Genomic DNA, 70,140 nt, shown 5'->3' with positions numbered 1-70,140 from the left:
GTGTGAGGGAGAAATGGAAGGGGTGGAGCTTTCCTAGGTGAGAGCTGAGCCAGACCTACAAAGAGGGGTCTATCTGCTGACGTCATCAGAGGACTTGACTCAGAAAGATATTTTTGATACGTACCTTTTCAGTCTGCATTCAGTCTCCTAGAGGTTGAGAGGGTCGGCCCTATAGTCTACCATGGTGTCACCTCAAGCAGTTTTCTTTACATCCTAAGCCTCAGTTTCCTCATCTGTAAGATGGGAGAGCTGATGGCGCCTACCATGGGCAGCTGTGATGACCGTGTGAGATGGCAGAGATGACGGTGTCTACCATGGGCGGTTGTGATGAGTGTGAGATGGGAGATGACAGTGTCTACCATGGCGGCTGTGATGGGTGTGACATGGGACAGATGATGGTGTCTACCATGGGTGTCTGGGATGAATGTGAGATGGGAGATGACGGTGTCTACCATGGGCGGCTGTGATGAGTGTGAGATGGGAGATGATGGTGTCTACCATGGGTGTCTGGAATGAGTGTGAGATGGGAGATGATGGTGTCTATCATGGGCAGCTGTGATGAGTGTGACATGGGACAGATGACGGTGTCTACCATGGGCGGCTGTGATAACTGAGATGATGCTTTTCTTCTATACTATTTACCACCGTGCTTATGTGGTTACAGCATTCAGAGAGTTGAACTGAACATGAGTGGCGGTGCACTCCTGTATTCCCAGTACTTGGGATGCTGAGGCAGAGGGATTATAAACTGATGAGTTGGAGCCCCGTCTGGGCTATACACTGAGTTTCAGGCCACCCTAAGCTATATATAGTTAGATGTCTCAGAAAACAAATCTGGAGGCTGTAGAGATGGCCCCATGGTTAAAAGCACTCACTGCTCCTGTGGAAGACTGGGATTGGATTCCCAACACGCACACCAGATGGCTCATAACTGCTTGTAACTCCAATGTCCTCTTTTGTCCTCTGTGAGCATTGCACATATGTGGTGCACATGCTGACAAACAGTTTTACACACATACACATAGGTAAAGATAATGAATGAATGAATGAGTAGTTTTTAAAATAGCTGGGCACAGAGGTGCACAGCTTTGGAGAAGCAGAGGTAGGCAGATTGTTGGGATGTGTGTGTGGTGGTGCTGGGGATCGAACCTGAGCCGTGTGGATCCTACACGAGTGTTTTACCACTGCCCTACCACCCAGCCTAGCTTGTTGTGGTTTTTGAATTTTTGAGGTCAGCCCGGTCTGCATAAGTTCCAAGCTAACTGGGGATGCATAGTGAGACTTGTCTTTTAAAATTAATAACAACAGCAAAACCTGGGTGTGGTGGCAAACACCTTTAATCAACACTCAGGTGGCACAGGCACATCTATCTCTGTGAGTTCAAGGCCAGCCTGGTCTACATAGAGACTTTCAGGACAGCCAAGGATACATAGAGGGAACCCATCTTAAGAAAAAAATTTTGGGATGTAGCTAAGTTTGCTGAGTGCTTACCTGGCATTCATGACCCTGAGTTCCATTTCCACCGCCATGTAAAATACACCTGTAATCCCAGCAGTCAGGAGGCAGAGGCAGGAGAATTAGAAGTGTAAAAACCATCCTTAGCCAGAGCTTGGCACACCTTTAACCCCAGAACTCAAGAGACAGAGGCAGGTGGATCTCTTTGAGTTCAAGACCAGCTGAGTCTTGTCTACAGAGTGAGTTCCAGACTAACCAGAGCTACGAAGTGAGACAAAAAGAAAAACAAAAAGAAGATTGCTACCACTACTGTTACTATGGTGATGATGACGACTAATAATTATAAAACCATTCTCAGCTACAAAGCAAGTTCAAGGCTAGCTTGGGCCACAAACCATAGACTTCTGAGCTGATAGGCACCTGAGATTTTCTGCTCAGTGCTGGACTCTGCCTGCAAGCCTCCCTGGGTGGGACACAAACTCTGCCTGCTATGGCAATCTGGCCCGGTTGCAGGGTCATTTCTCCCGTCTCTCAGTGCACCAGCTGTTGGTTGCTACTTCTTGATGACTCGGTCACTGAAGCTTAACTCCTTGAGAATCTACTGTATGCTTTGCTTGGCCATGTAGAAATAGATCTCTGCTCCTAGCCTCTAAGGAATTCCAAGCTTGCACCACACATTTATCCTGCTGTGCAGAATAGGGGGTAGAGGGACAGAAGAGGAGGTGGTGACGGCTGTCTTGGGAGTGATCGCTCTTAGTAAATACTTCATATTGGGTAGCTGATGGAGCGCTTGCCTCACCTGTACAGAGCCCTGAGCTGGCGCCTCAGCACTGCACAAACTGGGTGTGATGACTCAGACCCAGAATCCCAGTTCTCGGACGGTAGAGCAGGATGGTCAGGTGTTCATAGTCATCCTCAGTATATAGTGAGTCTGAGGCTAGCCTGGGCTACTCATGAGCCTGTCTCAAAACCAACAGCAGCAAAATATACGCATCAGCGGTGCAGCAGCACAGGTGAATGGCTGTTACTGTTTTGCTTCTTGACCTGTGTGTACACTTGCCTGCTGTGCCTCTCGCCTCTCGGTTTCCCATTCTGTCCTCAGATCCTCTAAGTCCAGGGGCTCAGAGGAGAATTGGGCTTAGTTAACTCCTGCAGCTGGGATGGGGTCCGCAGACTCAGGCGGAGCTGAAGGGTAGGCGAGTCCACCCAGAAGTCAGCCAACAAAAGGACATTCAGAGGGTCCAGCCTTGTGCTTGATTTTCCTATGACACTGACCCGGAAGGAGAAGATGGCCTTTGTGCTAGACATCCCTGTGCCAGTTATATAGAGGGCTTTGGGGAACGGCATGCTAACCCCAAGCTGTAGATTCCATGGCAGAGACACATGACTGGTTGGCTAGGTTGAAAGTAGGAACAGCCATGGACTTGGCTTGCAATAGAATCACATATCCAAACGACCCTGTTGGGACTTGGCTCCTGCCTTTCATTCTCTGGTGGCCATGGCTTACTCAAGTCTGGCAACACCTCAGAGGCCAGTGCAAGTCACACACGAATGAAAAAAGGTGCTACCGTGTTCATGTTAGCATAGATGTGAGAACACAGACCGGTGTGCCTTGTCTTGGGTTGGACAATTAGTTACTTGTATAACATAAGGGGGCAAATGCCATTGTCTCCATTTTACAGATGAGAACGTTGAGACCCAGGCAGAGGAAATAAACTGTTTATGGTTCGGCGAAGGTAGCGTAGGTGCAGGTAGGTAGTTGTCATTGTCTTCCCAGTTCCCAGTTTGAGGTCGCTGAGCTTGTTCTTCTCAATCTCTGGAGTGGGAAGAGAAGCTGCCATTTCTGGGTACAGAGGACTCTGGAGGTCTGTGAGCCAGAGGGCTCCAGTTTGGGACACCAGGGCTGCTCTGCTGTGTTCTGCATGCTCGAGATACGGGAGGTCTTCAAACGCTTCCTAGGCAAGAAAAATCCTGGATAGACAACATGAAAGAGTTTCCACAGGGCCCATTTCTGATCCACCAGGCATGGCTGCAGTCTCTGTTCAAGACAGCCTGAGAAATCCTCTCTGAGAGGCCCCGTGTTTAGTTCTCACACATTTAAATGACTTTTCCTTCATCTCTATAGCCAGCCCTTGGCACTGTCCTGGATCTTACCTACATTACTTTAATCCTGTGACATCGCAGACCTGAGGGAGAGATTGCTTTGCCCCATTTGAAGAAAGAGAGGAAGGCCACCCCTTAAGGCCCATGTTTACTTAACTGGTGGACTTGGACTATGAGCCCGGATGGTTTAGCTTGAAACTTAGAAAAGACACTCTGAGCCGGGCGGTGGTGGCGCACGCCTTTAATCCCAGCACTTGGGAGGCAGAGGCAGGCGGATCTCTGTGAGTTCGAGGCCAGCCTGGTCTACAAGAGCTAGTTCCAGGACAGGAACCAAAAGCTGGAGAAATGGCTCAGTGGTTAAGAGCATTGTCTACTCTTCCAAAGGTCCTGAGTTCAATTCCCGGCAACCACATGGTGGCTCACAACCATCTGTAATAAGGTCTGGTGCCCATTTCTGGCCTGCAGACATACACACAGACAGAACACTGTATACAATATATATAAATAAATATTAAAAAAAAAAGCTACGGAGAAACCCTGTCTCGAAAATCCCCCCCCCAAAAAAAAAGAAAAGAAAAGAAAAAAAAAAAAGAAAGAAAAGACACTCTGTCACCAGCCACTCCTGGACTGAGCCTCAGAGGAGTTCTGGTGCTGGGATTACTCCTCTCAGCAGGAGGAGACTCCCAAACTAGAGACTCCTGGAGGAGTGGGGGTGGGGTGGGGTGGACATGACTGAGTGGACGGACTGCAAGTAGTTGGCTATGAGGAGTAAGACTGGTCAGTACAACCACAGAGGGCTTTTGGAAGTCCTGGAGAAGGAAGAGGAAGCTCACACTTCATTTGTGGGGTTTCTTGGCTCCATGGCCCCAGCTGGTGAAGGAGCTGGGATCCAGTAAGTCTGAGTGACAAGACCTACTCAGGACTGGTAGTGGACCCTGAACCTCCTCACCGACTCGTCTGTCTCCGTAGCATTGCAAAGGCCACCCCTTTTCCTCCTTTCTCCTCCATCACTCCCTTCCCTGTGCAAAAGAGCACACCTGGGTGCTACAGGCAAACGGGAAGAGCAGAGAGGTGTTTAGGGACAGGATTTTGAATACTGATCTCTCTGAGTTCTCCAAAGCCTCTGGAGGGAAAGGTGTGGAGGTCCTTTTTGCAGACTTCTGTGCACAAGATAGTGGGCACAAAGGCAGCAGGGAAACCATTCGTTCCTGTCTGCTAATACCAGGCATTCTAGATCACAGATTACTGCAGCAACGAGAGAGGCCTAGTCGCGGCCCCTCTGGAGGGGGTGCTCTGCCACCAGAAGACATACCGTAAAAATGTAATGGATGAAGAAAGTCATTTTAAATGCCCGTAAATGCTATGGGGCAGCAGGACAGGTTGGAGTAGAACGAACTCGGGAGGATAAGGCTCGGCTTCCGTTAGAGTGAGTGGTCAGGGAAGGCCCGTCTGAACTGAGCCCCGGAATATGAGACAGAGGAAGCCATGGGAATATCTGGGGCAGAGTGTTCTGGCAGCAAGAACATCAAGTGCAGAGCCCCCTGAGGTGGGATTTTCAAAGAGATTATAGGTGGTATGGGTTAGTCACAGGCTTGCATGGGCCCTGTCTGATGGGTCAGGAGATGCATTTAGACTTGGCCCTGCTGACATGCCTTGAGTGTTCTGGAAGAGTAAGCCCATTTTCTGCAGCCTTCTTGGCCCGAGCTCCCAAGGAAGAGTTGATTAAATAAACAGATAAAGGGAAGGGAGTATGTCTGTCAGTAAGCATCCCTCCTTCCAGTCTGCGAATCCTCCTCCATCCCCTGTGGAAAGGAAGGTAGGAGAGGCATTTTCCTTGGAGTCTTGAGGACTGGGGTTGGCCACAGGGCTGGATTGAGGGAAGCCAGGGACCAGGGTGCCCACCTAGCAGCAGAGTTGTTGACAAAGGCATCAGAGCCCAACTAAAGTCAGATTGGTCAATGGGGCTCAGATGAAAGTGGATGCAAGAGAAGGTGAGGGGGTGGGAGGAGGCATGGAAGAACCCAGGCTCCCAGCAACAAAACAAACCCTAGGCCTCACCTGCTGGGAAATCTGTTATGTTGAAACCTGCAGGGAGATGACCTCATGGGCCTCCATGGCAATGGATAACGCTGGGCCCCTGTTAAAGAGCTCCAACATCCTTTTGCTGCTATCTGGACCATTCTGTCTAACTGTAGTTCTCCCAGCAGCTTCCCGAGGAAGCAATGAATCAGCTAATATTTAATTTGTGAGATCTTCATCTTCACCTAAGGCATCCTTTGTGTCGGTCTCCAAGACAGTGGATTTTCTTGTGCACATCTGGATCTCTGGTCCCCAGATAGGGACCTTCAAGAACAACACCTCTCTTCCCCAGCAAAGTACCACTGTCCTTAGATGATTGTCTCCGAGACAACCTGCTAAATGACCTACTCAAGGTCACACCATAAACCAGTGAAGCAAGGAAGAAAAATAAAACTGCACCTAGCGATTGCCACTCATCTGGAATATTTACTGTGCTATTTCCAGTGCTAAGGAGTGGATGCGATTTACCATTAACCACATCATTAGCACATTCATGATGACTCTGATGTGCCCATTTTATAGTTGAGAAAATGGTGTACGAGCCATCCATCCCTGGTCCCTGTACACACAACTAGTGTGTAAAAAGAAAGGGCTTTGAACCTAGAGAGTAAGATGCAGGCCTGCACCAAGGACTATTTTGATCTTGGGATGGGAGTGGTGTTGGCTCTGGGAGTCACCAAGGTCTGGAGCAGGCAGGGCCCTGGGGCAAAGGAGGAAGTACCCTGACTTCTTTGGCATTTCCATTCTTTTTCTGGAAGGTAATTGCTTAGGGCAGTGACAGCCTCCTGGCGAATTACACAGCTGGCTTCCCAGTGAGATTTGTAACAACAACCTCGCCCGCCTGGCAGCCCCCAGCAAGTTCCGGTTTGAGAAACTAATTGCTGGATTGTGGAGTCGGTGCTAAATTGGGTAATTTCTTGGTGACGGCATCTGTGCCACTTCTTCCATTCCCAGATAGATTTGAGGTCTGTCACAGAAAGAAGAACCTGTCGCACACGGCGCCTGCCCAGGCTCCCTCTCTTTCCACTTCCCAGCCAGCCGTAGGTCATTGTGGAAGCGGCTGCCTCCGTGACCCACAGGTTCACGTGGCCCACAGGGCAGCTGTCGGGGTCATGGGATGGGAAAGGTGGCTTAATGTGGTAAAATGGAGAAAACAGGGCTAGGGATATGGCTCAGTTGGTAGAGGGGTTTGCCTAGCCAAAGCCCCGTGGTTTGGTCCCCAGCACCGCATAGACCTGAGCTCAGGCCTGCCTCTAATCCCAGGACTCAGAGGTAGAGGCAAGGTGACCACAGATTCAAGGTTGATACATGTGAGTTAGAGACCAGAAAGAGAGAGAGAGAGAAATGGAACCAACTTTAGGAAGTTTCCTTTATTCTCTTTATTTGACCTTGGACTTAGTATAAACTTAGAGTCCCCACATAGGGGAAAATGGTAAACGAGGCTCTCATTAGCTCTGTGGGATGTGTGAAGTCTTTGGTTGTTTAATACTTGCTACTTTTGAATGACATTTCGTAAGCTCGACTTCTATGGGCTAATAGCACGGGCAGTAGCCAAGCCATCAGACTGTGTGGAGTTGGGCAATGTGCGCTTTGCTATATCAGCTCTCAGTGTGATCTTGGGTAGGGCCAAGCCTCAGTTTCTTTTTCTTTAGATGGAAAGCGTGTGGAGGAATGATAGTCTAGTCTTGGGAGTTAAATACAAGGATGCCTTAAGTGAAAGGACCTTGTCTTTTCGGGCCCACATTCATGCTGCAAATACCTCCTACATGCCATGCACTGTGCCTAGGGGCCCAGGGCGGGGTGGGGGTGGGGATGCACTGAGGGTGGTCAGAATTCCTGCGTGGAATTCACATTCTGTCGGGAGGGACGGGCAGTCGTGTAATCACACAGATTTAAAATGGCAACTAGATAAGAGCAGGGTACGAGATGCCTTGAGAGCGAACAGCAGGGGGATCTGACCTAGTCAGGGAGGCCAGAGAAAGCTTTCCCTGAAGAAGCAACAACTGGGCTGAGATCTGAAGGGCGCACAGAAGTCAGCGAGGCAGAGGTGGGTGGGGAAGAGCTTTCTGGATGCGGAATAGGTCCCATGGTGTGAGGGATCATGGGATAGAGAAAAGGCTGGCTTGGCTGAAGCAGAGTGAGCGGGCGAGGGGGAGCGTGTGAGGAGAGGATGCTGGGAAAGCAGGAAGGTGTGCAGGCTCAGTTGGCCAGGTTAAGATGTTAACTGGTGAAAAGTTGGGAGCCAAGACGTGACATGGTCACATCTGTATCTCCGAGTGATAATTTGGGTTACCGGAACAGCGAGATCAGTTAGGAGCCTCCTGCATATGTCCCAGCAGAAGGTGATGCTTGAGGTGCAGCTGGATTTGGTAGCGCTACTTTCTGCCACAAATACAGAAAATGTGGCTAACGGTGGTTTAAAATAGTGTGTTCCTTATCATATATAGGCCTGGAGAAAGGCAATCGCTTGTGTTGGTTCCATGGCGCGATGGTGTCAGTACTAACATCTCTGCGATGATCTAAGCCTTTCTCTCACGCTGAGCTAGATACCCTAGATCTGGCCATTGCTATCTTATTCCAGCCAGAAAGCAAGGGAGGAAGGATGGCACCAGCAAGCCCCACCCCTTGTCACAAAGGCAGACTTTTCCCCAGGAACCTCATCTTATTGTCTATAAATCATCAACCACAATGGAATGGCCTGGCGTCATCACAAGGGAGCCTGGGAAGGGAAAGGGGTTTGGGAATCAGTCTTTGCCACACAGCCAACAGTGATTGGTGGGTCTGGAACTAAGGGGCTCGGCTATTTTTAGGAAACAGAATCCATAGGAAGTGGTGATGGATTGGCCGATGAGGCCTCTCCTCACTTGCTAGTCCTTCCCATTCATTGTGTTTAGTAATGAGGTGGGGGCTGAGGGGGGGAGACACAGGATCTGAAGCATACATAGTGCACAGGAGGAAGCCAGTTCATCATTCAGTCTTCCCTTTAAAACTGGGTGTGGTGGCCCACGTGTGTAATCCCAGCATTCTAGAGGTGGAGGCAGGAGGATCAGAAACTCAAGGTCGTTTCTGGCTGTGTTAGGAATTTAGAGCTGACTTGGGCTACAAGAGATGAAATTTTTTTTTTCCTTTAGGAAATACAGGAATGGAATATCCCCTTCCTTCAGTAACTTGTATTTAGCCGAAGGGTCTAGACCCCCCCAGATAAAGGCTTCTGGTGGGTTTTCTTGAACACATACGTAATCTAAACACGCAAGAGGCTGAGGAAAGAGGGCCTCCATGCTTGGGATACGTAGCGAAATCCTGTCTCAATGAAAAAAAAGGAAAAGAAAAAAAGTATGGCCTGGAGAGACGGTTCAGTGTTAAGAGCCTTAGTGCACTGGCAGGGGACCCACGTTCAGTTCCTAGCACCATGCGGGTGGCTCACAACCACTGGTAACTCCAGCCCCAGGAGGCTGAGCGGCATCTGGCCTCTGTGACCATCAGTACTCACATGTGAATACCCCACACAGACATACAACATACACATAATTGAAAATAACACATCTTTGAAAATGGAAAACAATGGACAAATAAAGGTGTTATGTTAGCGATTACACTGTGCAATCTTTGGGGGGTTTAAATTTTAATTTTGTTATTTACTTACTTAGTGTGTGTGTGTGTGTGTGTGTGTGTTCATGGGGGCGTGCACAAATACCATGAGCCACATGTGGAGGTCAGAGGGCAACTGTTGTGTGTATCTCTGTGTGTGTGTGTTCATGGGGGTGTGCACAAATGCCATGAGCCACATGTGGAGGTCAGAGGTCAACCGTTGGGAATCTGTTTTCCCCTTCCCTTTGTGGCTCTTTGTGGGCCCCACTCAGGTTGTCAGGCTTGGCCACCAGTGCTTTTCTACACACCGAGCCGTCTCACTGGCCCTGGTCTTCTAGGGCTTTAAAATGGCTTCATGTGCACTGCGTCATTTGAAGTTCGCTGAAGTCCTGCGTGATGTGTGAGCAGGTGTTATGAAGCTTAGAAGACCATGCCATTTGTCTGATACCATAGACCTGGTCCTGGGGCTGTGTTTTATTGCTAGACAGTTCTTTCCTGTTGTAGGGCATGGGTGTGAGGTGTCTGTCTGGAGAGGAGTCATTGTCCGAGACTAGAGCTAAAGGAACGTGAATTGGTGAGACTGAGAATCAAGTTTGTGAAGAACTTGATGGCTAGCTGGATGGGGTGGCTCACACCTCTAATCTCAGCACTTAGTGGGTGGTTGCAGCAAGATCGAAGTTCAAGGTCATCTTTGGCTATAGAAGGAGTCCTAGGGCTGGAGAGGTGGCTCAGTGGTTAAGACTGTTTGCTAGGCTCTGGGTTTGTTTCCCACACCCACACGGTAGTGCAGAGTGATCTGCAACTCCAGTTCCAGGGGATTTGGCATCTTCTTCTGACCTTGGCAGGCACCAGGCACACGGGTGATGCACAGACATGCATGATGGCAAAACACTCATGCACATAAAATAAATCTTAAGGAGAAGAAAGCAAAACAAAGCAGTTTGATGGCAGCCCAGCAACTTGGTGGCAGCAGGTGTGGGAAGGTCGTGGGAGGGCCATCTGCAAACACCCAGCATCCGGGAGTTCAGTGTGAGGTTCCATTTGGTATGAATATAGGCAAGGTAAATGGGATGGCGCGAGGTTCAGCCAAAGTGGCCTTTGTCACATCTATGTCCTTCTTGGGGCAGCAAAAGGAATATGCCACGGACAAAGGTCCAGGCTAGTCGAAGCTCCACCCCAGGGGGGACTTGGTTCTCAAATGGTTTTCTATGAGAGCTTAAACCATCTTGGTCTGAACTCCCCTCTGTTATCCTAGCAAAAGGACAATGAAGAAGAATTGCCATAGAGTCAGGCTTTTGGTATCAATAAGGTTACTCCCGTGTTCCTCTAGGCAAGATAGCCAATAGCTCCTTTGGTCCAGGCCCCAGAGCTGGGAGCTGCACATATCTGAACCTTTACTCTCTAGAAGATTCCACCAACTTCCACAATCTTCTTTATTGTGTCACAGTCCTCGGGGCCAGGAAGTTCGTCCTGATGTCTGAGTGTGCCTCCTTCACTGTTATTAATCATGCCCACAGAGCTAGCTTTTCCTTCTGACATCTCTGTGTCTAATAATGGCTTCATTAGTCCTCCCAGTCAAGGCTGCCACATATTCCAGAGTCGTTCTCTCTCTCTCTCTCTCTCTCTCTCTCTCTCTCTCTCTCTCTCTCTCTCTCTCTCTCTCTCTCTCCCTCTCTCTCTCTCTCTCTTTCTCTCCCTTTCTCTCTCTCCCCCTCTCTTCCTCTCTCCTAGTATTTGCCAAACCCTAACCACCTTCTGGAACTTTCNCTCTCTCTCTCTCTCTCTCTCTCTCTCTCTCTCTCTCTCTCTCTCTCTCTCTCTCTTTCTCTCCCTTTCTCTCTCTCCCCCTCTCTTCCTCTCTCCTAGTATTTGCCAAACCCTAACCACCTTCTGGAACTTTCCCAGACCACCCCTCAGAATTTGGTATTTGCATTCTTTGTCTACCTTGTACCCACTGTTTTCTGGGAATCATCCCACACCCACCTTTCTCTAACCCATATTATACTTCAAATGCATCTTTCTCCGGGAAGCCTTCCTTGACTGTTATCTTCTGAATCTGGTCTAGCTGTTAATTCAAGCTAGCCTGGCATTTTGTCCTCTCTCTCGGGCACAGCCATTTCCTCATCTACTCAGACAAACACCCACTTAGCACGGGCTCAAGTCAGAGATGGCCGGGGCCTATTTTTCGCCTTGCTGGAGACCGTGGCAGTTGGGGGAGATGGAGGCCGAAGCAAACAATTTCAGTGGAGCATGTTCGCTGCTTCCTTGGGGGTACCCAGAGTGTCATAAAAGCCCAAATGAGAGGCATAACCCAGAATAAAGAGTACAGCAAGTCTCCATGGGAAGGTGAGGCTTCATATGAGTAAGTGTTAGCCGGGAGGAGAGCTTGTGGGAAGATGAGAGGCGATTCAAAGAGGAAGGAACAGCTTGTGCCAGAATATAGGAACCCAATAATTCTGTCCTTTGAGGCTTCAGACCCTTTAAGGACGGGGCCACTCTTAAATGACCTCGGTACACTTCTCATTCAGTCTGCCTTGCAGTAGGCGCTCTACAGATGTCTGTGGAATGCAGCCACCTTTAAGGGCAATGAAAATGCTGTAGCTGAACACCATAGACAGATCACACCGACACCTGCAATTGGAGGTAGTCCAACCTGTGAGTGCATTTGCATACATTTGCATAATGAAGCCAACTTCATTTCCCTGAGGGTCTGAAGCCTCTGCATCATGGGGTATCCAACCAGTCCTGGTTTGGGGGGTTGGGAAAGAAAATTGTCAGGCCAGAGACCTGTCCTGAGGACTCCAGGAGAAGCCTCATTCCTCCTCTAGTGTGACTGCTGCCTTCTTTCTTGTCTGTCAGGAGCCAGTGGTCCTGCGCCTGCTGAAGTTAGGATTCTACCTCGTGGTGGGGATCCTGACGTCAAGGATGGGACACCCCGGATGGTGAGTATTAGGGAATTTGGGAGATGGAGATTTATTCAGAGTCTCAAACCCAAATATTTGATTCGAAGTGACTCAGCCCATTTATTGGCTTTTCCATCTCCCCATGTTGAGCTCCATTTTCTCACGGTAAGTGTGGATAATGTCTACATGACAGGATTTTCTGTCGACATAGAGACAGTGAGGTGTGCACAATGCCCCGTGCATCACTAGTGTTAGGGAACTAGGAGGAGCCGAGCTGCGAGCAGGGTCTGGAAGAAGCCAGAGCAGAGTGGGTGAGGGGTGTGTCGGTGTGGGGAGGAAGGGAGATGGAGTTTTAGGAGGTGCTGCTGTCTGGAGTCTTTGAGGCCGTTCTCTCCTAGTTAGCAGATGGCCCAGGAGCTGGTCTGGGATGGGGGAGGGCTCCGTCTGCCAGATCCTCTGTCCCTGTCCCTCCTGCTGCCACCTCCTCCTGCCCGGAGCTCCTGTCCTGGCAGCTCCTGGAGTCCTGATGGGAGGCAATTCTTGCTGAGAGCTGACCTCTCTTGTCCTGTAGCCTTGGCAAGCCTGGGATGGGGGCCAGAAAGATTGGTTCACAGTGGCTTCTCCACTGGCTCCTGGCCTCACTCACCCACTGTTCCTGGGAGTAAGAACTCCTGGGTTCCAGTCTCAGTCTGGTGGTCACATGTTGTCTAGTCTAACCAGCATTCCTTCTCTGGAGTCTTTCCTGCCTCCACCGTGCCCTCCATGGAGAGGGAGTGTGGCAAAGGGTGATGGGAAGGGGTGGGCTGTGGGGAGTGTCTGGAAGCCAGCAAAGGTAGACAGAATCAACTCAGGTTTTCCTGCCTGTGGAATTCCCAAGGGGTGGGGAGGATGCTGCAGTCAAATGCGGGGAAGTCGATGTGGAGGGGGAGGGGTGTTAGGGAGTGGCATGGAGCTGTGACTTGAAGTTAGTGTCGTCTTCCATCATGGTGCTCTGTCTCCAAGGCCTGACATCGGCAGTAGAGGGTTGTGGGATAGCGTTGGGGCAGAGGGATGGCTGTGGATCAATTTGCTACAGCTTAGCGTGTTAAAAGCCAGTTCACCTAATGATGGGTTTCTTTGACTCTGTTGTATGTCTGCTTGGGTCTCCTTTTGTTTTTGATAATCTAAGGATATTTAAAAGCCCATTTGGCTGAAAGCATTCCCTCTCGTGAATAAGTATTTATCAAATTTGCAGCACTGATGAATGATGGGATTATTTTGCGCCCTTGTCTCTTTGTCTGTTATGACTGTTTTAAGGACTTTTCAGTCCCTGTGTGGAGAGACAGTATAATTAATCACAATAAATTGGTATGCACTACCACCAGGGATGCCACGGTGCCTAGTGAAAGAGGATTTTAGGTGAAGTGGCCTGTTGTTCAGTCCAAATCCTTTTTCTCCCTATTTTCTCAGGAGGTTCCTGGGGCCTGGCCCCCAACAATATGAAGAGCCTTTGCTGAGGCCATGAGGGGTTACCATGGCGACCGAGGCAGCCATCCCCGCCCAGCCCGCTTTGCTGACCAGCAGCATATGGACGTGGGCCCAGCTGCCAGGGCCCCGTACCTGCTGGGCTCCAGGGAGGCCTTCTCCACCGAGCCCCGCTTCTGTGCTCCAAGAGCTGGCCTGGGACACCTTTCTCCAGAAGGGCCCCTGAGCCTGAGTGAGGGCCCATCATCTGTAGGTCCTGAGGGAGGCCCAGGGGGGGTGGGGCCTGGGGGAGGCAGCAGTACCTTCCCCAGGATGTACCCCGGCCAGGGCCCCTTCGACACCTGTGAAGACTGTGTGGGCCACCCACAGGGCAAGGGTGCCACCCGCCTGCCTCCCACACTCCTGGATCAGTTTGAAAAGCAGTTACCAGTTCAACAAGATGGCTTCCACACACTCCCATACCAGCGAGGTCCAGCAGGGCCTGGGCCTGGACCTGGATCTGGCCCTGCCCCTGAGGCTCGCAGCGAGAGTCCTAGCCGCATCCGGCACCTGGTTCACTCTGTGCAGAAGCTCTTTGCCAAGTCCCACTCTCTGGAGGCACCCGGGAAGCGAGACTACAATGGGCCCAAGGCCGAGGGAAGAGGTGGCTCTGGGGGAGACAGCTACCCTGGCCCAGGCTCTGGAGGTCCTCACACCTCTCACCACCACCATCACCACCACCATCACCATCACCACCAGTCCCGGCATGGCAAACGGAGCAAGAGCAAGGACCGCAAGGGGGATGGGCGCCACCAGACCAAGGCCACAGGCTGGTGGAGCTCTGATGACAATTTGGACAGTGACAGTGGCTTTCTGGCGGGTGGGAGGCCCCCTGGAGAGCCTGGGGGTCCCTTCTGCCTGGACGCTCCAGACGGGTCCTACCGGGACTTGAGCTTCAAGGGCCGTTCGGGCGGGTCAGAAGGCCGCTGCCTTGCATGCACTGGCATGTCCATGTCACTGGATGGACAGTCGGTCAAGCGAAGTGCCTGGCATACCATGATGGTCAACCAGGGCCGGGACGGATACCCAGGGGCCGGGCCAGGCAAGGGGCTCCTGGGTCCAGAGACCAAGGCCAAAGCCAGGACTTATCACTATCTGCAGGTGAGGTTTGGTGGGGCGGGGAACCATGTTCTGAGTCCTCACCAGTCTGGTCCACTGGGGAACAGTGAACATGGCGGGGTGGAATCCAGCTGTCCCTGTACTTGGAGGTCTTGAAGGCAGGAGGCTCTGCCTCTCTCATACCTTGGGTCCCCTTTGGGGCTTTACTTTATTCATTTGTACAAAGATGGGACTGCTCTAAGTTGACCATGAATGCCAAGAGCAGGAAGACGTCTTGACCTTCTGATTAGGACAAGATGCGCTGACCTCTGTCTTCTGTTGTTGAAGGCAACGTGAGGTTAAGGCAGCGGATGGGGCAGAATGGCATTACCTAGAGTACTGCCTTGGAGCTTGGCAGCTGGAGAGAAGTTCATCCTGCCCCGAGCCCTTCCCTAGACCTTTTATACTCAAATCCAGTTGGTCCAGTTATTGGAATGTGAAGATGAGATTCCAGAACACGCCTCTCCTGGGAGCTGTCATTCTGGGCTATGGTGTGGTGGGACAGTCCAGGAAATGATGGCGGAGCCTGGAGGCATGCATGTTGGGGGTTTTCCAAGGCTGGTGACACAAAGGAGTGAATCCTGTTGTCCTTACAGGCAGGGCACAGTGGTGGCTGTGGAGTTCTCCCATACAACCTTGTGGTCCCTTTGCCAAGGCTAGGAGCTCTGACCCCTTTTCTGGGGCTTTTGTTTTACCTTCAGCCAAGACATACTGATTTTGTTATTGTTCCTTTCACTTTTGGAGGAAAAATCGGTACAAGTTTTGGCGATCTGGCAAACTTAAGGGTATTTCCAAAGTCCGCATTTCTCCTAGGTTGTTAATCCACATTCGTTCATGATACAGTGATCAGGGTCCCTGCTGCCCGAGAGCTCACAAGTAGCCCAGGGAGCAGATGGTAAGCTGTGTGACAGAAGAGAATCCTGGGTCTTGTGGGAACACAGAGAAGGCTCCTTGCTCACCTGTGGGTGGTGGCTAGGGCCGGCTGGGAGAAGCTTCTGTGCAGAATGGCTCCAGAGCTGAATCTCTGTAAGGAGCTGGAGTTAGTCAAGTGCAGATCGAAGGTGTTCCAGAAAGATCCTCCAGCGTGTCGGAAGGCATGGAGAGGTGAGCTTGCGTGAGCCTTTGGGGTGACGTTGGCCTTGCCTGTCGGTTGTACTCACGTTAGTACCCTCCTGGGGGAATCTCATGGAAGCCCAAGAGAGCAGACTGGACCATAGGAAAAACAGGACTAGACATCTGGGATCTGAGCTGTGTGGGTCAGCTTCAGACTGCTCCCTCCTGGGTGGCAGGTGCCCCTCCTCCCCCGGCACCAGACCTGGCTACCGTTTTTTGCTGCTCCCTGCCGCTGCTCCGGGGTTGTCCTGACCTCCCTGGGGGCTTCCTTTTTAACATGCTCCTCACAGTGTCCTGCGGAGGAGCAAGGAGCTCCGCAGTGGCCGGAGTGGGAGCGCTGCAGTGTGGCGGTGCGCGCCCTGGCTGTCCCATTCGCTGGCCTCCCGCCACTCCTCTCTGTAGAGGATGGGGGCGGGGATGGCACTCAGAGCCTGGGGTTCCAGAGCATCCTAACAGGATGGGGCTCGGGTGGGGGCTTGAGCCCATTTGTGGGTGAACTGAAGGCTGCGTGGACCTTTCCAAAACAGCCTATGCTTTCCTGGCACAGAAGTGGGGGATGGGGGAGGTGGCTCTCTGACTGTGAGACCTGACCTGGTGTCTTCACTGGGATAGTACCTCCTCTTTTTTTCTTTTTTCTTTTTAAGATAGGGTCTCATGTATCCCAGGGTGGCCTCCAACTGACTGTCTAGCCCGAGTTGTCTCCATCTGCCTCCACCTACAGTGAGCAGTAATACATTGCCACACCCAGCTTCCTGCCCCTTTAACAGAGCCCGGTTTCTCTCACTGGATACTCTGAGTCTTTTCTGGATCCCCGCTTCCCCCTCAGAGCTTCATTCATTTCTTTTCTGCTCCCATCTTCCTTCTGATGGAGCTCTGGCCGCTCAGTGAGCCATGAGCCATGAGTATCACCCTGCACCTTCAGCCTTCCCGTGAGTCCCCCCTCGCTCAGCCTTGCTCCTCTTGGAGCCTCCAGACCCGCCCTGTTTAACCGCTTCCGTCTACCCTATGCTTTATGTCCCTGCTGCCTCCCCAGCCGTCTCTCCTTATATCTCATCTTCACAGCCTAGGTCACCATCATGGACTCCAACCCATGCCGGGTTGGTCCCTCCCTCCTCCACCAGGGCTCCTCAGCCCCTTCACCCCTCTGCTGCCCCTGTTGTTAGAGACGTTCTTGACTGGCTCTCTTGAAAATGCACCCACAGCTGCTTTTATCCTGAGACATTTCTCCAGACCCTCGCCCCCTACCACGTCCTGTCATCCCTGTCTACAGTCCGTGGAGTGTAGATTTCTCTCCTCGCTTCCCTTCAGTTTCCAGCGCAGTCAGATTTCCACACCCTGCCCTTGAAAGTGCCCTGGGCCGCGGTCACCAGTGGTCTTTGGACCGCAGCGCCCAACAGTGCCTTCAATGCCTATAATAATAGCCACCATTTACTGAGTGGTTCCCGTGTGCTGGGCGTTCTCTGTTGCTTGTTTATCCTTCCCACCAACCGTTCTGATGCAGGTATAATTACTTTTCCCAATTTACCGACCGGGAAACTGATACTTGGCGCTTATAATTAGCTTAGCTCAAGTTCACCTAGCTAGCAAGCGCCAGGGCAAGCCTTTGCACCGGGTCTCCTAACTCCAGAGCACAAGTTACTCACCTCGGAGAGCACTGTGGCATTTGACACAATTGACTCCTTTTCTTCCCGAAATGTCTCGTTTCTGTGACATGGCATTCTCCTGACTCCCTCCTACCCCTCTGCCCACTCCTTCTCGGGTGATGTCACGGTCCCCCTTTCTTTTCTTTGCAGTCCTTTTTAAAATGCCAGTGGGTCTATCCGCAGCCCCCCCCCTACCCCCAAGGGGTCTCCTTTACTCCTGGGCATCTGGCTGCCACCCTTGCTCTCTGCGTGTCTGCCTCTAGCCCACCTCCCCCCAGCAAACCCCAAGACTAAGCATAACAAGCACCTCAGTTCTAGGCCAGACTCAGGGTACTCAACACTGAACCCGTCACCCCTTTGTCCCAAATGAGTTCTGCGGCTCAGAGGAGGACAGTACCCCCACGCCCAGGTCCTTAGCCGGCACCCTTCTCAGCCATCGTGGGCTCCTCTCGGCTCCTCTTCCTTCCCCCGCTAATCAGGCTCACTGATGCTCTCGCCACCTCTACAGCGCCCTCCTCTCCTCCTCTCCCCCTTATTCTCATTGTCTTCATTTAGGCCGCATCATCCCTTGCCTGCATAACAGCCTCAGCCGCCTAATTAGCTTCCCTCCTGCCACTTGAGCTTCTGCCTGGGCCCTGACCTCCTGACCATGTAGCCTCGGTCTAGACCGCGGAAAGTGCCTAGACTCCCCCTGCCTAATACCCTCTGTAGTTCCCGGAGGGCTGGGAGAGAGTCAGAGGATAGGGAGCAGAAACATGTTAACAGGATGAAGAGGAGAGGCGAAAGGTGACCTAGGTCAGGTGATGCTGGACATAGGGGGAGATGATTGACAGGTCACTCAGGCCTCCGGGCTTCGACGTCTTGGCATCCGATCTGTCACTCATAGGCTCTTTAGCTGACCTTCTGCTGAGTGGCTAAAAGGTCTCTGGAGGATGACGTGACAACTCCCACAAGGGAGAGGAACACCCTAAGACATCCCATCTAGGTCCTTCGTGATACTCTCCAGTGTAACTTGTTCCCCCAGCAGGACGGAGCGCCTCTTGCTGGCGGTGGGAGGAAGAACACCCTCTCCTCTGAGCTGGAGGATGACTTGTCTGAGAGGTAGAGGCCCTTGTCCTTTCAGGTGCCGCAAGATGACTGGGGGGGTTACCCCACGGGTGGCAAGGATGGGGAGATCCCCTGTCGCAGGATGCGGAGCGGCAGCTATATCAAAGCCATGGGGGATGAGGAGAGCGGAGACTCAGACGGTAGCCCCAAGACATCTCCCAAAGCACTCGCCCGACGCTTTGCCTCCCGCCGCTCTTCCAGCGTGGACACAGCCAGGATCAAGTAAGGACGGTGGGGGCGGGGGTGTTGGAGATGATTCTGAGTTCCTGCGGGAACTGTATGTCGTGGGTTTTGCATGGGTAGCCCTGCTTAGGGTTCAACAGACCAGCTTGCTCTGCTCCATATGGGGGTGGAGTCCGTCTCTGTCTTAGTGTTTCTGTTGGGGGGGGGGAAGAGACCTTTTACCCTAAGTCTCCTGGGGAGTCTTTTTGTTGGGGGGGTTGTTAAGAGGTACAGAACCTAGTCAGAGGCTCTAATATTATCACACCCCTCTCCCCAGCACACTCCCATTCTGACTCTGGCATCTGCTCTTTGCAGCTGCTGTGTCCCACCCCGGATCCATCCCCGGAGTTCCATCCCTGGCTACAGCCGTTCCCTCACCACTGGACAGGTAGGGGGTAGCCCTGTCTATTCAGAGGGAAGGGTAAGAAAGGGAAGTCAGCTCTGTGTTCTGTCTACACTGCGATGTCAGTCTGTCCTTGGAAGGAAAGCAAGCCTGGTTCTAGGGAAACCTTGAAACTGCCTATGACTTTGAGAGCTTCTTGGGGATCCCCAAGAACCCACCAAGTGTGGTCAAAGTGGTGAGTGTGCGGGAAAGGACAGCATCATTTCTCTGGCTCTCGGGCCCTCTTCAGGCCTGACAGCACCAGACTCATAAGTGAAAGGTACAGACAAGACAGGGGCAGAGCTGAAGTCTCCCAGGCTGTCTGGGTCTAAGTTCTGCCGCCACGACCTCCATTCCCTTGGACTACCTTCCCTTTCAACGCCTCTGTTTCTGGTCTTTGGGATGGTAAGAGCAAACTAGAAATACTGGCACACGCTTGTAATCCCAGCACTCTTGTAATCTTGGATCGTGAGTTCAAGGCCAACCCTGGCTACTAGTAAGACTCTAATCTCAAACAAAACCAAAGGACAAAGGACGGTGTTAGTATAAGATAACTCTCAGGGGATTTGTGGAAATTCAGCAGAAAACATCATTCAAATGTGAAGTACTGGCTCCAAACTGATGTTTTATAAAACTGAGTTCCCAGGCTGGCGATGTTGCTCAGTTATCAAAGGGCTTGCCTAGCATGCACCAAGTCCTGGGTTCGATCCCCGTGCTGCATAAAACTGCGTGTGGTGGCCCATGCCTGTCTCCGCAGACAGATCGATAGTTTAAGGTCATCCTCAGTTACCCAGTGAGTTGGAGGCCATTCTGGGGTCCAGGAAACTCTCTCTCAAAAAGAATAAAGTGGTTTCTATAAAGCGTGGGCCTTCTTTTTCATGAAATGGAGGCCGTGGTAGCTGATATTTGAATGTAGGGGATAGGGTTGAATGGAGGCTGTACTACTTACCAGCCGAGTGACCTGGGGCAAGTTACATGACTTTTGAGCCCCTTCCTTCCCTCTTTCAAAATAGGCATCATAATAGCGCTCTTGGCACATAGCCAGTGCTCAGTAAAGGTTAGCTATTTTTACTGTTTGCTGGGGGGGGGGGGTGTGGAGAGAGAAATGCAAAAAGCCATGCAGAAGACCGTCCATCGGCTCCTATTGTGAGCCTCGGCAGCCTCTCAGAACCCCTTCCTTTGTTCCGTTTCCTCAGTCGGATTCCGATTTGGCACAGCTGTCTCTCTGCATCAAGCCAGCCTCTGCTCCCAGTGCACTAGTTAATACCCAGTCTTCGTGTTCCTTGACGATCAGTGACATCTAACATAGTCCACGACCCTTCTTCCTGGGACACTTTTCTCTGGTGGCTTTTTGGGTGCCACGCCCCCTTCCCCTCCCCCTGACGAAGGCTAATTCTCAATCTGCGTCTCAGGATGTCACCACTGGAGTTTTCTGGGGCTCTGTCCCTGCTCCGCTTTCAGCGCCCAGTCTGTAGGTGACCTCATCCAGGCTTGTAGCTTTGAGTATTACTGAGAGCCTGTTGACTCCCAGATGCATAGCTCCAGAAGCCTCCCTGAGAGACCAGGCGTGTGCATGGAACCGTGTACTGGAACACTCTTGGATGGCTGCTACAGACACCCCCAGTTCTCCTCCTCCTCAGAGCTATGCTCCATCCACTGTCATCTCCTTTTCAGATAATGGCAGGCTTGTTTTTCTAGGACTTTATGGTCTGAAAGTCTGAAGTCAGTCTTTTTTGGTCTTTCTTTCCTCTCTCCCTCCTTCCCTTCCTTCTTCCTTCCCTCCCTCCCTATTTCCCTCTATTCCTTCCTTCCAGAGCTGTGATTGAACTCAGAGCCTTTCTCTTGTTGAGCACACATGCCATCACAGGGTTATACCCGCAATCCATGGAGTCAGACTGTTCTCTCTGTTACATATGCTGTCTCCTTCGGTCCTTCAGCCAATCCTGTTCACGGTATTTCTGGCCCCATCCACCCTGTACCAACTTCACTGCAAGTCGTCCCCCGTCCCTCCCTCTCCCCCTCGTCTTGGTCAGGGCTGTCGCACTGCCTTCTTGTTGGTCTTGACTCCAGCTCATTCTCTGTCAGTGTAGCCAGAATAATTATTTAAAAATATAACGACAGCTATTTACCTTCCCACTCAGAGCCCTCGCCTTGCTCAGAGTAGCCGCCCGGGGCTTTAGTGCAGCTTACAGAGCCCTGTATGAGCCGGCTGGTGTTAACTCCTGTCCATCTTCCAGCACGCTCCCTTCCCTTCCTCCACCACACTACCCCCCCGCCTGCTCCCCAGACACGGGTGTTCGATGCCAGCCTTGGGACTTAAGCCTTTGTTCCTGCCTAGATGTCTTCCTTCCCAGACGATCCTAGGAAACCTTTCTTTACTTTCTTTTATTCAGATCTCCAACTGTTCTGAAATTTGAATCTAAACCTTCCAAACATTTCCTATTCCTCGCCTTCCTCCTCCCCTCTCTCTTCCTCCCACTTTACATTATCTAACAGTGTATATACTTGGCATGTTTCTCCTGGAGGTGTGACTTCGAGCCTTTGCTTTACAGAAGAGGAGGGAGAGGCTTAAAGCACCAGAGATGCTGCCCTCTTATCTCTAATGATGCTTTTCCTCCTGGGTGGCTTTTTCTCTTTAGTATTTGCCTTGCACATCCCTTTCCGTCTTTGGCTTTAAAGCGTTTTCTCCCATATGTTTCAGGTAGGTCTTTTTAAATAGATTTGCTCTTACATCCATTCGGTAATTGCCTGAGAGTTTTGTACATTTATATTTATTGTGATTGCTGATAGGCTTGCATTTATTTCTATCATCTTACTTTGAGAGCCTTCCATTTATTCTGCTGGGGTATGGGAGTGCATGCTGGGGCGCATGTGTGGAGGTCAGATGACATGGAGGAAGAACTGGTTCTTTCACCATGTGGATCCCAGAGATTAAACTTTCGTTGTCAGGCTTGGTGGCAAGCACCGTCACCAGCTGAGCCATCTTGTCTCGTTCTCTCCAGCTTTATATGATGCTTTTCTTCTTTTCCTTATGTCTGTCTGTTGGTCTGTCTTTCATTTGTGTTATGATAGGTTCTCACTATGTAACACAGGCTGGCTTATCATTGCTGTGTAGCCCAGGCTGGCTTTGAACTTGTGACCATCCTCCTGCCTCAGCCTCGTGAGCACTGATGACAGGTTTATGTCAGCACACCTAGCAGAAGTTGGCGCTTTTCTGTTCCTTTGCTGCTGTCTTTGGATTGATTGAGTTTGCTTTATTCTTCTCTCTGCAAAATCCCACGCTGGTTTGACAGTTACATATTCCGTTTTATTCTTTATGGTTACTCCTGTAATTTTAATGTGCAGACTTGACTTAGTCTGAAGCCGACAAGGTTTGCTACTCTCTCTCTGAATAATGCAGAGTCCTGAGGGGACTTTAATTTTGATGACCTCGTCCTTTTCTTTTTTAAGCAATAGAAATTCATTTGGGGACAGGAGAGTGGTTCTAGCTCTGTGACGGAATACCGGCCCAGCATAAATGAGGCCCCGGGTTCTCTCCCCAATGCCCACATGAAAACATTATTTTCCTGAAATTCTAGATGCTGAAAGCGTAGTGTTAATAGGTCAGCTGCGGTGCTTTCCTCTGTTGAGGGACTTGGGTTTTCATCTTGGTTAAAGAAAAGGCATTTTAGTGAGTTGTCGTCATTCTCTTTACATGTATTCACTTACTATTTGTTTGTTGTGTGTCTTTACCTGCGTGTGCACTACGGCACACACGTGGAGGCCAGAGGATAGCTTGGGAGAGTCTGTTCTCTCTTTCCACTATGTGGGTGCTGAGGTCATCAGACTTGGTGGTGGCAATCACCTTTACCTGCTGGGCCACCTCACAGTGTGCACACTCAATCTCAATCTCTCTCTCTCTCTCTCTCTCTCTCTGTCTCTGTCTCTCTCTCTCTCTCTCTTTCAGTACCAGGGCCTTACACGTGCTGGAGCGTGCTGTACTGTTGAGTTATAGCCCCAGAATTCTTTTGTTTTTACTTTTTAGATTATATATATATATATATATGTATATGTATATATATATATATATATATATATTTTTTTTTTTTTCGAGACAGGGTTTCTCTGTAACTTTGGTGCCTGTCCCGGAACTAGCTCTTGTAGACCAGGCTGGCCTCGAGCTCCTAGAGATCCCCCTGCCTCTGCCTCCCTAGTACTGGGATTAAAGGCGTGTACCACCACCGCCCGGCTTGCTTTAGATTATATTTTTATTTTAGTGTGATGTGTATGTGTCCCTGTCTTTCCGTGTGTGCATGTGGAGGTCAGAGGACAATTTACGGGAGTCAGTTCTTTCCAGAGACTGAACTCAAGTCCTTCACCTGCTGAGCCATTGTCAGCCCCCCAGATCTTTTAACTTTTTTTTTTAATAAATGATTTTTTTTTTGTCATTGTTGTTGCTTGTTGTTTTGAGACCGGGTTTCTCTGTGAAATCCTGGATGTCCTAGAACTAGCTTTATAGACCATTCTGGCTTTGCACTCACAGAAATCTGCCTGCCTCTGCCTCCTGTCTTTCTAAGTAGGTCTTGAAGTTCCTATCCTCCTCCCTCAGCCTCTCGAGCAGTGGTATCACAGTCCTGCACCACCAGGCCCTGATAAATCACATTAAATTTAATGGAGATATATTTTACGAAATTTTCTATTTTTTTTCAGAAAATTTGTTTTAATATTAAGTGGAATCTTTGCTTAATCCAAGATCACAGCAAAATTAATGTCTCCTGCATTCTATTGTAGGTATATGGTCCATTTTGAGGGTGTTTGTTGGGGGAGGGCATGTGACATTTGATTTTCACCTTTCGAGGAGCCGCATGAGGGTCTCAAATAGCTCAGGCTGGTTTCAAATTCACTTTGTAGCTGAGGATGATCTTGAACTTCTGATCCTCCTGCTTCTGCCTCTTGAGCGCTGGGTGACAGATCTGTAGGGTTGGTTTTATGCAGTCCTGTGGATCAAGCCCTGGGTTTCATGCATGTTAGGAAGGCACTCTGCTGACTGAGCGGACTCCTGGGCCTTGGTTGTTTTTACACTATTACTCCTAAGGTGTATATGCTCCTGTCGCCTGCCCTTTTCCGTGCCATTCTCGCTTCCTAGATGAAGTCCTTCCTCCGAAAGTGTGTTCTTTAGTTATTCCAGGGACTGTTGGTAGAAAGCTCTGGCTGGTTGATGTAATTTAGCCTATTTAGGGGCATCCATGCTCACTGTTGCCCTGTGCGTCTCTGAGGCTTTGCTCATTCTATTCCGTAGTGTCTTCCTCTCTACTCTTTGGATTGGACAATCTGTTGTTTTTGTCTTCAGGTGTGCCGACCGTGTCCTATATTAAACCTCTCAATGGAATTCTTCATTTCAGTTATTGAACTTTTCAGCTCTTGAATGCATATTTTTTTTTCTTTTCTTAATTTGTGTGTGCGATTTTAATTTTCTTAATGTGTGTGTGTGTGATGTATATGTGTATGTATGGTGTGTACTTTGGTGTACACACATGTCACAGTGCACATGTGCAGGTCAGAGGGAAGCTTTTATGGAGTTGGTTCTCTCCTTTCACCTTGATGTGGGTTCCAGGGTGGGAAGGTAGGTAGCAGGCAGGCTTGCCTGACAAGCGCCTTCACCTCCTGAGCCGTCTCACTGGCTCCCCCATTTGTTTCTTCTTTTAAGACAAGTTAGTAATAACAAGGGCCCAGAGAGATGGCTCGGCACTTAATGGAGCAATTGCTCCTGCAGAGGACCCAAGTTTGGTTCTTAGGTCTCTCATCATACTGTAATTATAGTGCCCCAGGGAACCCAGTGCTTTCTGCTGGCCTCTGACGACACCTGAATGCACATATACGCATAATTTAAAAATAATCATCATAATAATTTAAAAAAAAATCTAGGTTGGATATAATGGTGCATGCCTACAGTTCTGGAAAGCCGACACAGGATAATGTTGCGTTCAGCGTCAACCTGGGCTACATAGTGAGTGTAAGGCTAGCCTGGGTACTCCCAGGAGACCCTGACTAAGCTCCTCCTCCTCCTTCCCCTTTGTTTATTGTGACTTCTATCCGTGAAATCGTCCTTGTCATGCTCGCCTCTCAGTCTTTAAACATGGCTTCCTGTAGCTCTTAGAATACGATTATTATAATAACTTCTTTGTAGTTTGGGTGCGATAAGCCCAACATTTTGAGACCGTTTATGCTCTCTTTATTTGTGTGACATAATATTTTGTTGAATACCGAGCGTTTTAGGTAATATGGTGCGACAATTCTGGGCTCTTATTTTTGCTTCCCAAAGATTGCTGCTGCTTTGTTTATTTGTGTTAATTCCTGGAGTAAACCTGTGAAGTCTGCTTCTCCTGCAGCACGCAGCCTCTGATGTCTTCGCCTTTTTTTTTTTTTTTTTTGCTTTTGCTTTTTAAGTCTTGTTTCCTAGAGATGGCTCCAGTGTCTACTGCATAGCCTCGTTTTGGCCAAACATTGGGTAGAAGTTGTCCTCAAAATCCTTGAGCCAGTGAGGTTTCCTCTTTCAGCCTGTGTTTGTTTTTAAGCCTTTTCTGGCTTTCATTCATTACCAGGGGCTCTTGTGTTTCCTGCACGTGTGCACACGTTCCACTGCTGAGGGACATGGCGGGGACGGTGTACAGGTTCTCTGCTGAATTCCCAGAATTCTCCTTAAGAGATCAGACCAGGACCAGTGAGATGCCTCAAACGGTGCTTGAAGTGCAAGCTTAGAGACTGGAGTAAAACCCCCAGAGCCCACATAAAGATGGAAAAAGAAAACCGAGGGCACGGTTGTCCTCTGATCCCCACACCCGTGCCACAGCACAAATGTGCATACACATTATGTACATACAACACCAATAGAAAAAATTTAAACATAGCAGTCTGTTGCTAGCCCCAGAGCCTAGCATTGCTGCTGGCCTTTCTGCTCTACACACTGTTCCTGATACTGCTCAGTTCAGGGGCCTCTGGCCGTGGGAACACAACAGCTGTTTTGATCGCCTGTAGCACAGTGTCTGGAGTGCTGGGGCCTTGGGGCATGGGCACAGGACCGGAGTCCTGCCTTCTCACCCAAAGCTTGGTGATTTTCACGACACGTACATACCCTCTTGTGTGCCTTTGGTCTGTCCTCAGAGTGACAAAACAGTTGTTTCTGACAGCTATGTCCATCTTTAGAGCTGTCTGGGGAGGAGGATTTATTGTTCTCATTCTTCTTGGTCTGAAGTCATGAGGAAGTATAGGGAACTCCTAGTCAGTGTCGTCTCTTAAAACATTGCCTTCCCCACCCGTCCCCGTGTCTCCATCTGGAGCTCCCATTAGTTGTGTCCGGGGCTTTCCCTCCATGGGTCTCAACCTTTCATTCACGTTCCCTCCCTCTGCTTGGTATTATCTCTTTATTCAAATGTCCTCTATTGTTAACTTATAGATTGTGCTTTAAATTTCACTGAGATTGTTTTGTTTTGGTTTTTCAAGACAGGGTTTCTCTGTAGCATTGGAGTCTGTTCAGGAACTAGCTCTTGTAGACCAGGCTGGCCTGGAACTCACAGAGATCCACCTGCCTCTGCCTCCCGAGAGCTGGGATTAAAGGTGTATGCTACCACCACCTGGCTCACTGAGTTTTTTTTTTTTAAAGAAATTTCTTGGAGTTCTTTTCAAATCTTTATTATGAACTCCCCCAGTTTTTTGTTCTTGCTTATATTTTTTTTAACTTTGCAGGGGTTTTGTTATTGTTTATTTGCTTTTCATATGACAGGTTCTCATGTAGCTCAGGCTGGTACAGAAAGGAACCGTAGTGGAGCATGACCTTGAACTCTTGATCCTCTGGCCTCCACCTCTGAGATGCTTGGACTACAAGCATTCACCACCATGCGTACCCAGTTTTATCATTTAAATTAGAAACCTGTAAATATAGTTTAATACTGGGTACAGTGTGTGCCCTGAAGGGTTCTATCAGAGATATCGCACATGTAGACAAAGTTACCTCGTCTTCACTGTGGCTTCTTCTTGGTAAGGCCAGAGCAGCTTCTGTGAGGCCTGATCTCCTGGGATACATTCTGTGGCTGTTTCTGTTTGAATAGTCCTGATCTAAGAGTGCCCAGTGTTCATTTTTAATCTGGGCCATGCAAGCCCATGCACACGCGGTCCTGAGTCTACGGGAAGACCGGTTTGTGTGCACAGCTTCTTAGAGGACTTGCCTCCTTTCCCTTCCCTGGTGTCTCAGCTGCAGACTGGCTTCCCTGTCGCGGGCCTCTGGTGATGACTGATAGCAATTTTTTCCCCTCGTCTGCATTATCATCAAAGGTTTATGAAGGTTCTCATTTCTGCTTCTCATTTGGGCTTCACACGGGCCCCAAGTCTCACTCCGGCACCAGAGTGGGTGTTAAAACTTAGACCTCTGTGCTGAGACCGGTAGCCCCTGCCCCCAGCCTTCCGCCTCCACCAGGCTGTTTGCAGCATTGGCACACACAGTTCATATTCTGATTTTCCAGGCTCCTCTTTGCATTCGTCCCCTGGGGACTGATCTCGCTTTCTTGTGAGCTCAGCTATGCATATAAAACAACGCTATGTTTCACCCAGTGTCGCGAACCGCTTTGAAGTGGAGGCCTTTCCCAAGGTGAGCCGAAGCGAGTAACCTCCTTCAGGTGTCCAGGATATTGCCTGGCCCCCAGCTGGCCCCACCAACTCCAGCACGCTCAATTTCCAATTAGATCCAGCCCGAGTATTTTCTTCTCTGTGTCTCGCATGCTTAGAAACAGCTGGTGAGGCTGACTCAGGCTGAAGTCAGACTCAGGATCTCATTCCCCAAGAGGACTCCTTTAGCTCTCCTGCAAGTGGGTTCTGGGAGAAGTCGGGTGCAAGTCCATGTAGGGGTAACAGCAGTATTCACAGAGAATGTTATCATTTCATAATCATAATTGGTATAGGTCAGCTCGTGTACCGTGTTCCTCGGAGTCTAGATGTGCCTGTGGTTTCCTTGTCTTTGTTGGGACCGAGTCACCTCTTGGCCAGTCCTATTGGAAGATGGGAACTGCTTGTTCTACCTCTGTTTTGGGTGGAGTTCACTCAGAGTATATTTATCAGTGGGTGGGACTTGAAGGGCCTTGCAACCCCTGGGACAGAGAAGCCTCTCATTCTGAGTGGTCTTATCAATATGACCCAAGACACTCTTGCTTCTGCTCATAATAGTGGCCAGTGTTTATTGAGCATCTACTGTGTGCCTGGTGCTTTACACAGAAGCGGATTGGAGGTAAATGCAGGGCATTGGAGTTTCAGAGATTCCTTCCATCTTGGAGGCCCCAACAACTCGAGCCCAGAGTATCCAGAATGCCAGGGTTAGCTCAGCTCCCCTGTGCTCTAGGCAGAACTCTTGGGGCTGAATAGTTTCAGTGGGCAGTGCCTCAAGCCCAGGAATAGCAGTTGGTGTAGCTCCTGCGTTTCTGGAGGGACTCTGGCACCAGCTGCCTTTGATGCTTTCGAAAGGAGGACTGAGCCAGGTACAGGAATCATGGGAGAGCCGCTGCTGAGAATGTACCTGCTACAGGATCTAGAACCTGTAGTGTCTGGACTTCTGCATGCTGGTAATGAAGTTGCTTTGGGAAGGTCACAGGAAGAAGCCCAAATAGTTCTGTGTCATTCCTTGGGTCTACACGAGTGCCACCAAGTGTAGTTCTAAACCGGCAGGTTTGGTTCTGAATATCCAGGCAGCAGAAGCAGAGAGTGGCTTGAGGGCAGGTCCCACAATCCAGGAGATTCTGATGACCAACCAGCTTTGCAGAGAACCCAAGAAGTAAGGTTGCAGTTCAGTTTTACTACTTGCCAGATTGGCATCCTTGGGCCAGATGAGCCTTCATCTGCCTGTTGGTAGATGGTGCTGGAGATGCCTGCTGTAGTCAGGGCAGAGTGTCTAGGGAAATCTCCCATCACTGAGGAGGCCAGGTTAGGGAAATACTGAGCTGTACTTTTACCCAGGGACTGTGCTACTCTTTCAGGTTTGTGACTGCAGATCACTGTGGTGACCTGAATCTTTCTGGGGGAGATGTCACAAAATGTACTTGCTGTTACAGTCTCCCTGGAGTGTTTTTTTTTTTATTTTATTTATTTATTTATTATGTATACAATATTCTGTCTGTGTGTATGCCTGCAGGCCAGAAGAGGGCACCCGACCTCATTACAGATGGTTGTGAGCCACCATGTGGTTGCTGGGAATTGAACTCGGGACCTTTGGAAGAGCAGGCAATGCTCTTAACCACTGAGCCATCTCTCCAGCCCCTCCCTGGAGTGTTTTTGAGAACCTCATCCATGACTCCGTCCAGTGGCCTCTGTACAACATCAGCAGGGTGTTTGCTCTTGGACTCAGTAATGGCAGCATTGTAGTTCTTAGGAGCCGCTGGCCTGTGCTGACCGGGTAGTCCCGGCATATCGGCATGCCCCCGAGGGCTCACTCTGTGCCAGTATCCGCTCCAGATGTCTTATGTGTCTACGTCAGCCCTCTCGGTAGCCCTCAGCCAGTGCCATTAGCACTCCCATTAGATAGAGGAGCAAACTGAAGCCCCCAGATTTTCTTATGTCCAGGCCACACCTCTAGGAAGTGGCAGATCTTGAGTTCACACCGTGGCAGGAATCTTCATGCTTTGGCTGAGTGGAAGCCCACAGTCAAGTTCATTATCCATGCAGAGTGGTGCTTGGGCTTTGTACCTGTGCCGTACTATAGACGTAAGTGAGGCCAGGGCAGTGGCCAGAGGGTTAAATGAGAGCCATAGTTAGTAGCTGTGTAGAGCCGGGCGAGGCCATAGTTTAGTAGCTGTGTAGAGCCGGGAGAGGCCATAGTTAGTAGCTGTGTAGAGCCGGGAGAGGCCATAGTTAGTAGCTGTGTAGAGCCGGGAGAGGCCATAGTTAGTAGCTGTGTAGAGCCGGGAGAGGCCATAGTTAGTAGCTGTGTAGAGCCGGGAGAGGCCATAGTTAGTAGCTGTGTAGAGCCGGGAGAGGCCATAGTTAGTAGCTGTGTAGAACCTACAAATGTTGGTAACTCTGCTCCATTACCCATCAGGTCCCAACCTGCCTTTTGGCAAAGGTCTCCACTGTTGCTTTTAATCAGTTCATAGCCAAGAATGGTGATGAACACATAGGATCCCAACACTGGGGAGACCGAAGCAGGAGGATTGCTCTGAGTTCTGATGCCAGCCTGGGTGACCATGAGGCTAAAACAAAACCATAATAAAACATGTTTTCTCCAGAAGACTGCTCTGTACCCAGAAGCTGTCCAGGAGGGTGAATATTAGTTCCTGCTTCCCTCTGCTCTGCCAGGGTCAAGTAAGGGAAAGGTGAGGGATGGGACTAGGTGGAGGGGCAAATGTGGAGGCCTGGAGTCTCGTGTGCAGCATTCCTGAAGGGAGGCGTAGGTCAGAGTTTGTGTGTTCAGAGGAAGAATGGACCAGGGTGGCCCCAAGGTAGGCTTGGGTAACCTTCTGCCCCCTAATGGAGGAGAGTCGCACAGAGCCATGGCCTCTGTGACCTAGGTGTTCTCCAAAACAAAGCTCCTAGTTGATACCACCCTAGCCCAGCATCTCAATAAAGGTACCCCTGGTCCTCTCCCAGCTCAGCGAGGAGTTCAACCAGCAGCTGGAGGCCGTGTGCGGGTCCGTGTTTGGGGAGCTTGAGTCCCAGGCCGTGGACGCCCTGGACCTGCCCGGCTGTTTCCGCATGCGGAGCCACAGCTACCTCCGGGCCATCCAGGCCGGCTGCTCTCAAGACGACGACTGCCTACCCCTCCTTGCTGCCCCTGCCTCTGTCTCAGGGAGGCCCGGCTCCTGTAAGTATGCTCTCTGTCGGTCCCTGGACGCCAATTGCGTAGATCGCTTCTCTCTGGGTAGGATTAGGCCGAAAGTGGTCGTTGGCTGTAAGGTCCTCTGTACCACGTGGGTGCAGCTGTCTGGGGATGCTGGGCCACCATCTCCATCCTGCATCCTGCGTTCCTGTTTGCAGCCTTCAACTTCAGAAAGGCCCCGCCCCCCATCCCGACGGGAAGCCAGGCCCCACCCCGCATCTCCATCACCGCCCAGAGCAGCACTGACTCTGCCCATGAGAGCTTCACTGCAGCAGAGGGCCCAGCCCGGCGCTGTAGCTCCGCGGACGGTCTGGACGGCCCGGCCATGGGCGCACGCACCCTCGAGTTGGCGCCGGTGCCACCCCGGGCCAGCCCCAAGCCCCCCACACTCATCATCAAGACTATCCCCGGCCGGGAGGAGCTGAGGAGCCTGGCGCGGCAGCGGAAGTGGCGGCCGTCCATTGGGGTGCAGGTATGGTTGGCAGTAATAACTATCCAAGGCTCTGACCCAATGTAGTTGGGAACAAATGGACGGAGATCGAAAGGGATTTCTGCATATACAGACCTTTAAACAAACAAACCAACCAACGAACAACTTGCCCTGAGCTGCAAGTAGACCCATCTTGGTCATTGATGAATCGAGGCTGCCTCCAAACAGCCCATCTCCGTTTCCCTGGTACCATGTTCTTGATGAGTGTTGAGCACTGAGCAGCATCCAGTGCCTTCCATCTTGATACTTGTACTCTCTTTTGTTTGGGACTTAACCAGTCAGCTTGGCACATAGCCACTCCTGGCCGTTCTAGTCCTCTGTGAGCCCAGTGTTTCCTTGGCTAGCCACAGCCAATGACGCCTCCATCCTGCCTTCAGGTGGAGACAATCTCAGACTCGGACACCGAGAACAGGAGCCGAAGAGAGTTCCACTCCATTGGCGTTCAGGTGGAAGAGGACAAAAGGTAGGTCACAGTGTGGGTTTCTCAGGTGTCCTTGGGGTTTGGGGATGAAGGGGAGCCAGGCCTGTGTAAAGTGCAACGTCTTTGCTAGTCTACTATCCTTGCATATGCTGCCTTCCAGGAGGGGACCACACCTTTGTGGATATGTGCGCGCGTGGGCTTGTGCGTGTGTGTGTGTGTGTGTGTGTGTGTACCTCTTTTGGAGGCCAGAGGTCGATTTTAGTTTTTCTCCTTTTTTTTTTTTTTTAAATTAAAGAAAAGTGTGTTGGGGGCTGGGAAAGTGGTGGTGCCAGCGTTGAAGATTTTCACCTTCCACCGTGATTTGTGGGAATTAAACTAAGATTGTGAAGCTATTGTGGCAAGAACTTTTGTCCACTGAGACATCCCCCCCCCCCCCCCCGTGTTTTCTTGAGACAAGGTTTCCCAAGGGCCTAGTACACACCAATTAGATTTGACTGGCTGGCTGCCAAGTCCCAGGGATCCTCCTGCCTCTGCTTTCCCAGTGCTGGGATTACAAGCGCATGCCACCATACCTGACTTTTTCACAGGGGCGTCTGGGGATAAAGCTGAGGTCCTAATGCTTGTCTAAGAAGTGCTTGCCCACTAAACTCTCTCCCCAGGCCCTTCTACTGGGGAGTCGGTTGTTCATGATGGTGTTGCCACGGTAGCCGATAACTCTGCACCGAGGTGCTTGAACTCCCACCAGTCCGGGTGATCAGGGGCTGCAGGAGAGGTGCAGTGGTCAGGGGAAGGAAAGGGGTGGTGGTGGTGGTGGTGGTGGTGGTGGCGGGGTTATCGGTAGGTGCTGAGCAGGCCTCCAGCAATTGTTCTTTAGCAGGGGATAACAGGATTCTGCCAGTCCCTTGTTACATCCTGCGGTGTACAAGTGTATGAGCTCAAAAGAAACAAACAGGAAGATTGCCTCTCGTGGGTCCCTGGCAGTTATAACACTCCTCCTCACTTGGCTCGCACAAGCATTTAACCAGTAGGGGGTACCTATTATGTGCCTGAATCAGGGGTGAATCAGAGATACTAGAATTGCCAGCAGCCACTATTTTGGCATTAGGTGGCCTCAGAAACATTGCTTCCTTAATTTCCAGCTGAAGAATTAACATTGTGAGCCCCAGAGGGAGGCCTGGAAAGAGTCCTCTCTGCTTTGGGAAGCCTGGAGGGAGACACTTTCACTAATGACCAGGTGGCAGTGCCACGGTGGCCCTGTGTGTCCTCTAGGCTTCAATGACACCAGACTGGTGGGTCTGAGGATGATGGCAGGGAACCTTCTTGGCAAGGGCTCCGAGGGCTTTCATGGTAATTGAAGTCATTAAGGCTGTAGCCGTGGCGGGGGTGACGCGAGAGCCGGCGTGGCAGCCCCTGATAGCTGTCCCCGGGCACCATTGCCGAGCCTTCCAATCCTCCCAGGGTTATTGCCGTCTCTGGGAACCTCTGGAGTAGCCTTGTTTGAGTGCCTAGGCAGTCAAGTCTTGGGGTTCCTGGGGGAGTCCCTGTCTCTGTCCACTCTGTGAAGCACCGTACTCCTTAGATGCTAGGAGACCAAGCTGCCCAGTTACCTGACCTATCTTGCAGCTGCTGTCCTCCAAACCCTTAAGAGGCCACGACAACTACAGAACAGTGTCCTGCGTGGCAGAGTTCCTTTGCAAACCATGGTTTGAATTAGAGAAGGAGTAAGAGTCATGGGTGCTACAGCTCGGTGCTCCCAGCCTCCTTCCTGCTTTCCCTAAACCAGCCCCCAAATCTTCACTGGTTCCCTGGGAAGGCTTTTTGACTCCTCATGTGGATAGGCCGCTGCTGCTGGGCAGTCCTCCATTCCTTCAAACAAGCCAGAGACCTGCAAATGTGTTGCCGTGGGCCTTTGATGAGCGCACCACCACCCAGCCATTCAGTGATGATGTCAGTCAGCCGATAATTACTGAGCATTTGGTATGAGACAGTTCCTGGGCTGTGTATCAAATGCTCTGGGAACTGTCAAAGATAAGACTTTTTACCTCATAGAAGTTATGGGCTAGAGGGAAATCAAGACTGTATAAATAATCCATGATTAAGAACAGTGTTCTGTGTAGCAGTATAATACATAAAGATGGGGATGAAGTGGATTTAGAGTAGGCAGATGAAGGGCACATGGGGGTGATGTTGGGGACAAACATTTGGGGGAGAGGATAGCGTGTGGGGAGGTGGAAAGACTCAGGTGTATGTTGGGAACTGGGGGGAGGGTCATATGGCCAGCATGGGGGGAATGGGCAGTGCTGAGAGCTGGAGAATGCTGGGGCCAGGTTGTGCAGGGCACAGGCTAAAAGAACTGGGCTCTAATTATACGTAATGAGTAGCTATTAAAAGGTTAAAGGAACAGTGTGACTCGCTTTAATTTATGTTTACAAAAGAGTATTAAGTACTGAATGGAGATTTTTTCTTTTTTTTTTAAAGATCGGGTCGCACATATCTCTAACTGGCCTAGAGCTCACTTACATAGCTGAGGCTGACCCCAAGCTCCTGATCTTCCTGCCTCCAATTCCCGAACGCTGTAATTACAGGCGTGTGCCACCACGTCGTGCCTGGCAGTAGACAGAGAGTGAGTTTGAGGGGACGAGATAGTAGAAACGAAGCGAACCAAGGTGATTCCCAGGCTGCAGGAGGGTGGTGGGTGATGTTTTGAACTCTGCCGGCTCTTACAGCAGGCTTCTCTCCAATGCACTTATAATTGGCCGAGGCTCGTGCATGTGAACTCTTAAGCTCTGGATATTGATTTCGTATTCAGCAATCTTGCTGGGCCCTTATCAAGTCTCAGGTTATCTGATAATCGTGATGGATTTTCTATATAGTTAATTAATTTCTTCAAGTGAAGATATTTTCTTTCAAATCTGTATTTTAAATGTTATTTTTTCTTTGCTGGATGGGATGATACATGTCTTTAATCCCAGCACTTAGGAGGCAGAGAGGCAAGCAGATTCTACCTTTGTGAGTTCAAGGCCACCCTAACCTACACAGTGAGTTCCAGATCAGGCAGGGGTACATAGTAAGATGTTGCTTTAATTTTTTTTATTATAATAATGTATGAAATTCCTGACATGTGTGTGTGTGTGTTTGCGCGCGCGTATGCATGTGTACCCTCATGCCACATAGTACCTGTGCGGCAGTCAGAGGACAGCTTCCAAGAGTTGGTTCTCTTCTTCCATGTTGTGAGTCCCAGAGATCAGATGTCAAGCTCAACAGGAAGTGCCTTTGCCTGCTGGAGCATCTCTCACTGGGCCTGAGATACACTTTATTTATTTTTATTTTATGTGTCTAGGTGTTTTGCCTGCTTGTGTATCTGCATAGCATATGCATGTGGGACCCCCTAGAACCCAGAAGGGGGCGTCAGATCCCTAGAACTGTAGTTATAAATAGTTGTAGGCTTCCATATGGGTGATGAGAATCGAACCTGGGTCCTCTGAAAGAGCATCCAGACTCTTAATCACTGAGCCATCTCTCCAGACCCAAAGGTAGCGTTCTAAAGATGACATTTGTAACAGTTTTTGTTTTTGTCCCTTTAGGAATTCTCTTCTGTTCCTACTCTATTAAGGTTTTTTTTTTTTTTTTTTTTTTTTTTTTTTTTTTTTTTTTTTATGAAAATCATTGGGCTGGAAAGATGGCTCAGGTGTTAAGAACACTGGCAGTTTTTGCAGAGGACCCAAGTTCTATTCCCTGAACTCATGTGACAGTTGTCAACTGTCTATAACTCCAGTTTCAATGCCCTCTTCTGACCCCAGAGGCCACCAGGCACATTCAAGTAAACCTTATAAACATGAAATAAAGTAAATAATTATTGAAAGAAGGAAAGAAAGCCATTTGGTGGTGACACAGGCCTTTAATCTCAGCACTCGGGAGACAGAGGCAGGCAGATCTCTGAGTTTGAGGCCAGTCTGGCCTATAGAGTGAGTTCCGGGACCGCCAAGGCTACACAGAAAATCCCTGTCTTGGGGGGGGGGAGGTGGGGGAGAAAATCCTCTATCCCCCACCTCCTTTTTTCTGGTGCTGGTACGCAAGCCTGAGGCCTTTGTACAAGCTAGGCAAGAGCTCTACTACTGTGCTACGTCCTTATCTATATTTTTTAAAATATAATATCTGAGTTGAACTTGATTGAATGCTGGGAGTCTGCTAAAATGATCTTACACTTTCCTTCTCCACGTGGAATGTGATATAATGAATAAATTTTCCATGTTGGTCTAGTCTTTCAGACTTAGGATAACCTCTGCTTGATTTTATTGTGTGCTTAGGTTAAATTTGGTTTTAACGGGGCTTCAATAGTGTCATTACCAAGTATATTTAATCACTTAAAGAAAGCTATCTTTAGCTGGGCGGTGGTGGCGCACGCCTTTAATCCCAGCACTCAGGAGGCAGAGGCAGGTGGATCTCTGTGAGTTTGAGGCCTAGAGGCTAGTCTGGTCTACAAGAGCTAGTTCCAGGACAGGCTACAAAACTACAGAGAAACCCTGTCTCAAAAAACCAAAAAAAAAGGAAAGAAAAAGAAAGCTATCTTTGACATAGATAATATAGTATCAGGACCCTAAGCGTCTTCTCATTTGCTGCTCTTCCACCTTTGTGTATTGCTTCATATACAAAAAATCTGGAGTTCAGAAATTATACTTTCTTAGCAGTTGGAAGGAGGGTGGGAGAAGAATGATGCTATTTTCTTTATAAGAGACTTCCTGAAAATTTTACCACTTTCACTGACATTGTTGTAACTGCATCACTTGGAGTCACCTAGCTGCAAGGGAGGCTGTGAAGTATGGTCTGTAACCCTGGAAACAGCTCACAATCAGGGCTTTTTTTTTTTTTTTTTCTTTTTTTGCTAAAGACCAAACTAAAAATGAATATATGGAGCTTTAGCAGTATTTCTTCTTCCTTCCTTTCTTCCTTTCTTCCTTTTCTTTTCTTCTTTTTCCTTTCCCTTTCTTTCTTTTTTTCTTTTCTTTCTTTCTTTTTTTTTTGATACAAGGTTTCTTTGTGTAGTCCTGGCTGTCCTGGAACTCACTCTGTAGACCAGACTGGCCTCAAACTCAGAGATACCTGCCTGCATCTGCCTTCCTGAGTACTGGAATTAAAAGCCTGCACCACCATGCCTGGTTGTCTTAGAAAGTGGTTTTAAAAATCAGTCTTGTTATATTATTTTTTAATATTGGCCCATAAGTTTTTTAGAGACAATTTCTTGTAGCCCAGGTTGGCCTCGAACTCTGACCTTCTTGCCTCTATCTCTCAAGTGCTAGGATTACAGGTGTGTGCCACTATGCTTCTGTCATAATTTTGTTTCAGTTATTGTTCAGTTTACATATTATGCTCATGCTAGACTTTTTTTTTTAAATTTTATTTTATGTGCATTTGGCCTTCATGTATGTCTGTGTGAGGCTGTCAGAAGCCCTGGAACTGGAGTTACAGACAGGTGTAAGCTGCCATATGAGTGCTGGGAATTGTGTTCGGGTCCTCTGGAAGAGCAGCCAGTGCTCTTAACCACTGAGCTGTTTCTCCAGCCCTCATGCTAGACTTCTAACATGAGTTTGATAGTGTTCTCTGTGTGTGTTCTTAGAAACAGTTTTATAAAGCAAAATGATATTTTCCCCAAGAGTTAGCAAAGGTTGCCTATACAACTTTCTAGTCTAGTGCCTTTTGGGGAGTGGAGAAGTTTTATCTTTAGTTTATTTATTGGTTATTAATCTATTCTGGCTTTATTATTTTTTCTTCTTGAGTCAGTATTTTTAAACCATTGTATAAAAACGGACAACTTACAAAGTGTGTGGCACAAAATATTCTTCCTCTTGCTATGATAACGCGGTAAATGTTCATTCTTTCTCTATGTGGTTTTATTTATTTATTTATTTTGCATTCCTAATACTGTGTTGTTTCAGTCACTGTTCTATTGCTGAGAAGAGACACCATGACCAAGGCAATTTATAAAGGAAGGCATTTAATTGTGGCCTTTCTTAGTTTCAGAGGAGGGTTAGTCTATGAGCATTACAGCAGGGAGCATGGAGGCACACAGGCTAACCAGCCTGCCTGGTACTGGAGCAGTACTGAACCTTTGCATCTTGATCCAAGGGCAGCGGACCGGCGGGGGGGGGGGGGGGGGGGGGGGGGGGGGGGGGGGGCGGGCGCATTGGAGCCCATGGGGCTGGAGTTACAGATGTTTGTGAACTAACTGGCCCTTGGGTGTTGGGAATTGAATCTGGGTCCTCTGGACCCAGCCAGTGCCCTTCAACACTGAGCCATATCTCTAGTCCAATTTCTGAGATTACTGAGACATTCTCCGTCATGCATACATACATATAATAGATATATATGTGTGTGTGATGTATCTCATATGTGATTGACTATAAATTGTGACTCTCAGATGTTTGTATTTTACTTTCTTCATATGTTTAATTCACAGTTCAGGCGGAGAGGTGCATAATATCTCACACAGGCTGAGCATGGTAGCAATCACGAAGCAAGGCCACACAAATCTCTGTGAGTCAGAGGCCAGCTTGGTTTACATAGCCAGACCTAGGCCATCCAGGGCTGTGACCCTGTCTCAAAAAGAAAGAAAGCAAAGCAGATTCATAGAAGTACTTCAGGAATTTGAAGCCAGCCTGGAAAACAGTGAGACCCTGTATTTAAAAAGGAAGGGTCATAAAGGCAGAGGCAGGTGAATTTCTGTGAGTTTGAGGCCAGCCTTGTCTTCAAAACAAGTTCCAGGTCATCCAGGGCTTCACAGTGAGACATTGTCTCAACACAGAATTGATAGCACATTGCTTTATTTTTTTTTCTAGGAACACAGTTAGTCAATAGTTCCTCATACACATAAACAAGAGCCTTGGAAAGCTTTATTTCATGGAGCTTTTTAGGAGGGTGACCACTCTAAGACGAGGGTGGCCACTCTAAAACACGGCTAGCCACAAACACACGGTGATCCTCCTGCCTCGGTCTCCCATCTGCTGGGATGATAGGTGTGCTTACCACGCCGCCTTAATTCCCTCTTCCTAACCTGCCTGTGTGCTTCTGTAGTGTTTTGATTATACCTCTTCAAAGGACTGCGCTAGACCAGCCACTGTGTTCTTTGTGGCCCAATCGTGTAGATTTACAAACATGCATGAATGTGTGCAGTCTGCTCCTGCCCACTCCTTCCTCGGGTGCTCCATTACCTCCTCGCTGGGGTACCACTTGAGCTTCAGATCCCTTTGGAAATTAATATCTCAGCTTGAAGTTTCTGTGTTTCCCTGGTAGAACACACTGGAATCCCACATCCCTATACAAAACAGCTTTCGTGTCCTGATTTCCCAGCATCCTCCTTCCGGGCTGCATTCCCGAAACACCAGCGTGAGATTTTTTTTTTTTTTTACAGTCTACATTTATAAACAAAGTTGACCTCTTTGGCTGTTGGCTTTGTGTGGGAAACCTCCCTCCATCTCCCCCTGGTGCATAGGTTTGGGGTGTCTCCTCCCTTCCCCCCTTAGCGTTTCCTTCTAGCCTTCCGCATACGTCGGGCCGATCCCCCTGTGGCTTTCTTGGCTTAGAGATCCTCTGACTATTCAAGTTTTAAGACTGCATTTTGTTTCTGGAACCCCGAAGCCGGCTCCTGTTTCCAAGCCTGGCATCGGAGCAGAAACACCTTTCCGATTTTATTTTCTCCAGCTCTTCTAGGTGTTTGGGTGGGGGCGGGCGCTTCCTACCTTCCTTCTTCTGTCATTTCCACGAGACCGAGACAGTAGCCAACAGCAGGAGAAGAGGATCAAATAGAGACACAGCGGGCGGCGTGAAGGCAGACTGACAGGGAGAGTGGTGTGAGCCGCGAGGTCTTGGTGGTGAGCTCGTTAGGGGAGAGATGGTGAGGAACTGAGTCTCTGGAACAGGTGCTCACACTGGGAATCCAGAGGGAGTGACAGGTGGGGACAGGGCAGATCTGGCCCATCTCTCTGGCTAGCCGTCCTTGCTCGTCTGCCGAAGGCATCCTTTGTTATACACCTGCACAGCTCGTGCCAACCCTTCTGTCCCTGGCACTTTAATTCTGGCCCACCACACACCATGCCCCAACTGCTACCTACCTGTGAGCCATGGAGCCCAGTAGCCGTGCTCGGCAAACTGCCAGGCCGCTCTCTACCCGCTGCCACCCACTTTTCTGGATTTCTCACCTTTCTTGCTTCCCAGTCTGTACTTTGCTGGGCAGCGCCAGTGAGATGGCCGCTTGCTATCAAATCTCACAACCTGAGTCCAATCCCTGGAAGCCATGATGGGAGGAGAAAGCCGACTCCTGCCAACTGTCCTGTGACCTCCATATTTGCACCACGGCACACACGCATATACTAAGTAAATAAATAAGCAAATAAATGTAAAAGCACCACCACCCGTTGACATGCTCCCTGATGGCTTCTTGGGTGGAGTTCGGGTGTATTGCCTCTTCTTTCTGAAGCTTGTCTGTGGATGCCTCCTGTTACCCATCGCTGGGGGGGACTGACTCTGGTTCCATCTCCTCTGACCCTCTCCATTTGCTTACCGGGTTTCTGGATCCCTGTTAAGCTTGTCAAATACTTTTTGGGCACCAGGCTATCAGGATGACCTGAATCAGATGAACCCCTGCCCTTGGAAGCTTAGCCTCAGGGTCATTGAGACCGTCACAGAAACAAAGCTAGAAGTTCCTGATGCTCTTGTCTTCTGACCCAGACCCCTGGACCACAGTCAGAGCACAGCATACGCAGAAAAGCCGTTCCCGAGACTTATGGGGGCTAAAGAAAAGGTGATCATGTTGCTGATGTTATTTTGAAATAGGGTCTCATGTAGCTCAAGCTGACCTCAAAATTCTGTATCCCAGCCCTGGGGAGGCAGAGGCAGGTGGATCTCTTCTAATTCAAGTCTGGTGTATCATTGCACCTTGCCGATATTAACTACACACACACCCCCGTTGCACTCCCTTGTTCTCCCCCCAACGGTGCCTCTCCTTCTCCAAATTGCCCCCGTTCTGATTTAATGTCATATTTGTCCATATGCATATGGACTATGTAGACATGTATATTTAAATCACGTTCCATATGTGAGGGAATTGGGATATTTATCTTTTATCTCTGTTCCCTTGTCTTTTCCCCTTTAAACCCCTTCCTCCCTACCTCTCTCTCTCTCTCTCTCTCTCTCTCTCACACACACACACACACACACACACACACACACACACAAATCTAGATTTTGCACCTGAGAAAAATGGGCTGGTTTTTTGTTTGTTTGTTTGTTTGTTTGTTTTTTTTTTTTTTTTTTTTTTTTGGTTTTTCGAGACAGGGTTTCTCTGTAGCTTTGGTGCCTGTCCCGGAACTAGCTCTCGTAGACCAGGCTGGCCTAGAACTCCCAGAGATCCGCCTGCCTCTGCCTCCCCGAGTGCTGGGATTAAAGGCGTGTGCCACCACCGCCCAGCAGGCTGTTTTTTTGAGTCTGATTTATTTTGATTACACAATGGTGTCCACTTTCTTTAAGTGTCATAATTTCACTTTCTTCATGGCTGCCTGGAGAGGTTCTTAACTGACCCTTGTGGCCTCTGAGTCTGCCTTGCTGGACCCATGCTTAAAGTCTTGGCTTCTCTCTCAGAGAGGAGCTTCCCCAGAGACTGGTGCACTGATATGTCCCTTTCCCTCCCCCTGCCCCCTCATCTCCCGCCCCCACCATCCTGCTGCCAAACTCTCCCTGCAAAACCCTTGCCAGTTTGTGGGTACTGACTGTTCCTTGGATACTCTATCCCTTGGGGTAATCCAATTTCTGCCCAGAGAGCCACAAGAGGGACAACTCCCTGAAGTAGGCAGGATAATGACTTCCAGGATTACCAGGAGCTCAATCATTGTCACCAGAAAGAACTGGAGGGGGAGGCCTCCACAGCCTGGTTAAAAGGCCCCAGAGACAATATGACACATTGTTTCCCATGACTGGTAGACCACAAAGGAAGCCAAGTCCTACCTGGCAGCTTACAGCTGGTGAAGACCACAGCAGTGACTGTCAAGTCCCAAGCCAAATAGGGACATAAATTCTGGATGTCAAGAGCTTGAAGATTCGTGTCATTTTAGGATTAGGTTTGGGCGTGAGTTACAGAAAACCCATGCTGGACAGGGACTGAAATATGCCAGGAGTTGCTTCCTTGCTTGCTTAGGTGGTCACAGGACTGGTTGATGTTCCACAGGCTCAGAACCCAGGTGACATTCTCCACACGGTATCTCGAGTTCCAAAACAGTTGAGGTGTAGACATCAAGTCTGCATTGTAGTCATAGGGAGCAGGAAAGGACAAGTAAAGGATACAGCCTTCCTTTTTTTTTAAACATTGTGTGTGTGTGTGTGTGTGTGTGTGTGTGAGAGAGAGAGAGAGAGAGAGAGAGAGAGAGAGAGAGAGAGAGAGAGAGAGAGAGAATGTGTGGGTTAAAGAGGACAACTTGTAGGAGTGGTCTCTTTCCTTCCATTGAGCTCAAGCTCCTGCCTGTGGTTAGGCTTGGTGCAGGTGCCTTTGCTGAACCGTCCTGCTGGCCTAGCCCCTACTTTGAATAACACTTTGGTTACTGTGGCCTTGTGCGTGCCAGGCAAGTTCTCTCCCACTGTAACTACATGCCCAGCCCAACACTTCCTTTCAAAGAGCACCTTCTAGAAGTTGTAAATAACAGTTCTGCTCGCATCCCATGGGCTAGAACCTTGCCGCTTAGCTCTACCTAGTTCCAAGAGAGGTTGGGAAATGAATTATTATCCAAAGCGGCCACCTGTCCAGCTTAAAATCGCGGGGCTCTGTTACTGAGGAAGAGAGGAAGAATAGATGTTGGGGATAATTACTACCCCTCACCCTTGCAGCCAACCAGCCAATCAGCTGGCCCGCCAACATTGATGTTTGAGGAACTGCTCTATTTAGTGAGAGAGACGGGTATGCAAATAACGGACGCCAGTACCACGTGGCGGGGAGGATAAAGGAGGTTTTGTTCCCCGTGCTGCGGGAGAACAGCTGGGAACGATCGACAGCAATCAGAATAATTAATGACTACAATGGCCGAGCTGGGGCCGCAGCTCTGCTGGGCTATTGTGTTCCCGGGGGCTCCTTTTCTCGGTGGCAGCGAGAGCCACAAACTTTCCTACTTCTCCACAATAGCTCGCACAATGGCAGGCCAGGTGCTGGCCCTTCTTCCCATACATTATCTCCCAGCTCTGGAGCTGGTACAGTCGTCATCCTCACTTTAGAAGATGACAGAACCAGGCACGAGCCATCCAGCTGGCTTTGGAACCAGGCAGCCTGGCTCTAGAGAACCCAGTATCAGTACTCTACTGATACCCCCCAAACAGCCCATTCTCCTTCCTCTCCTGGCCCCCACAAATCTCCAGCAGGTAGCTTCCTTGTGATGACTGAGGCTTTCGTCCGGGACCTGATCCATTTCCACGCCAGCTCCTAGCTTGCTTGTACCTCTTCCCTCTCCTCAGCCATCGGCCCTGCCTCAGTGGTCGGACAACTGATTGCTGGGGAGTCCTGGGGTGGGGTGCAGTGACGTGAGGTGGCCTTTGCCTGGATTGGGTCACTGTGCTGTCTCAGGAAGTCACATCGCCTGTAAAGGGCATCTTTTCTCTCTGCGAGTAGGGACGATGCTGTCACCCTGAGGCTAGGGACATTAAGTCATGTTAGGTGATTAGTTAGCATTTACTAAGTGCTCAGAAAGTGTTAACGGTTATCCCACCCCCACTCGGACTGTGGCTCTTCTCTGTCTTCAGTCAATTTCTCTCTACACATTTTTTTTTTTAAAGATTTTTTATTATATATACAGGGTTCTTCCTGCATGTATCCTACAGGCCAGAAGAGGGCGCCAGATCTTATTACAGATGGTTGTGAGCTACCATATGGTTGCTGGGAATTGAACTCAGGACCTCTGGAAGAGTAGCCAGTGTTCTTTACGTCTGAGCCACCTCTCCAGCCCATAAATATATATTTATTATCTTATATTTCTGGGGCTCAGAAGTCATTCCTAGATTTACCTGGGCTAACATCAAACAAAGTGTTGGCAAGACTATGTCCCTTCTGGAGGTTGGAGGAAGAATTCATTTTGTTACCTTTTTTAAAAAAATTTATTCTCCTTTTTATTTCGGTGATCACAGGGATTAAACCCAGGGCCTTGTGCATGTTAGGCAGGTCGTCTTCCACTGAGCCACACACCCAGCCCTCCGTTTATTTCTTTCCCAGGTTTTTCGTTCTCTGTCTCCTTTCTGGGCTCCCTCCCTTGTCCATAAGGACCCACATGATTAAGGTGCACACATCTGGTGTGTTACTCTCCTCTCATTACTGTTACAAAGTACCTAACAGAAGCAACTTAAGAAAGGAAGACTAGGGCTGGAGAGATGGCTCAGAGGTTAAGAGCCCTGACTGCTCTTCCAGAGGTCCTGAGTTCAATTCCCAGCAACCACATGGTGGCTCACAACCATCTGTAATGAGGTCTGGTGCCCTCTTCTGGCATGCAAGCATGTATGGAAGGAATGTTGTATACATAATAAATAAATAAATCTTTTTTAAAAAAAAGAAAGGAAGACTATTTTCTCTGTGATTAGGAGACTTGGTCCTGCCGGGTCATGGTGGCACACACCTTTAATAATCCCAGCACTCAGGAGGCAGAGATAGTCAGATCTCTAAGTTCAAGGCCAGCCTGGTCTACAGAATGAGTTCCAGGACAGCCAAGGCTACACAGAGAAACCCTGTCTCGAAAAACCTGAAGGGGGGGCGGGGCGGGGTCCTTTATGGCAGGCTGAGCATGAGGTATTGCATCCCAGGTCAGGAAACTGAGAGCTGAGTGTCCAGCATGAGAAGATACTCAGCAGGCTTTCTGCTCCTGCCTGGACTGCTTAGGGCGGGTCTGTTCCCCCTCAGTGAAGCATCTCCAGGAATGGCCTCCCCGACAGACCCAGAGGTGTGCTCCCCGAGCAGTTCTGAACCCCAGCCAGCTTGACTAGTAAGATGAACCTTCAAATCTGAATAACCCACGCTATTCATCTCATCTTGGGATCCTGAACTTGGCCAAGTCCACAAAGTCCCCTTTGCCATGGGAGGAGGCATACCTCCAGGTTCCAGGGATCAAGAAAGGAACCTCTTTGGGCACGATTATCTCACACATCCCACTCAGGTTCCCCCCTTCCCCCAGGATATGACTACCGAGAGCTACCCCAAAATGCTCTTCCTCCAGTGGGCATTCCCCTTACTCCTACTTGCTTCTCAGACACCATCTTTTGTTTTGTTTTTTTGAGACAGGGTTTCTCCATGTAGCCCTGGATGTCCTGGAACTTTCTCTGTAGACCAGGCTGACCTCGAACTCACAGAGTTCCACCTGCCTTTGCCTCCGAGTGCAGGCATTAAAGGTGTGCACCACCACTGCCTGGCTTCAGACGCCATCTTTGATGAGGTTGTTATAACTGGTTTCCCCCACTTCCTGAAAGCCCATGCTGTCTACACCTACTCTTGCTTGGCCAGCTTTTCATTCTTAACCAAGCTGCCTACTTCTGTTGGCTGTTTGGGCCTCCTGGAGGCCATCCTCTCCTCTGTCTGCCTTTACATATTTCTCCTGGCTTGATGGTCGGTCTATCTATCTATCTATCTATCTATCTATCTATCTATCTATCTGTCTGTCTATCTATCTTTAAACTACATTCATGTCTGCTAAGCGGTGGTGACGCACAGCTTTAATCCCAGCACTCAGGCGGCAGAGGCAGATGGATCTTTATGAGTTTGAGGCCAGCCTGGTCTATAGAGCCAGTTCCAGGACACCTAGAGCTACACAGAGAAACCCTGTTTTGAAGAAACCCAAACAAACAAAGAGTTACATTTATCTGTGTGTATTTGTGTCTGTGTGTGTGTGTACATATGCACATGCGTGTGTACCTGTGTGCACCAAGGCATATGGGTGACTGTCAGGACAGTCGAAGGAGTTGGTTCTTTCCTGGCACTGTGTGGGTCCTAGGGCTTGAACTCAGGCTACAATGCTTGGCAACAAGGGCTTTTACCTACTGAGCATCTCAGTTTCTCTTCCTCCTGGCATGTCCCCCTCCTCCCTCTGTCCCCTCTGGTTTCATCCTCTCTGAGTGTTGTGCTGTCTCGACCTCCGTGTGGAATGTCCAGCTTGCCCCAGGGTTTTAGATCTTTAATCCAGTGCTCTTTCTTACTGTGATCTTGTCCCGCACTAATGGCTAGCTCACAAGGATGGCTGACTGCTGCCCGTCCTGTGCAAACATGACTGTTGGCTGGGAGCGGTAGTGAGGTCCACGCTTCACTGAGCCCAGCTGCTCCACAGCTCCCTCAGCTTTCCTTGGAGTATATGCATTGAGAGAGTTCACTGCGGAAGGGACTTAGAACCACGAAGCCTGGGGCACTTTCCTGCTTCTGCCCGAGATAGTGTGGAATCCTCCTCAGGACTTCCCCTGAGGTCAGATGAAGGCAGCAGGCCAGTGGAGCAGAGTGTGTTTAGTGGGGAGCGACCTTAGAGAGGCAGCTCTAGGAGGAAACCTTTACTTTGGGTCACAGTTTCAAAGAGTGCAGGCTGTCATTGGGGGGCAGGCTGTTCATGTTGGTGTGAGCTTGTGGCCTGTTCCCTTGTTGGCAGACAGGGAAGCAGAGAGCCCAGGCCTGTATCAGAAATAGAACAGTCCTCAAGGCCCACCCTGCAGTGACCCAGTGTGGCTAGTTAGCTCACAGGTTTCAGAGGTTCCACAACCTCCCAAACCTTGTCAACAGTTGGGGACCAGTTGTTCAAACATAAGCTTGTGGGGGTCATTTAAGACTCCAAACTCTTACAACAGGGAAACGGGTTGGGATGGTACCTCTTCAGAAATGTAGTCGCTGGGGACCGTGACCTCTGGTGTTTGCAGTTTCTGGAGCTTGGAAGGAGCCACTGGCCAAGTGTAGCTGGAAGGCACAAATATTCATAGGGGACCAAGGAGTATCCTGAGAGTATAGTTAGTCACTCTAGTTAGTTAGAGTCTAGTTAGTCACTCTAGTTAGTCACCAGAGAGACTAATTAATCAAATCAGTGGAGTTGCTTTCAATGCAGGAAGACTGTTGGGGGGCACAGAGCTGAGGCGTGATCTTGGGAGCAGCCAGGGGACTCACAGACAAAGAGAATAGCCAGGGAGCGAGAGTGAAAACGGCCATCTCAGGCAGGGGAACAGCATGCTCAGAGGTCTGGAGTCAGAATGTCATCTACTTAGGGATCAAGGAGGATGTGGAGAGGAGGAGGCTGAGGATGTGGGTGCATCCAGACAATAGGCGCTTCAGGTCAGGGCTGGCACAGAAGTTTGAGCTTTCTCTTGCTGGCCCTGGGGAGTCATGGGAATTTGAGCAGGGGGATGACTTAGAAGAGCTTGTCTTTGGAAGACTACTCCAGTCTTGGGATAGACTGGGCAGAAATTGCTGGGTTCCAGACCTTAACATATATGAGATATGATTTTTGGCAAAGGAAATAAATACCTTGGAAATTATTGTCCCATTCTGATGGTTTTATATGTGTGCATATGTATATTTATTACATGTGTATATTTTTATATAATACATATTTAATTAGACGGTTGTTATTTTAGATAGGGTCTCTCTCTGTAGCCCTGACTGGCCTGGAACTCACAGAGATCTTCCTGCTTCTGCTTCCTGAGTGCTCGGATTAAAGGTGTGCACGACCACACGGGGACTTTCGACTGTATTTTACATGCATCCGCATACATCTTAGATGGCCTGGATGGAGAACTTCTCTAAAGCACACAGTGACATGTGTAACATTAGGACTCAGGGGTGCTTCCTGGTCCAGGGCTTTCCTTCCTCTTCGCTGTACTGAGTGAATGCAGAGGTATCTGAAAAGGAGGCCAGGCCAATAGGGTGGATGGCGCCCAGGGCAGATGCCAAGGTAGCCAGTAGTCAGGGTGGATGGCGCCCAGGGCGGACGCCAAGGTGGCCAGTAGTCAGGGTGGATGGCGCCCAGGGCGGACGCCAAGGTGGCCAGTAGTCAGGGTAAATGGCACCCAGGACGGACACCGAGGTGGCCAGTAGTCAGGGTGGATGGCGCCCAGGGCGGACACCGAGGTGGCCAGTAGTCAGGGTGGATGGCGCCCAGGGCGGACACCGAGGTGGCCTGTAGTCAGGGTGGATGGCGCCCAGGGCAGACGCCAAGGTGAAAGCCGTGTGGGAGGCAGGGAAAGTAGTATGTTCTTTCTCCGTTCTCTGGGTGGGGGCAGGGACATGGGGTTCGTTGGAGACTGCACATGAGTGGATCTCTCTTTCCTGAGTCCTGCAGCATCCTTCTGGGCCTGGTTTCTATGGCAACAGGCTCCCAGCAGGCAGCCTGCCAGCTGGAAGGAAGCAGGCAGGCAGGCTTGGAGAGAAGGCCTGGGCCACAGGAGGAAGGTTGGAATTTCGGGGATTGTGGAGGGAGGGTGCAGTTAGGAGAGTCTCCTGGGAAGACCGGAAAGGGCTGGATGGGCCCGTGGAGATGTCTCATGAAACCCTCTTCCCTTTTAAACGTGTGACTGTGGAGGTAGATGAGGACCCACGGCCCTCTCCTTTGAGGTTCTTGAATTCCCAGACTACTTCAACTTCTGTTCATCTTTGACACACACCCCCAGCCCGACTCCTACTTCCGAAAGTCTTGTCTGGCCCCAACCTCATGCGTCACAGTGCTCACTGACTTCTCACAGAAGAGAGCCCCTACTCTGAACTCAGAGTGGGAAAAATGAACAAGGCCAATTGACTTTCTGTTTTGCATAGGATTTGCATATAATTAACTCACAGACAAGAAATTTCCAGGCCCTATGTCATTCCTGCCAACAACTTAATTCAGCTCCACTGGTTCTGGCAGACTGTCTGGCCAGGCTCTGGGCTGAGCCATCAGGGTCCCCAGGGGTGAAGTCCTCCGCTGTATGCCCACTCCATCCCAAGCTGCTCCCAGGCAGTTCTTCCTTTAGCTGGTGCCTCCCAGATTGCAGCCCTGGGTTTATAGCTTGACTCTGCCACTCCGAAGCTGGATGACCTAGGACCTCTTTGGGTCCCATTTGTCAGTGTCTCTGTGGACCTAGGACACACTGTATGGCCACTGTACACCAGCAGAGGCATATCTTTTCTAGAATACTGAATTGCAAGCTGGGTATGGTGACTCAGCACCTATAATACTAATACTCCGGAAGCTGAGGCAGGAGGCTCGCTCGCTCACCTTGTGAGTGCAGCCTGGGGATTCATTGTGAGTTCCAGGTCAACCTGGGTACAGAGTGAGACCTTGTCTCAAAACAACAAACCGCAAAGGAAAAATAACGAAATGCTTCTGCATTCCTTGCTCAAGAGCTACTGGAGCCAGGAGCCCCACAGCTTGCTCTACTTTGCTTGGTGTGTCCAAGCATCTCTTACTGGTTGTAGGTACAGGTTGTTAAATAAATACTTTGTCATTGCTGTTTCGTGGAAGTACAATAGGTCGGTATGTTCGCTGCAAGGGCCAATTGATTTTAAGTGTGTAGTGGTCATTGTTTTGTAGGCTTTTGCTTGGAGTTGGGATGAGGGAGGACCTGGGGTGACCTAAGCAGGAGCAGAGAGCACAGGCATCTTCCTCCACAGGCGGGCAAGGTTCAAGCGCTCCAACAGCGTGACCGCCGGTGTGCAGGCAGACCTGGAGCTGGAGGGCTTGGCTGGCCTGGCCACTGTGGCCACAGAAGACAAGGCCCTGCAGTTCGGACGTTCCTTCCAGAGGCACGCCTCTGAGCCCCAGCCCGGACCCCGGGCCCCCACCTACTCAGTCTTCCGCACGGTCCACACGCAGGGCCAGTGGGCCTACCGCGAGGGCTACCCACTGCCGTACGAGCCGCCAGCCACTGATGGGTCGCCTGGCCCTACCCCTATCCCCGCCTCTGGTCCCGGGTCCGGCCGCCGAGATTCTTGGATGGAGCGCGGTTCACGTAGCCTCCCCGACTCAGGCCGCACGTCCCCCTGCCCACGGGACGGCGAGTGGTTCATCAAGATGCTGCGGGCAGAGGTGGAGAAACTGGAACATTGGTGCCAGCAGATGGAGCGTGAGGCGGAGGACTATGAGCTTCCGGAGGAGAGTGAGTCCCCTGCCACCCACGAAGGGGAGAAGGGCGATGGCCCCTCCCCTCAGGCTTGCCTCCTCTTTGGTCCTCCATACTGGAATGTGAGGTTCCCACTGGCAATAGGGCATACTAGGGGTGCCTAGAAAGGGACAGTTTTAGAGGCCAGGGCTAGGACTGGAGGCGGGAGGGGGGTGGATCATGACCAGGCAAAAGGAGGTAGCTACCAGTCTAAGTCACTAACTCCATGAGGTACAATCTGTTCAGATCTGCACAAGTATACCATTCCAGTATGAGGTTGGTGGTAAGACCGGGGGACTACATTACCATTCTGATTTGAGAATAGCTTTCCCAGAGGATGCTGGGATTCCTCAATGAAAGATGGAGGCTTTTAACATCATTGGAGGAGGCAGCTCAAGTGAGAACAAGTTTGAGGAAGAGAGGGAAGGTCAGCATGGCAGCCAGCCGTGAGACAGAGGGAATGCCCCGTCCCCACGAATCCAATCTGAGGGGAGCCAGTGTCAGGTTCCAGAGATGAATTAACAATTCTTAACAAACCAAGGATGTTACTGATAAGTAACAGAATCTGGTCAGTGAATGGTCGTCACGCTATTGCTCTGGCCAAGGCTGGAAAGCTAGATTGGAGGGGGAGGCACTGGTGGGGAAGGACCAGCACTTGGTAAATTACGGCTTGTGAAGGAAGGAACTCCGTTGAGGAGGATGACGTCTTCGTGTGGTTGGCTGAGGAAGGGGCTGGAAGAGAAAGATGGATAGATAGATAGTACAGTAAGCAAGAGGCGAGCATCCCAAAAGGTAAACTTTGGGTCCCTGGGGGAAGAGGGGTTTCCCTCCCCCGCCTCAAGCCTCCTTCTGTTCTGTAGTCCTGGAGAAGATTCGCAGTGCTGTGGGCAGTACACAGCTTCTCCTGTCTCAGAAGGTCCAGCAGTTCTTCAGGCTGTGTCAGCAAAGCTTGGTAGGTGTCTGTACCGGATCTGCAGGTGACCCAGAGTGACTGAGAAGTGGGACCAGGTCTGTGTATTTGGAGGGGTGGATTGTGTGTGGCTCAAGACAGTTAATCCCGTGGGGCCCAGAGAAACCAAAAGGTCAGACATGTCTTGTTTGGAGTATTGTTTCTTGAGGTCAAGCCCAGTGTTTTCCACCCAGGTAGGAGACACCTGGACTTTTTCTTGTTCCTGTCGCCCATCCCTCAGCCCATTCCCCTAGGTTGAGCTTCCTAACAGTGAGGCTGAGCATGGCTTTCTCTGAGCCTGCCTGAGGGTCAGACCTCCCTGACGGGCTTCCTCCCCTGTGTGTCTCACCACGGCAGGACCCCACTGCGTTCCCTGTGCCCACCTTCCAGGATCTGGCGGGTTTCTGGGACCTCCTGCAGCTCTCCATTGAAGATGTGACCCTCAAGTTCCTGGAGCTACAACAACTCAAGGCCAACAGCTGGAAACTCCTGGAGCCTAAGGTGTGTTTGTGGGTCCTTTCGGGCCAAGAAGTCACACTCCGGAATGCCCTTCTCAGAAAGGAGTGTGTGGGTGTATGGATTTGGGAGTCACAGGGGGACAGGCAGCAGCAAGAACAGCTTTAGATAAAACAGCCATTGCCCTGTGCTTAGCCCAGATGTTCACACCGCTGCTGCTTTCGCCACCTCCGGTCAGCGGCAGTGTGGAGAGTGGAGGCAGATTTTTAAGGCAGTTTCAGCCCTCTTATTGATAGACTTATGTCTGAGATGGGTGAGACTGGGGAGGCCCTTGGAGCCCTAGCAACGCTCCTCTCACTTCTCAGCCTGCACGTAGGTGCTAGCTGTTGAGAGCGGCTCCACCAGGGGGCGCCCAGCTCCGTCACATCGGAGACCTGTAAAGGGGCTTTGACCGGCTTTGACCTTGTTGAAACACGTGCACCTGCAGCGTCGGGTCCCGGGGCCAATTCCCGGAGCGATCCACGCGAATGCTATCCCTCGGGGAGCGGGGATGGGCGTGTGGGGCGAGAATCAGGATGCTGCAGTGGTCCCCTGCCGCCCAGCTCAGCCCCACGCGCCTTCTCCCGACAGGAGGAGAAGAAGGTCCCTCCGCCCATACCAAAGAAGCCCTCGCGGGGGCGGGGCGTGCCGGTGAAGGAGCGCTCCCTGGACTCCGTGGACCGGCAGCGGCAGGAAGCGCGCAAGCGGCTCCTGGCGGCCAAGCGCGCCGCCTCGTTCCGCCACAGTTCGGCTACCGAGAGCGCGGACAGCATCGAGATCTACATCCCCGAGGCCCAGACCAGGCTGTGACCCGCCCGGGCCGTCCAACCCGGCCCCGGGCCCGCAGTTTTCTACCCGTACTGTACACCCAGCGTCGAGGTCACTGTGAACGCGGGCTGCTCCGTGCGCCCGCCCTGCCGGCACCGCACGCCCCGGCTCCTGCCCGCCGCACTTTCGTGGGTTTTTTACCTTCCTGATCCCACGCAAAGGTGCCCGGGCTAGGCTGAGGGCCATGCCTCTCCGCCCAGCGCCCCTCACTAGGAACTCCCATCTTCCTGGTCCGACGCTTTGTCCTCACCTTTTCCCCTCCATGAGCACCATCTCTGCCATTATTTTACACCCCCCACACCCCTATGGGCCAGGCCGGGCCGGGTCCCCCATCTGGGCTCTGCGTCTCTCCCACACCCCGCGGGGCTGGGCTTCGTGGGGATCAAGCTTCGTGGCTTTTTATGAAGAATCCCGAACCCCGCCTAGGAGCCCGCCCCACCTTCCCAGGGCTCCCATCCTTAGCCCTCCGCCCACAGGGCCCAGGGACCACAGTGGCTGGACCAACCCAGGACCAGGGCGCCTGGGCCTCTCCTCTTTCCCTCATCTGGGGAGGGGAGACAGGGGCTTTCCCTCACCACACCTGTGGCTGTTCCCACATCCCTTTGACTATCCCAGGAAAAATAAAACCGCAGAACTGCACCGGAGCCAACTCTCTCCAGAAGAGACCACCTCTGTGGGGGCTTGGGTAAGGTGGGGGGGTTGGGGAAGAGGAAGAGAAGGAGCCAGGAACTTGAGTGTTCTTTTTGTGGGGGACCTTTCTGGGAAGGATTAGTTGGGAGACAGGGATTCTGGTAGTCAGGCTATGGACCTGTGCCTTCCTGGAGGGATCCTGCTGGGGCGTGAAGGGAAGGGAAGGAACCCGTTCGCCCCTCCTCTGTCAATCCAGGGCCTCCTAGACCCTCCAGAAAGGGAAGCGCCGGATTCAGTACTTGGCACACAGCACATGTGCAGTGAGGATTATTGTTAGAAATCAATGAATGGACGTAAGCTTTTACTATTTCTTGCCCCAGTCCCATCCAGTCAGCTGCAACAAACACCATTTTCACGCTGCCATTTTCTCAGATGACTCCTGTAGATGGGACTCTTTGCAGAGGGGGTTATAAGGACGAAACTTCACTGAGAAACTAAGTTGAGTTAGGAGGCGTGGAGAGGATCTACTGAATGCCTCCGGAGGGTCGGCCAAGGGATGCGTGCTCCACAGGGAGGGGCTGACGCCCAGGGAGGCTAAGCTGGGCTCTCCGGAATCACAAAGTAGTGGGCACGGCCAGGTCTAATGCCAATTCATGAGACTTATAGATCTACAGTATTCCCAACTCGGAAGGAACTTGACAGCAGCCCCCACAAAAAGGCCTCCCTCTTTATAGTCTCCTGGGGCTGTTGCTTTGGGCCACACTGGACCAGCCAATTCTTATTCGTTTGTTCAACAAATGTTTGCCATTGGCAGACACCATGGAGTAGCCCTGAGGTCTTTTTAAAATGTGTGTGTGTGTGTGCTCGCACGTAAGCTAGCAGTTGAAGATGTGTGTCTCTAGTCATTCTCTGTCTTATTTTTTTGAGATCCAGGCTTACTGAACCTGGAGTTTATTTATTCTGCTCTAACGGCGGGCTACCAGCCCCCAGGGCCCCTTCTATCTTTACCCACCCCACCCCACTCGCACCCCGTATTGAGATTACAGGCACCCACTACAACACTAGACTTTTTATGTGTGAGTTCTGGGGATCCAAACATGGGTCCCTATCCTTGCATGTCAGTCACTTTATCTGTTATCCTTACCCACTTTTTACCCAAACCTTAGTTTCTGTCTTTTTAAATTTTTATGTGTATGAGTGTTTGCCTGTATGCATGTGTGTGTGTGTCATATGTGTGCCTCAGAGTCCAGAAGATAGTCCCGATCCCTTGGAAAGTGCAGTTTGGACAGTTGTGAGCCGCCATGTGGGTGCTGGGAATTGAACCCAGGTCCTCTGGAAGAGCAGCCAGTGCTCTGAACTGCTGAACGGTCACTCCACCACCCTCTATGGGGCTTCACCAAGTGCTGCAGGTGATTCTGACACAGCCAGGTGTGGGGACGCTGGGACTGGAGGTTGTCTGTTTTCTTTAGGCTATCCCGACGGGGCCTGGGCTAACCTTCCTTCTCTTGAGAGTTTTTTTTTTTTTATCCTAAACTGGGATGTGAGTGAATTTTGACTGATCAGCACAGTCCGGTGTAGCAAGTATTATGATTTTCAGATAAGGAGACACACTTAAACTCCTCTCCCCTAATCCCAAGGCCAGGAAGATGCAGAGGCCGCATTATACGGGATTCGGTTACACTGTGTTGGGGGGGGGGTCTTTGCTTTCACTTAGAAGCGGGCTAGGTCTCTTGAAGTCGTAGTAGAAGGGAGTAGATGCAGGAAACATGGCAATACCAATAGGTCCTGCCATCTTGCTTAAAATTTCGCTAGGAGCCAAATGTGGTGGTACTCCTTTAGTCCCAAGACTTGGGAGGCAGAGGCAGACAGATCTCTATGAGTTTGAGGCCATCCTGGTCTACTTAGCAAGCTCCAGGTCAGACAGAGCTAAATAGAAAGGCCTTGCCTCAAAACCAATCAATCAATCATTCGGAGCTGAGAATGTGGGGTAGTCGCTTGGTGTTGGTCCAGTGGCGTAGGTATAAAAAAGAGGTGTTCCTTGTGTACAAGTTGTAGGGTTTTTTTTCCTCTTTGGGGCCCACCACCCGGTTCCCAAATAAATCACAAATCTTGTAAATGCCCCGCTTAGTTTGACTTATTTCTAGCCAGCTTTTCTTAACGTGAAGTAGCCTGTCTCCCTTTTGCCTCTGGGCTCTTATCCTCTATTTTTGTACACCTTTATTTCTTACTCTGTGACTTGCTGTGTAGCCGAGTGGCTGACCCCTAGAGTCCTCCTCTTCTCCTTTTCTTGTTCCTTGATCCCCCTTTCCCAGATTTCTCCTATTTATGCTCTCTGCCTTTCTCCTGCCTTGCTATTGGCTGTTCACTTCTTTGCTAGACCTATCAGGTGTTTTAGACAGGCCAAGGAACACAGCTTCACAGGGTTAAACAAATGCAACAGAAAAGAATGACCACACCTTTGCATTGTTGAACAAGTGTTACACAGCATAAACACATCTTTTATTAATGTTCTACAGCAGCAAGTGGCTCTCAGCCTGATTGTAACCAGGCACAGGAGCTGCAAGCCGTAGTCTGAAGAGGGTCCTGCTCTCAGAGAAACTCAGTACCTACCACATACAGGTACAACAGAAGGCTGGTTCTGGATACTGGAGGCTGGGAGGTCTTATTTCTGGATGGAAAAAAAAGCCAGGTGTGATATTGCATACCTATAATCCAGCGCTTGGAAAGTGGAGGTAGGAGGAGCAGAAGCTTGAGGTTATCTGTGATCACACAGTGAGTTTGAAGCTATAGATGAAACTCATTTTTAAAGACATTCTGGCCATGAACTCACAGTGGTCCCACCTGCCTCTGCCTCCCCAAGTGGTGGGATTAAAGGTGTGCCTGCCACCTTGCCCAGTGAGACTGTCTTAAACAAAGCAAAATAAAAAATAAAATAAAATAAAACATTCCTAAAGCAGGGCACAATACTGTGTACCTGTAACTCTGCCTACTTGAGAGTCTGGACAGGTGGATCATTTGAGCCTTGTTCATGGCCAGCCTAGCCACCATCCTAACTCAACAATAAATATCTGGTTGGGCTGGAGAGTTGGTTCAGTGGTTCAGGGCACTTGTTCTTGCAGAGAACTGGGGTTTGATTCCCAGCATCCACATGGCAGCTCACAGCTGTCTTTAACTCCTGTTCCAAGAAGGTCTGATTCCCTCTTCTGGCCTCCTTAGGCACCAGGCATGCACGTGTGCACATTCAGGCAAAAGACTCATACACATAAAATAATATAAAAAAATTACCAGCACAAATACAATAATACTGGTAATAAGATGATGATGATGATGATGATGGTGATGGTAACTGAATGTGGTGAGGCGCAGCACAGTTGTGATTCCAGCACTTTGCAGGCGGGGGGGGGGGAGGCGCGGGGGGAGAAGATTGCAGGGAGTCCAAGGACAGTTTAGGCCACATAGCAAGACTGACTCAAAAGAGCTCCGAAGAGATGGTTCAGCTGTTAAGAGCACTGGCTGCTCTTCTAGAGGAGCCAGATTCGGTTCCCAGCACCCACATGACAGCTCATAACTGTAACTCCAGGTCCAGGGCTTCCTGACACCCTCTTCTGACCTCCCTGAGCACCAGGCATGCATGCGGCACACTGAGGCACATATAGGCAAAACATTCATAATTTTGAATAAAATTAAATTGAAAAGAACAACAAAATAAATTGACTGCCTCAAAAGACCCAGCAAACACAAACAGATACCAGCACACACCTGTCATCCCAGCTGGAGAGCCGAGGACCAGTCTGGATTGTATGAGACCCACCTAACCACAGAGCAGACAACAAACCCGCTTGCATATGGTGGCGAAGGTCTTCCTGCTGAACCGCTCCCCATGCTGGAAAGCAAGGGGAAGAAGAGGGGTGAGGTAGACAAACACCCTTTTGCAATCTCCCCATAGATTTGGAGTCCTTGTGGCCTAATTGGTTTTTAAAGATGCTCCAGCCTCTTTGCCTGGTTACAATGGTAATTAGATTTCAATGTATTTTTTTCAGCAGGCACAAACAATGATAATTAGATTTCAATGTGATTTTTCAGCAGGAACAAATATCTTTTGGAAGCACAGGGAGTTTGGGAAAGCCTTGGGAACTGTCTCGCGGGATGCATTGGAATTTTGCATAGGAGAAACGGAACAGGAGGACACTTCCAAGGGACCGGTGTGGGCAGAGGCTCAGAAGGACAGCTGTGTTGGGAATGATTGGAAAAGCAAGCTACAGAAAGATGACAAACCAGCACAGGGTTGGATGACTTGGCCGAAAGAGATCCGTGGGCTAACCCAGAGATTCCATTGATTTAAGTCTTTGAATGGTCCTTTGGCCAAAGGAATAGACACAGAGTGGAGGGCCAGTGGGAGGGTGAGGAGCCACTAATACGGTCCAGGTAAGAGATAATGGTGTTGATTCTGAGGGCTTGTTAAGAAGCATAATGCTGCAGGCTGGATCCGCGGAGTGATGAAAAGAGCAAACCTGAAGATATTACACAGGATTTTCTGTTAATGAACGAGGATTGCTCGGAATGAACATCGCAGAAAGAAGCGTGTATCGGGGGGATACTTAACATGTCAAGAGGCGCTACCAACACTTGTCGAGGAGACGTCAAGAACTATGGCACTTTCTGCACATGGAGATGGTTTGAAACAACAACCCTAGAGGATGTTTTAACATGTGTCTGTGTGTGTGGAGGGGTCACACGCCACAACCCCCGTGGGGGAGGTCAGAGGATACCACGTGGATCCTGAGGATTAGCTCAGGCCATCAGCTTGGTGGCAGATACCTCTACCTGCTGAGCCATCTGGCCAGCCCAAGGGTATGTTCTTATGGTCTTTTTATTTTTTTATTTTTTAAAATATTTTATTTATTTATTATGTATACAGTGTTCTGTCTGTGTGTATGCCTGCAGGCCAGAAGAGGGCACCAGACCCCATTACGGAAGGTTGTGAGCCACCATGTGGTTGCTGGGAATTGAACTCAGGACCTTTGGAAGAGCAGGCAATGCTCTTAACCACTGAGCCATCTCTCCAGCCCCCCTTATGATCTTTTTAAAAATACACATAGGTCTGTAGAGATGGTTCAGTGGTTAGAGTACATACTGCTCTTACAGTTGTTCCAAGTTTGATTCCTGGTACCTCTATCTGACAGCTAACCACCTGTGGTAACTTCAGCTCCAGGGGGATCTGACACCTTTTTCTGACCTCCACAGCCGCCCGTGTTCATGTGCACATACTCTTCCCACCCCCATGTACACATATACTTAATTAAAATCCTTTTGTAAAGGTTATACATATCTTTGTTCAGATTAGCAGGCCACAGAGTTGGGATCTGAATCCACAACTAAGCTCAAAGTTTGGTGTGTTTTTTTATTTTAATTTTTAAAAAATATTTATTTATTATGTACACAATATTCTGTCTGTGTTTATGCCTTCAGGCCAGAAGAGGGCACCAGACCTCATTACAGATGGTTGTGAGCCACCATGTGGTTGCTGGGAATTGAAACTCAGGACCTTTGGAAGAGCAGGCAATGCTCTTAACCTCTGAGCCATCTCTCCAGCCCCCCAATTTTAATTTTTTAGACAGGATCTCAGCGTGAAGTTCTGGTGGATCTGGAAGTACTAAGTAGACCAGGCTGGCTTCAAACTCACAGAGATCTTCCTGCTTCTGCCTCTGGAGTACTAGAATTAAAGGCGTGTGCCACGATGCCCAGCTCCCCTTCCGCGCCCCCCCCCATTAATAGAGAATCTTGGTATGTAGTCAAGCTTGGTCTTGAGGGTCCTGATCTCCCAAGTTATTTCATCATAAGTTGGGACTAATGCACTCACTCCAGTTGTGCTGGAGGGAGCGTCTAGTCATTGCTGAGATACAGACAGCTTGAGCATCTGTCCTCCCAGGGAGCATCCACCGACTCTTCTGATGGTGTCCTCTCTTAGATCGCTAACATCTTGTGAGCCTACCTGTTTCTTCTTCAGCCAGAGAACTCCTGAGGGCTATTTTGTATTTCCAATGCCTTTGTGTAGAATGGCTGACTAAACACCAGCCTGTCTTCTAAACAATTCTGAACTTGCTTCTCTACATTTTTAGTGTACAAGTAATCAAGTTCTGCTAAGTACGGTTGCTAATTTCTGGCAGCTTCTTTCTCCCCATCTCCACTCTCAGGCCGAGCTTTGGGTTCTTTGATATAAAATGGGAAGAATGTCTAACTTGACAATGCAGTCTGGCAGCTTCCTGCGAAAGCACCCATGACCTTGAAACACGACTCACAGCTAACTTGTTAAGGAATGGTGGCTGAAAGAACATGAAAAGGTGCAGGCTCAGAAAGTTGATTTTTAGTATGTGTTACTAATGATAGGGAGGCTTGTCAGATTGAGTTCAGTGCCGGGAGGGCGGGACCATGTTTGGGCATTGGGAATGAGGCTTTTTTCTGTATGGGATACATTTATGTCTGTTCAGGGAGAGTGGAGGCCTGGAGGAGAGTGGATGCTTGTATCAGAGGGTCTTGTACAAAAGCTCCACTCTCTTTCAGCTCTTTGTAGACTCGCCATAGCTACCATCTAGTTCCCGGATTGCGGTGTGCGTGGCACACAGTACTTGGCATGCGTGATATTGTCTAACCTTCACAGCATCCCAGCGAAAACGGGTGGTGTTAACACTATGCAGAAGAGATGAGGCTCAGACAGACTAATTAATAACGTTCCCAAAGACACACAGCCTGAAAGAGGTTTGAAAGCAGTAGATTTTCCTTTGCTAATAGGAGTTTCTGGAGATCAAGGGTTGGGTTTTCTGTTTCGGTACCACCCGACCTAGGTCTCAGAAGATGCCTAATTAACCTCACATGGATCAATGAACGCGTAACTTTTCACTTTCCTTCATTAGAAAAGCTCGAAGCAACGTCGCTGGGGAGCCTCCTAGCCGCCAGGGGACGCTATCCCACCTCCGTTCATCCCAACAGAGAGGCGGATGCTTGGCTTTCTTCCTCTTGTCGCTTGACCCGAGCTCAGCCAATCGCTACACTCCGAGAGCGCCCGGACGCCAGTGGGCGGGTCTCGGGCGACGCCCCGCGGGCCACTGGGACCGGCGACGTCCGAGCGTGTGGCTCCGGGCTAGCGGGAGCAGCGCGGGGCCGGTCCGGGGCGTGCCGGCTGGGCCGCAGGTGAGTCCTGCGGGACGGCTCCTGGCCGTGCCCTCCTAGCTGAGGGAGGGATGGTCTCCGTGGCCGAGTGTGGGCTGCAGTCAGAACTTGTCCGCCAGAGGGTGACGAGGCCACGCCTCCGGTGTAACGGGACAGGGGACCGGGAGCTGATGACCCTGACCTCTGGCGCTCTCATCCCCCGACTTGACTGGGGTAGCTGTCAAGGCTGATTTCTTCCACCTCCTCGGACCTCTTCTGACTGTTCTCGAATTTGGAGTGTTAACTTCCGGTGGGACCAGGCGCAAGGACAGGTTTCCGGGCGGCCCAGTTGACCTGTACCTGGACTCGTTGGCAGGCTCCGCGGCGTGCTGGGCTGGGAATAGGCGTCAGTATTTGCGAGACGTTTCTGCTACTTAACGTTTTGATCCCCTAGGGACGACTTCATGAAGGCTAGCTGCTTGTGATCGTCTTCCTGCCCCTTTGTGATTGTGGGTGAGAGACTGCCTTAAGTCTCACGTTAGCCACTTGAGTATGCGGCTTGTCATTCATTCGCTCAACAAACTTTTTTTTTTTTTTTTTTTTTGAGCTCTTTAACAGGGAGGGAAGTTAGCAGGGGGTAAGAGGCGTACAGCATAGTCCCATCCGGACATCCCTGGCCTCACGGAGCTTCAGGGTGTTTTGAGAGATGTAGATAAATAGGATAAACCCACACAATACCCGTTACAGAGAAAATGGCTGTGTTGCATACGTGGATGACCGGAATACGAGCAGGACCATACAGAACTTGTGCTTTATATATAAGAGGATAATAGTTGTAGACTGGTACTTAAGACACATCGGAAAACCGAATGGAGAGTTGCCATGTAGCAACAGTATGAAGAACTTGCACCTGTAATTGTAAGCCCTTGAGAACTGGAAACAGGAGGATCAGCAGTTCAAAGTCATCCTCAACCACACTGAGGGTTTCAGGCCAGTCCGGGTGACGCAAGAACCGGTCTTAATAATAACCAAAAACTTAAAAAGACAGAAAATTTAAAAAGATTTTAAAATCTTCAAAAGATGGAGAGGTATTGGGTTTGGTATTCTTCGGGGCGTCCCTCTTTGTTAATATGTACATTGTAAGATTTTGTGAATCTTTTGGTGCCACCCTAGAGCACACGAGAAAGGAAGTCTTCCTGTGTGATGAAGAGCTGAGCTAATGAAGAACTGCAGGAGGCCCTTCCCATGTCTACGGTTTGAACAGACACCGTGCACACATCTGCAGCGTGTTCTGCCAGAAAAAGCCCGGGCTTGGCCTCAAAACCAGTGGGCTGGTCACTTGGAGTGACTTTGCTAGCATAGTGTCTTTGAGCCACTGTGGCCTTAGACAGGAATCTGGGCGAGTAATTCCTACATCACAGAGGTATTGTGAGGGTCAGGTGATGACTAGGGAGCTACCAGGGAGCACAGGGCCTGGGGTCAAGTCAAAGGACCGTGAAGAGAAGTGTGAGTCTGCTGCAGTCCTTCGGCCTGGTGGTCCACGTGTAGTCTCAGGCCCCTCCAAAGAGAATGAGAACCAGAGGGAGAAAGGGAGAGACATCTAATCCTCCATGAGGTTTGGATGTCCCCCTGGGGTGGAGAGACAGCAGTGTTGGGGAAGTCGACGACACACGGCTAAGGCGTGAGTAGGAGGATCAGAGATCAGCGTGTGTGTGAAGTGCTCAGCCCTGGGCCCAGCTTGGAATAAGGGCTCGGTAGATGGCGGCTAGCATTATGAGTTCATTACCAATGGCCTTTTATGAGTGTGGTAGCAAGTAAATAATGGTATAAATAGTAATTTAATAGTGGTGATCATTTGTGACTAAGGGGCCGTTTGAGTGAGTGGGTTTGTGTATTACTTTGGTATCTCATTGCAGAAGCCCTAGGGGCAGCTCCACAATATTTGTTAGCTTTATTTTACAGCGATTTCCACAGGGACTTTGAAGTACTGGGGCTCTAGGGCATCTGGAGTACTGTGTTCATTTGTGAGATCTTCAGGAGCTCACTGTGCGCGTGCGAGGATGTGAGGATGGTTGGCAGGAGTAGATTTTGAGGGTGTTTGGACCAGGTTTTTTTATTTTTAATTAAAAAAAATTTTTTTTTTTTTTTTGGATTTTTGAGACAGGGTTTCTCCGTAGCATTTTTGGTTCCTGTCCTGGAACTAGCTCTTGTAGACCAGGCCTGCCTTGAACTCACAGAGATCCGCCTGCCTCTGCCTCCTGTGTGCTGGGATTAAAGGCGTGCGCCACCACCCAGGCTGGACAAGGTTTTTTTTAATAGAGGTTGCTGTCCTTAGAAAAGCCAAGTCCAGAATAGGCTTAAAACCCTTCTCTATCTGCAATCCAGGGTAGTTAGGTAATGGATCATAGTTTTTGACTGTTAAATAAGCCCCTCGTACTTCACCCAAGGAGAGGAACTACTTCTCATAATCAGAGCCAAATTCAGAATGGGTGTGTGTGTGTGTGTGTGTGTGTGTGTGTGTGTGTGTGTGTGTGAGTGAGAAGTTTCCCGGAGCAGAGAAAAGACTTCTTTTTCCCTTCCGGAAATGTTGACAGACTGGAGGGGGGACCTGAGGTCACACCAGGTGTGAAATTCCATTGGGTGAACCCACACTTGTGGGGACCGTCTGCACACAGGAGCACAGCAGAGTTCATGGAGATTTTACCCCCTTCCTTAACCATCAGATCTTGCACAATTTCCTAGAGTATTTCAGGGACCCAGCCATTGCATAGAGCACAGTGGCCACTTGCTGTTTGTGGGGTGGCTGTTCAGTTATTAGTGCCAGGCCGCCTGGTCAGTCGAGTGCCCCATGGGCTGTCCACATCTGCTGGGGGAGGGGGTGCCTGTTTCTCTGTAACCTCTCTTTTCTTCTGCAGATGTCATGTGGCCTGTGCTTTGGACCGTGGTGCGCACCTATGCTCCCTATGTCACCTTTCCCGTGGCCTTTGTGGTTGGGGCTGTGGGCTACCACCTGGAATGGTTCATCAGGGGAAAGGGCCCTCAGCCCGTGGAAGAGGAGAAGAGCATCTTGGAGCGTCGAGAGGACCGAAAGCTGGATGAGCTGCTAGGCAAGGACCACACTCAGGTGGTGAGCCTTAAGGACAAACTGGAATTTGCCCCCAAAGCAGTCCTGAACAGAAACCGTCCGGAGAAGAATTAATGGAGGGCCCAGGTCCCTGTGGTCCGCAGGGCTATGACATGCCCTGCCACCATGTCGATCCAGCTTCGGAACATACATCTGATTTGCTTTGCTGCTCACTCTGGCCCCTTCTGCACCCCACAGCCACACACGTACTGGCTGGTCCTTCATGGCTGTACAGCTGCAGCAGTAGGGGCCCACGAAGAGGAGACCGTGTCTGTTGAATGGCTGTCTCTATGACTGTGCAGGCTTCTGGTCTTCCCTGGGATCACTGCAGGGAGGAACCCTGGGGAAGCTGCTCTCAGGCTTCCTGGGGAGGGGCTTGGCCTCAACTGGGAAAGGTGGGGTTTGTTGTTGCCATAAGGAGGGACACCTCCATGTCTAGTTCTAGTCTTTACACTGGAAAGAATTCAGAATCTCCCTGGCTCTCTTGAGTTTTTCCCATGCCCCAACACTCAGGGGTGGATTCTCAGGGGAAGGAGAGCATGCTTCTGTTGTGGGGAGCTCAGGCTGTTTACCTTGGGGCAGAAGGGGCGTGTGCCTGGAAACAATCCCTGTCTTCCACCCTTCCTCAAGGTGAAGGGAGAACCTCAATTAAAATGGTACCTGAGACACTGATGGAATTCTGTCTTCTGAATGGGGTCCGGGTTCTCCTAGGCCTTTGGGGGTATCAGTAGTGTCTGCAGACTTCCCAAGACTGTGAACACAGCTGGAAGCTCTGTTGCACCAAGTGCTAGCTGAGACTCCCTGAGGCACAAGTTCCCAAGAGTCCTTTTTACCATGACTGCACGAGGCTGCAGCATCTCCAGAGTCTGAATTGGAAGCACACACTCAGAGGTGTTTACACATTAATGAAATTGGGCAGGAATGAGAAGGGGTCACCCGTGCTCCCAGTGCTCCAGTGCGGATGCTGGCAGTATTTTGTTGTCTTCACTAATGTCTGTGTGGGTTTGTAGATTTTGCTTTGTTTTGAAACAGGGCCACTTTGTAAGCATGGCTCGCCTAGAACTCATGTAGACCAGGCCAGCCTCAGACTCACAGAAATCTGCCTACCTGTGCCTCTTAAGAGCTAGGATGGAAGGCATGTGCCTCCCTACCTAGCTTTAGAATAAGCCTTAAAGAGTTCATGTCTACGCCCGGTGGTGGTGGCGCACGCCTTTAATCCCAGCACTGGGAGGCAGAGGCAGGCGGATCTCTTGTGAGTTCAAGACCAGCCTGGTCTACAAGAGCTAGTTCCAGGACAGGCTCCAAAACCACAGAGAGTCTTGAAAAACCAAAAAAAAAAAAAAAAAAAGAGTTCATGTCTATACTTTTATGTTATTTTTCATCTTTACCATATGGTGGTCGGCATTGTTTTGGGGAGAGATCGCTGAGATGGGAACCCAGAGCCTCACATGTGCTAAACAATCACTGAGTTACATCCCCAGCCCTCTGTTTTATTTTTATTTTTTTTTCCAATTTATTATGAGATGTCCTATTAGGTTGCCAGGATGTAGTTCTTGACTTCTTGGCTCTCCTGCCTCGTCCCCATGAGTACCTAGGATTATAGACTTGCCCTGCTAAAATGGATTCATTAGTGCTTGCTTGCTTTTTTAAATATTTTTTTTTAATTATTTTGCCAGGCAGTGGTGACGCACACCTTTAATCCTAGCACTTGGGAGGCAGAGGCAGGTGGATCTCTGAATTCAAGGCCAGCCTGATCTGCAGATTGAGTTCCAGGACAGCCAGTGCTATACAGAAACCCTGTTTTGGAAAACAAATTATTTTATCTTGTGTTTGGGTGTTTTGACTGTGTAAGTCTGCACTAGGCTTGCCTGGTGTCCCATCGAGGCCAGAAGAGGGTGTCAGATCCCTTGAAACTGGAGTTATGGATGGTTGTGAGCTACCGTGTGGGTGCTGAGACTCAAACCCCAGGTCCTCTGGGAGAGCGGCTGATGTTCTTAACCACTGAGTTAATAATACATTTTGGAAATTATTGATCGTGTGTGTGTGCACATGTGCAACAGTGCACGTGTGGAGTTCAGAAGACAACTTTTGGTTCTCTCCTACCGTTTCGGTTCCGGGGACTAAGTGCAGGTCATTAATGTTGGCAAGTGGGTACCTTCATATTCTGTGCCATTTCCAGGCCCTCGCCATTGTCTTTGTCTTAATATTTGTGTGTGTATGTGTGTGTGTGTGTGTTTGCGCAGGCGTGCATGTGTATAATGTGCTGGCGCCCACTGAGGCCGGAAGAGGGTACCAGACCGCTTGGCGCTACAGTTACATGTGATTTGTGAGTCGCCTGATTCTGGTGCTGAGCACTGAACTCAGGTTCTCTGGAAGATACGGCTCTTAAGCCCTGAGCCATCTCTCCAGCCCCCTGTACTGTTTTTAGTAGCTGTGCAGTTATGTACCCATCAAGGGAAGCTGTTGCAAAAGCTGACTGTAACGTTTCCGTATTGCGGAGTGTGGATATTGTTCTTGTTCACGAGTTTAAATACTGCAGTGACCGTCTATTGTAACGTTTCCCCTGCATTTTGGAGTCAGTGGTAGGAAGTGCCCATTGGATCACCAACAGACGACCTTGGATGAAGTGGGTCTCCATGCATAAGACAAAACGTCCTTCCGAAGGGACTGTGGTGTGCGTTACCACTGGGGTGTTGCTGGGGAGGTTAAAAAGGGAGTGAGAGCAGAGGGCTGGAAGAAGCAGATGGCTAGCCCAAGAGAGCAAAGAAAGTATAGCGGGCATTTATCTGATTAAACATGAATCTGCCTCTTAATTAGGAAGGTGCCTCCCCTGCTTGTCCCCAGAAGTCTGATGGATGGCATCAGGTGGCGAAGCCAGCTATGGCGTGGGCATTCTGGGAAGAGGGGCAAGTGGTGGCCTGGAGGAGAGCAAATGCAGTCAGCAGCTCTCCCTCTGTGCCTAAGGGGATTGTTCGAGTTGTTGCTCGAACACGTCTGATGGGCAGTTTTAGGAGCAACTGTGTACCCCCCAAGAAAGGATGAAAAGATTGATTCTGAAGGCATCGGCTAAGCCGAGCTTTGGCCTGCCCTGGCTAGGCCAGTGATGGGCCTCACTAATAGCCCGGTGCTGCCACCCTGTGGCTGTTCTCTGTATTACCAGGCCTGTGGCTGCCCCACTAGGCAGAACTTGAGTCAATGTTGATGCACGCCTGCAGGGGGCAGTCAGGTGACAAATGAGTGACGGGGCTGGCCAGGCTGAAAACTGGAGACCACAGGTCTGTCAATAGGGGGCGGAAAAGATCCAGCTTTCCATTTGTTTGCTCCTGCTGGGGCACCAAGTTTCCTGTATATCCTCCCCCAAAGATGCTAGACATTGAATGAGGTTTTCCTTATTCTTTCTGTTTGTAGAGCCTATTTTACAAATAGACAACTCACTAGAGAAAATCTGGGGCTGGACATTTAGTTCAGTTGGTAAAGTGCTTGACTACTCACGCATGAAGTCCTGGGTTCTGTCCTCAGCTCCATATAAACGGGGTGGAGGGGCTGCCTATGATCCCAGCACTTGGGAAGAAAGGGCAGATAGAAGTTTAGGGTCAGGCTAGTGAGATGCTCTGTGGGTAAAGACTCTTGCTGTGCAGTTTGGTGGCCAGAATTCAATCCCAGGAACACCCAAAACGGGACAGGAAGAACCAGCCCTACGGAGTTGTTCTCCAGTTTTCACCTATGTTGTGCTGTGGCACGTACATGCAGTGCACACACGCATGCACACACACACTCACACAAATGGTAAAGTTCAAGACTGTAGTTTGCACAGCAAGTTCAAGGCCTGGAATACATGTGATACTTACTGTCTTACGTCGACAGAAACAACCAAAAATTGAGGGGCCAGCAAAATGGTTCTGTGGGAAAAGGCACTTGCCACCAGGCCTGATGACCTGGGTTTGGTTTTTTTGTTTGTTTGTTTGTTTTTCGAGACAGGATTTCTCTGTGGCTTTGGAGCCTGTCTGGAACTAGCTCTGTAGACCAGGCTGGTCTCGAACTCACAGAGATCTGCCTGCCTCTGCCTCCCGAGTGCTGGGATTAAAGGCGTGCACCACCACCGCCCGGCTGGGTTTGGTTCTTGAAACCCATGAGGTAGAAGGAAAGAATCGACTTTTACATGTCCTCTGGTTTCCAGGGCAGAATGTGGCAAGTGTGTGTGTGGCATGCACAGAGAATAGAAATGTAATTAAAATACTTTAAAAAGCTTGCCAATTTGTGACTTCTCAAAATGCCTTACAATGTCCTCAAAACGAGGGTGTAGGTCATGTGGTCCCAGAGATGGCAGTGCTAACACCACAAGGATGCGTTTTTACGATTCCCCAGAAGTGGATTTCCACAAAAACATTTCAGCCAGGTGTGGCGGAGAAGCTGAGGTCGGATAGAAAGCCGTGGCCACATAACTAATGAGTCTAGCCAGACTACATGTGAGATCTGTGTCAAAAAATCAAAGCAAAACACCCTCCCCCAAAGAAAAAAAGAAGAAAAAAAAATTTTTTTTTTAATTGAGTATCTGTCCCAGTGCCTGACTATGTGCAGGCTCAATACAGCCTGGGTTAAACATGGAAGGGTGGAAAGAAAGCCACAGAAACAACAAAAAGGTTTTCCCATAGACGGTTCTGGATTTTTTAGATATTTTAGAATAACCCTGCCCCCACGGGTGCACTCCTGCCCGCGCCTGGCCGAGGAGGGCCTATCTTTGGAAATCCAAGTGCTCCTGTCTCCCAGCCTAACTTTGGTTGTGCCTCCTTTTAAATAATTTCCTTTCCTGGGGCAGGTCCTTGTTGAACTTCTGCCTTCAGCGAGTCTATTAATATTCTCAGCTAGACCGTCCTTTCCCACGGACCGGCTGAGGTGTGTGGCTGCTGTCATGGCGGTAAGACAGTGCCTGCTCTCCAGCCCCTGTGCAGGTGGCTGTTTTGTCTTGGTTGCTGGGACGAACGAGACTCGGGCTGGTTTTCTTGGTGAATCATGCTTGCTGCTGATTCACCTTGGAGATATGTGAATTGTGTCTTTCGATTGGCCCAACAGTCAAGGTTCACCGAGAGACATTACTGAATGGACGTTCTTGGAACTCTTTGCTTGTTCTCCACCCCTCCTGGGTCTTTTCCCCAGCCTTGTGATGCAGTGACTTTGGAGCAGGGTTATCCTGTCTGAGCATAGCGGGCCTGACTTCTGTCCCCTGAGTGGCTCACTGGTGCTTTTCCACTCTCTGGACTCCCTTCCTGAGTCTGTTGGCTGCGTTAGCACAAGTCGGCTGGGCAGCTGCCAGGACAAGCCTGCCAGGGAGTCCTCTGACTTTGGTCAGCTCCTCGGGGCCCTGGGTTGGTGAGACTGTTCGGGGACCGAGATAGGGGGGAATTAGCGCCACAGCGTCTGGTTTGGGAACCAGGCTGTCAGGGTGGAAAGGCTCGCTGTGTGCATGCGTATACATGTGTGTATGGATGCATGAACACGTGCTTTCACGTGAGGAGGCCAGAGGTCAGCATCGGATACCTTCCTCGTTCACTCTCCACTTTGTAAGAGGTTTCACAGGGAACCCAGAGCTGGACAGTTGATCTAGACTGGCAGGCTAGCAAGCCCCGAGATTACTTTGACTGCTCCATCTCCTTGGCCCCAGTGGCTCTGTCTTGATGTTTCTCTCACTCGGGGGTGGACCTTTAGCGCTCCCAGAGTGCTGCGCTAGGCAGCGTAGCAGAGGGAAGATCAAAAGTCATCTACACACTTAGGTTTTATCTTCTGCCTGAGCATCTACCCGAATGATTGAGTCATTGAGCATTTCTGAACTCTGATGTCTTGCCTACAAAAGGGCTAAGAGGTTTTGATAAATAACATGAAAATGTCAGCATCTGAGGCAGTGGTTCTCAACCTTCCTGATGCTGCGGCCCTTTAATACGGTTCCTCATGCTGCGGCGACCCCAACCATACAATTAATTTCACTGCTACTTCATAGCTGTGATTTTGCTACTGTTTTGAATCAATGTAAATACCTGATATGCAGGACACTGATATGCGCTGACATACGACCCCGTGAAAGGGGTCGCAACCTACAGGTTGAGAACCACTACTCTACCGGCTTCTGTGTGATCCTGGAGAGTTGGGGAGGGGATAAAACAGCCTCGGCTGGATGATGACAGGTCCCTAGCAGGCCTCTTGGCTAAGGACACCTTATTTTATAGACTTCATCTTAGCCTGAGGGATCAGGGATCTCAGGCTTTAGACCTAGAGGGTGCAAAGCCAGATTCAGGAATTGAGGCGCCAGCAAGAATTCACAGATCTGAGCTGGGTGGTGGTGGCGCACGCCTTTAATCCCAGCACTTGGGAGGCAGAGACAGGCGGATCTTTGTGAGTTTGAGACCAGCCTGGTCTACAAGAGCTAGTTCCAGGACAGGCTCCAAAACCAGAGAAACCCTGTCTCGAAAAACCAAAAAAAAAAAAAAAAAAAAAAAAAAAATCACAGATCTGGAGAACGGGTGGAGGACAGCCGTAGACTTGAAGGCAAGAGAACTGGGTGGCTTGGTTTTGCCTTCCGGTGTCCCGGCTTTCCATTTCCCCACCTGCACACCAGAAAGCTTTTCCTACCTGCATCCACCGCCCCCCTGCTGATGGGGCAGAGCATGCTAGTTGCAATGGCCCAGGAAAGCCCCCCTTCTGTCTGAGTGGGATGGCAGCCAGTCTGAACAATGCGAGGTAAATACGTGGTCTTTGATTCCTCGCTGCACACAGCCGCTTTTGAAAGTGTTTGCTAACTACCAGTCGCTGGAGGAAATCAGCTACAGAGTGAAGAATAATTAGCTGTTGGAAGGTGGGTTTTCATCCTGTGCCAGCGGTGGCTCCCGTCTACCTAGAAAGAGTTTATTCATCATGAATTACATTTGCTAACA

The 70,140-nt window shown here is 50.1% G+C and overlaps 2 protein-coding genes across 3 annotated transcripts; both read left to right on the top strand.

Annotated features, from left to right (window-relative positions):
- Positions 1 to 13,628: 13,628 nt before the first annotated feature.
- Dlgap3 (DLG associated protein 3) lies at positions 13,629 to 52,299 on the top strand. The gene is made up of 10 exons (XM_050153299.1): positions 13,629 to 14,732; positions 18,609 to 18,814; positions 19,130 to 19,202; positions 30,798 to 31,011; positions 31,185 to 31,498; positions 31,894 to 31,979; positions 49,558 to 50,042; positions 50,906 to 50,997; positions 51,352 to 51,495; positions 52,081 to 52,299. The coding sequence occupies exons 1-10, from the start codon at positions 13,629 to 13,631 to the stop codon at positions 52,297 to 52,299; spliced, it is 2,937 nt and encodes a 978-aa protein (XP_050009256.1).
- Positions 52,300 to 59,988: 7,689 nt separating this feature from the next.
- Smim12 (small integral membrane protein 12) lies at positions 59,989 to 63,889 on the top strand. Of its 2 annotated transcripts, none has more exons than XM_050153410.1 (2): positions 59,989 to 60,135; positions 63,009 to 63,889. In XM_050153410.1, exon 2 carries the CDS (start codon positions 63,014 to 63,016, stop codon positions 63,290 to 63,292), a length of 279 nt encoding a protein of 92 aa, XP_050009367.1. In that variant the 5' UTR covers positions 59,989 to 60,135; positions 63,009 to 63,013; the 3' UTR covers positions 63,293 to 63,889. The 2 variants fall into 2 exon arrangements, with proteins under 2 accessions (XP_050009367.1, XP_050009376.1); XM_050153419.1 differs by lacking the exon at positions 59,989 to 60,135 and adding an exon at positions 60,774 to 61,516.
- Positions 63,890 to 70,140: the final 6,251 nt, after the last annotated feature.

The sequence above is a fragment of the Alexandromys fortis genome, unplaced genomic scaffold (genome assembly GCF_014885135.2).
Source record: "Alexandromys fortis isolate MF-2015 unplaced genomic scaffold, M_Fortis_MF-2015_v1.1 scaffold_26, whole genome shotgun sequence".
NCBI lineage: Eukaryota > Metazoa > Chordata > Mammalia > Rodentia > Cricetidae > Alexandromys > Alexandromys fortis.
This window is presented reverse-complemented; position numbering and strand designations above follow the sequence as displayed.

Coding starts and splice junctions, on each gene's coding strand:
- Dlgap3 (XM_050153299.1), top strand. CDS start 13,629: ATGAGGGGTTACCATGGCGACCGAGGCAGCCATCCCCGCCCAGCCCGC. Junction 18,815..19,129: donor GTGGACACAGCCAGGATCAA/GTAAGGACGGTG, acceptor TGCTCTTTGCAG/CTGCTGTGTCCCACCCCGGA. Junction 51,496..52,080: donor GGAAACTCCTGGAGCCTAAG/GTGTGTTTGTGG, acceptor TTCTCCCGACAG/GAGGAGAAGAAGGTCCCTCC.
- Smim12 (XM_050153410.1), top strand. CDS start 63,014: ATGTGGCCTGTGCTTTGGACCGTGGTGCGCACCTATGCTCCCTATGTC.